Source organism: Pituophis catenifer, unplaced genomic scaffold (genome assembly GCF_029215685.1).
Source record: "Pituophis catenifer annectens isolate HBS135680 unplaced genomic scaffold, rPitCat1.0.hap2 SCAF_9, whole genome shotgun sequence".
Taxonomy (NCBI): Eukaryota; Metazoa; Chordata; class Lepidosauria; order Squamata; family Colubridae; genus Pituophis; species Pituophis catenifer.
In genome coordinates, this window is record NW_027256889.1 from 17,654,836 (window position 1) to 17,724,391 (window position 69,556).

Sequence of the window (69,556 nt, forward strand, 5' to 3'; positions counted from 1 at the left end):
AAATCCATTCTAAAAATGTGAGAGAAATGGATTCATCAAAAATTTTTCCAAGAAGGCAATGCAGAAAAGTAGCTTAGTGCTGTTTACATTTTAGTTAGAGAAAGCCAGTTTGATCTAGTGGCTAAGATACTGGACTAGAAACATGGAAATCTGACTTCTAATCTTGCCACAGAAGCCAAGTGGGTGATATTGGGTCAGTCATTTCCTTTCAACCCCAGGAAGAAGACAATGGCAAACCATTTCTGAAAAAAAAAATATTGCCAAGAAAATTGTCTATGTCAATTCCAGAAGTCAATTCTAAATTGAAAGGAAAAACAAACAAAATAAGGGAGGGAAATGCTAAATAAAATTTCCTAGGAAGAATATCCCTGCACTAAGTAGTACTTGTTCCTTAATGTCTAATAGGAGAAAGGAGTATTTGGAGAAAGGTATCCAAATAGTAAAAGAACTGTCAGGCTAGCACATGCAGAAGGAGAGAATGCTTTAGAGACTTTGTTGTACACATGACATTAAACTGCCTTTCAGATCTCCATGCCTGAATAAACGGAGGAGACAAAATTATGAGGATGAATCTCTCAATGTGATCAACTTGTCTTAACTGATCAGACTAATCAGTAGCAACCTGCACAAACTGTTGTGGCTATTCTCCAATTTATTGGTCCTCACTGAGTGTATTATTTGTCTCAATATTTTTACAATTTCATCTAATAAGAGTAAAACAAAATTAAAGGGACTCTAAGAATTAAGGGATTAAAGTGAAAATTACCATCATTATTGCTTGATGAGGGGACTCCAATAAATGTTCCCCCAGAGGCAGCCATTCTTGATTTATGATAAAAGCTTCTCTCTAGAACCACAAATTGATCTGGAATTTTCAGATGGTACCTAGGGAGTTGAATGTATTGGATAAATATAAAAAGGTAACAATCTTCCTGAGTAAAACTTCAATTCTGGTGACTGCTCTCATGGATCTGTTCTTCAAAGCTATGATGCAATCAGACCCAACTGAATCAAAGCTCTCCGACTGGTCTGAAACCTTCCCAAAATCTCATGTATGTCCAGAAGACTCTTTGACCAGAATGTTTTTATTCATATGTAGAACTCAAGAAGTCTTCAGGAAGGCTATGTATCACTGACTTCTGAATTAAGTTCTGGGCTGCTACTCCACAACAGAATTTGTAGATGATAAATCCTAGCTCATAATTTTACAATCACATCAACAGAGAATAGCAAAACAGCCAATATGCAATGCAGACCAAAAGCAAACATCATGAGCCAAGATATTTGTTTAGTGTCCTAGTTTTAAAAAATGGAGTTTATAAAGTTCATTAAGATTTATTTTATCATTATCGTAACTTTTTTCCTCCCAATGCAATTTACTCAGTATTATACCTTATGATAACACTTTTGAATTCCTTTCATGAATCTGGCAACATTGATCTAATCCTTGAAAGGAAGGAAGGAGTAAATATTGCTTGTATTTTATAATTGCCAGAAAATTTTGTTATCTTCCATTTGTTTGACTGTGCAATTCTGTCCAAACTTAGCTGGAATTAAATCCTATTGAACTTGAAAAACATTTTAAAATTATTATTAAATCTGTTTGCTGCCCATCTCGCTGTGAGGCGACTTTGGGTGGCTTATTGGCTGTGTTCATACAACATATTGACCCAATTACTGAATTCATGTTTGTACAATACAGTAAACTAGCATTTCTCATAGGGTGGTCTGCAGATGCTTAGGGATCCCTAAGACCCTTTCAGGCTGTCTGTGAAGTCAAAAAAATATTTTAACATTGCTTTAATTTCTAATAAAGTAAGTGCATAGAAATAGATATAAGATACCTAAACAAAACACTGTCATTTCTAAGAATGTAAATTGGGTCCTGAGACCAAAATGTTTCGAGAACCACTGGACTATAAACATCAAATAACCAAAGTATTTTTGTTGCCGCAATCAAGTCAAACAAAAAATAATGAAGCTTAGCCCCTAGTGTTATGTTAATTACAACATGCTGTGTGAACCTAGCCGCTGAATAATTCATGTTTCAAAATAGATGCTTGTTATCTGGAGTATGTTCTATGGCCCCAAAAAAAGTTGTGTGGTGGGTGGGGAGGGGATACCAGAGCAAAAGGATGATTGTGGGGAGAAAAATTATATGGATTTGGTTTGTGAAAGAAAAAATAGTATACATATGTACGGCCATATTTTTAGCTCTTTTCATGTGTTTAATTTTGTGCTCCAGCCAAAGTCCACTGGAGTTGGTTGGATGTACATTTAAATACAATAAAATAAATACAGATAATCCTCAACTTACAACCATCCATTTAGTGACCAAAGTTACAACGGCCCTGGAAAAAAAGTGAATTATGACCATTTTTCACACAACTTTTGCAGCATCCCCACAGTGACGTGGTCAAAATCCAGACACTTGGCAACTGGCATGTATTTATGACGGTTGCAATGTCCCAGGGTCATGTGATCACCTTTTGCGACCTTCTGTCAAGCAAAGTCAATGGGGGGAAGCCAGATTCATTTAACAAGGGCAAGGATCCACTTGACAACCATGTTACTAACTTAACAAACGACATAATTCACTTAACAGCTGCGGCAAGAAAAGTCTTAAACGGGGCAAAACTCACTTAAAACTGTCAACCCTTAACCACAGAAATGTTGGGCTCAACTGTGATCATAAGTGAAGGGCTATACCTGTAAATTATAATTATGTAAGTCTAATTTATAATTCTATTTATAAATTATAAATATTTATACATTATAAATATTTATAAATTATAATTATATTTATAATTTATAATTATGTAAGTCGGGAACGACTAGCACATATGTGCGAGGGGAACCTTTACCTTTTACCTTACCTGTAAATTAATCATTCATGTCACCATTATATACCAGGAATATCTCTCCAACAGGCAAAGTTGAAGAGCACCCGGAGGCTCCAGCTGGTCCAGAATGTAGCCGCACAGGTGATTATGGGTGCAGTTCATTATGCCCATGTAACACCTCTCCTGTGCGAGCTGCACTGGCTCCCGGTGATCTTCCGGGTGCAATTCAAGGTGTTAGTCATCGCCTTTAAAGCGCTCCATGGCTTAGGACCTGGGTACCTACGAGACCGTCTTTTGCCACCAATAGCCTCCCACCAACCAGTTCGTTCTCACAGGGTGGGACTACCCAGGGTACCATCAGTCAAATTATGCCGACTGGCGATTCCCAGGGGGAGGGCCTTCTCTGTGAGGACTCCAACCCTTTGGAATGAACTGCCCCTGGAGATACGGAATATCCCTGATCTCCGTGCTTTCCGCCGTGCCCTCAAGTCCCTGATGTTCCAACAGGCGGGGCTAAACATATGAACATGTGAATGATCTTTTAAAATGTTATCTAATTCTGGGTTTTATTTAATTGGCCAAACTAAGTAATAGTTTTAATTAGCAATTTTATGATGTTTGTGTGTCTATATTTTTCTTGGCTGTACACCGCCTTGAGTCCTATGGGAGAAAGGCGGTATAGAAATTTAATAAATAAATAAATAAATAAATAAATAAATAAAGAAAGAAAGAAAGAAAGAAAGAAAGAAAGAAAGAAAGAAAGAAAGAAAGAAAGTTGGAGGGGGGGGGAATACATGTGTGTGCGGGGGAGGGGGGGTTGTGTGCTTCCCCAATGCAACAAGACCCCCTTCTAGTACCAGCTCTGCGCATGCGCCAAACTAAGCCGCTTTCCCCAACCTGGAGCCCTTTCGACCCATCAAGACATCAATTCCCGTTATCTCCAGACTGCAAGTCCACGCTAGGAAAGATGGACATTGTAGTTCGCGCTGTCCCGAGCGCTCCAATTGGGGTAAAGCTGAGGCGAGGAGGAAGGAAACAAAGTACACAATTTCACTTTCCGTCACGCGCCCCCCCTCCCCAATAAAAAAAAAAAGCAGGGATGTCAATTCCAGAAGTTTGAAGCACTGAGGGGAGGAAAACGAGAAACTCTTCAGGGTTGGGAACTTCTAAATCAAAAGGAGAAAGTAATTTTTGATTATTACCTCCGAAGGACCCTTCGGGCCTCCACTTAAGGCAACTATAAATGGAGACTAACGACCGCCGCCAGCGAAAAACTGCGCCTCAGAGACCGCGGCGATTAAGCCTGCCCGGACCCGTGGCTACTGCGCGTGCGCAGCAACCGTTGCCAGCAGGAGGTTACGACATCCCAGGCGCGCGCGGGTTCCATGAACAGCTCGCGGCTGTCTCTTTATTTGTCCTTCATCCTGGAGATTAGAACAGTCGGGGGTTGTCCAATAGAAATTCTGTTTTGCCAACAAGCTCCGCCCCTCGCCCCAATTTAAATTGAGAGCGGAACAAAATTGTTCCCTGCCGCTGGCCGTAGGAAGACTTTAAATCAGGGGTCTCCAAACTTGGCAACTTTAAGCCTGGTGGACTTCAACTCCCAGAATTCCCCAGCCAGCTCTCCTCTGCTGGCTGGGGAATTCTGGGAGTTGAAATCCACCAGGCTTAAAGTTGCCAAGCTTGGAGACCCCTGATTTAAATAATGTAAGAATGGGCCTAAGTTGATTATCTGATGATGCTCTCTTAGGGGCGGCGTGACTGGGAACCTGTCAAACTATTTACTAAGTCTGCACTACTATTAATCTTCTCATCGTTCTCACCACCCATCTCCTTCCACTTATGACTGTATGACTGTAACTTTGTTGCTTGGATCCTTACGGTTTATATTGATATTGTTTCCTGATTGCTTATTTGTACCCTATGACTATCATCAAGTGTTGTACCTTATGATTCTTGATGAACGTATCTTTTCTTTTATGTACACTGAGAGCATATGCACCAAGACAAATTCCTTGTGTGTCAAATCACACTTGGCCAATAAAAAAAATAATAAAAATTCTATTCTATTCTATTCTATTCTATTCTATTCTATTCTATTCTATTCTATTCTATTCTATTCTATTCTATTCTATTCTATTCTATTCTATTCTTTCTATTCTATTCTATTCTATTCTGTTGCTTGGTGAAGCTCGGCCCTCCTCTGTCAGCGTTCTCATTTTTTGCTGGACAAAAGGCAGAACAGCTAAAAAAATTTTTTTTTTAATTATAGAAGGTCAAATGCACAAGAGGCAGTGGGGTGAGAAGGATAAGCATAAGAGAAGGTTTCTTGGGATGGGAGGAGGTCTATAGATGAGTCAATTAGATACAATTACAATTAGATACAATTCATGCACTATCCAAAATTAGAGCATATAACTACTGGTGCAAAGTCAATGAAATGGAGACTGGTAGACTCCCCAAGTGATGTCTCCTAGAGCAAATAAAATTACAATCACAAATTTCCTGGATCACCAAAGGAACAAATTTTGTAAGAAGTTGTGGCCTTCCTGTCTCCTGTGTAACAGGAGAACAATTCAAAAAAAGAGTTGCCCAAAGAATGAAGGATATAGAAGCACAAAATGATATAGCTTTCCTTAGTAAGGTGGGTAACTTGAAATGGCTGAACAAATACAAATGTACTTTTCAAGTAGACAGTTATTTGAAGTTACAACTGCCAAAACATCTTAGGGAGATATTTACGCGAGCGAGATTCAAACAGCTTGACACAATGGTCAGATATGGGAGATTCCATTCTATACCCTACAATGAGTGTCTGCATTTGCGGAGCGGCAGAAGAAGTAACCTGGCTCACATCCTATTTGACTGTTGCTTGTATAAGGGGGTAAGAGACAGGTACCTTGGTCCATATACCAAACGAATGATCCATTGGGATCCCCATATCAAAACAACATACTTTATGTGTGGCCAGAACCTGAAAATAACATTTAACACAGCACAGTACTTAAACAAAATGGTTCGGTTGAGATCTGCATACGTAGGACTGATTGGGGTAGATTGTAAGGGTGACACCGAAATATAGTTTTATGTCATTTTACTCTATTTTATATATTTATGTATCAAATTATATTGTATCTTATCCTATAACTATTGTATTTTACCCTACTTTTATTTTAAATTGTTTGTATAAGATTTTATTGGTGATATGTGTTTGCATCTTGTGCTTCGATATTTATTTATTTATTTATTTATTTATTATATTTCTATACCGCCTTTCTCCCATAGGACCCAAGGCGGTGTACAGTCAAGAAAAATATAGACACACAAACATCATAAAATTGCTAATTAAAATTATTACTTAGTTTGGTCAATTATTACTTAGTTTGATATGGCTTATAGGCTAATCAATAAAGCTAACTAACTGAATTATTAGATCTTTATCCTCTCTTTTTACATATCTATATGAATTTGCACCCCTGCATACAGTATATACATAGACCAATATACATTATATATGTATGTCAACTCAAGGTGGCAAAGACGCCACCTTGCTTCTTGCTCCTACCGTACTCCTGCTTGCTATTTTTTTCACAACAACCCTGTGAGGTGGTTTGGTCTGTGAGAGGAGGATTAGCCCAAAGTCACTAGTTGGCTTTCATGCTTAAGGCAGGACTAGACCTCAAAGTCCCCTGGTTTTTAAGCCAGCACCTCCACCACTACACCAAACTGCTTCTCTACAATTAGATAAAAAAGAAATGTGGTTGATAGACTTGATCCACTGCAAATCAGGCATTTCTACCCATTATTCATGTCAGAAATCAGAATAGAACTGGAAGGGACATTGGGGGTCTTCTAATCCAACCCCCTGGCCTAAGCAGGAGACCTTATACCGTGTGTCCCTGAAAATAAGACCCTGCCTTATATTTTTTTGAACCCTGAAATAAGCGCTTGGATTTATTGCCATGCGCTCAAAAACCAGATTGGGTTTATTATCAGGGGATGCCTTATTTTGGGGGAAACAGGGTAGTACGTTTCAGACAGGTGGCTGTCCACCCTTTTCTTAAAAACCTCCAGAAGTGAAGCACCCACAACTTCTGAAGGCAAACTGTTCCACTGGTTAATTGTTCTCACTATTAGGTAGTTTCTCCGTTAATTCCAAGTTGCTTCTCTCCTTGATTAGCTTCCATCCATTGTTTCTTGCCTTGCCTTCTGGTGCTTTAGAAAATAATATAAAAAATAAAACAAATAAATCAAGTGATACTCCTTGTTTCAGACACTTGATCACTGACCCAAATTCTTCTGCTGGATCTTCATAAGACACAAGATACCACCGTGAGTTAAAAATAGTTTTCAGGATGCAGCTGGACAATTATCCAAAGCAATTAGAAAGGTCCTTGCAATTGCACACTACAGTATAATGTTTAACTACCTAATAGCAGAATCCTGAAAGATTTTACTTCAAATTTCTAGGGACCACCGGCTAACATTGCAATGTGTATTATGGGGGCTCAAAAACATTCACCATTTCTGTGCAGACAACATACTTAAGTTAGTCAAATTTAACATGACATATTGAATATGTGTCAATGAAAGTTCCAGAAAATTTGAGTTGGCTCTGAGTTTTAATTTTTATTATTCTTTCCCTCATGACACAGTATCATCAACATTTCGTTAGGTCCCACAGTTAGGACTGCAGCAAACATACAATGTATGCACCAGTATTCTACCAGTTGCTTTGCACATTTACCTGAATTTCTCTATCTCCAAAACCAAAAAGAATAAATGATATAGAAGAATGCTCATCTGTGTTTCAGTGCTTATTAAGACATCTCATGGTTCACAACTCTGTCTTCCAATTCTCTTAGTAAAGGCAAAACAGCTTTAGTAATTTCAATAAAAGCATGGATTTTGATGGTCTGCTAATCTCATAAGTAGTCATACTTTCTGCATTTTTCTGCGGCAGTTTAGAAATAAAAAATAACCAATTTTGACTTGCTAATGCCTGTAATAATTAAGCACAGTTGAATCCAGGATCATATTAGATTGACAGGTCATTCACAACACATTTGTATTTCCGTTACCAACATGTGGTTTTTTAATGATTAAAGGTATTTGTTATGACTGGCCACAAACATGATCCAAAAATAGGAAGAGCTCCACTGTTAATGTGTCATCAGAAAAAACTTGGTTTGGTCAAACCATAACATTCATGCTTTAAGAAGTTGATTCAAATTATTTGGAATTAAAATTTGAGAAGGCAAGCGTGTGCAAATGCATTACGGTGACACAGCTTTTGAAACTGTAAAAGATAACCCCTTGGATTCTAACCTTAGTCCCAAACCAGGAGGTGAGCAAGACTGAAAGAAGTTCTTTAGGAGGAAAGGGTTGTTTTGCTCTTTTAGAAGCATCTCTTACTCCTCTCCTCTTAGATCTTAGAAGACATACCTTCCCCAGTTTTCAGCTAATATGACAAATGGCACCATAATATTCAGACTAGTGGTTACTCCCATGGGCTGGATCCTGATTTTGGCTGATACTGTAACACCACAGTGATGTGAATTCTCCCAAAGAACTGGTTTCCCTGAAGGTATCTCTTTCATTAATGGCCTTTGGGAGAGCTGCATAGACATGACCAGTATACAATCCAAGAAATGCCAACCAATCCTAGAGAAAAAGGTAATTTCTTGGCAGTTTCAGATGAAGAAGACTTGAACTCTTATTTCAGTGCTGGTTGGCTCCCTGGATTATGTTCTTACTCATTTGGGAGTCCCCTGGTGGTCTCATCAGCCAAGGTACTGCCTTACAAGAGGTTCTGGGCTTGTACTCATGCTTTCTGGAGTCTTGTATCTCTGCATTACATGGCATAAAGAGCTCTAGCAAACAGTACCAATCCCCAGAGCCCAACCAAGCACAGCTCTCATCTTGGAACATGTCTTTATTTAGTTTGGACTGGAGAATCAACAGAGACCTTGACTGGCACATGTCTGATAGCCACCAGAGACCAATGATGCATTTAGGGGGCAAACAGTTTGTAGTGTTATAATTCATTTAAAAAAAACAGCCTCTGAAGGGCTTAGTGTTTTTCAATAACTGCTAGGATTTTGTAAAAAAAAAATCAAAATGTGAATACTTAAAAAAGTTAATACTTTTTGAGTTAACCAACCAGTTTTTCTCTTGCCCACTGAGTGCAGTGGTCAGAATGCAGTATTGCAAGCTAACTCTGCCCACAGCTTGTAGTTCCATGGGTCTCAAGGTTGACTCAGCCTTCCATCCTTCCAAGGTCAGTAAAATGAGGACCCAGATTGTTGGGGACAATAGGCTGACATTTGTAAACCACTTAGTGCTGAAAAACGTTATGGGGCAGTATATAACTCTAAGACTAAGTGCTATTATTATTGCTTATTCATTCTGTTGTATTGCAGCTGGATTGTTGGCAAATGATCATTTTAAAAATGAAAATGAAAATAAGGAAAAAAATCCATTAAACTACCTATAGAAACATATTGTAACATTTATTTATATAACTCATTTCTTACATGTTTACAGTATCCTGCTTCTAATGTAAGCTGGTTGTCAATATAAACTATCATTATTAAAAACCACAAACTGGTTTACTCAGAGTCTCTCGGTTGCTAAATATACTCAAGGGAAAGTTTCATCTTGAAAGACGTTGGAGGAAATGGCTTGCTTTGAAGTAATATGAAGGGCACAAAGTACGTGCTAGTCGGTGCCAGCTCTTTCCCTGATGCTTAGCCACCAAAAGCCACTTTCTTCTTCGTTAGTCTTCTATTTCGCAGTCGGGGAAATCTCCATCATTACATAAAAAGCCAACAATCCTTTCTCAATTGCCACCATCTTTGTAATCCATCTCTCTAAAATGAGAGAATCATTTGGAGCCATTGTTGCTGTCCGGATAAAACTTTTAGACCAACCCAACCGTAATCCCAATGCCCTCTAAAGATGAAGCTTGTCGTAAGACATTCCTATCCAAAATTTAGAAATGACAAAACTGCACTTCTGTCTGGTGTTGTGTAAGTGGAGCTGGGGGAAAGGACTTTTTTAGCTCACTGGGCAGAGGTCCCATAGATGCTACGGATCTGCAGCTGCCTCCAAGCTGAGGTCGAAACTTGAATCTATTGAGCCATTGTCTTGGTCCAGTTTTGTAGCCCACCACATCTGTATTTCCTGATATAACTCCTGATGTTGTTCTTTCCAGCTCCTGAATTTCTCAGAGTTCAGTTCGGTGTCCTCGAGTAGAATATCAAGTAATTGGAGCTCAGCAGTTTTGGCCTGGGGAAGGAAAGGAATGTTCTAAGGCTGATGCATGACTCACTTTTACAAGGACAACAGAGGCCAAAATAGCCATTTGGAGTGGCTTTTAAATGCCAGATCCCTTTCAAGAGAGACAAGGGCCCACCACTCTTACAAAGCTGTCGCAAAATATTTTGGTGTCCTGAGCAGCAAAACAACTGATATATTAATAAACTTCCAGGTACAAACTGTTCTCCCTTGAGGTCGTATTGATTTTATTCATTATATTTCTAATGCATTCAAGAGCCAAAAGTGTCTGGCCAGATTCCAAAAGGATTTAAAACGATTGAAATTTTCTACAGTTTTAAAAGAAAAAATTAATTAATTAATTAATTAATTTTTTTAAAATGCCATTCAAAAACAGCACAGGAAACATCAAATCCATTGTGCCAGTTTGGACCAATCCCTTACATTATTAAGCCTTATGTGCTAATTGTTCCCGACTCTAGAGGGCGGTGTTCAACTCTGTTTCAAAGCCGAAGAGCCCGCGCTGTCCGAAGACCTTTCCGGGGTCATGTGGCCAGCATGACTAAGCGCCAAAGGCACATGGAACACTGTTACCTTCCTACCAAAGATGGTCCCTATTTTTCTACTTGCATTTTTTATGTGCTTTCGAACTGCTAGGTTGGCAGAAGCTGGGACAAGTCACGGGAGCTCACCCCCTTACGCGGCACTAGGGATTCAAACCGCTGAACTGCCAACCTTTCAGCTCTTATTAAGCCCCATTAAGGTTTCAAAAAAGAAGAGTTACGCTGTGAAATCTTTTCAGGATCTAGCCCGACACCTCACAGCTAGTGTGTTGTATGGGATCTCTTGGGGAGATCCTGAGATAAATCTCTATGTAATCATGATAGTGGTCTAATCATGTTCTGTCTTCCTTACTTCTCCAAAGGATTATTGTGAGGCTCAAGCAAGCAAGAGATGGAATCATTTATGCCACTGTCTTTGCAAGAAAGGTAAAATATGATTAAAAAATAAAATCCACATTTCACACCTTTTGCAGGCTGGGATTCAAGAAAAGTAGCCATTAAAATACAATTTTTAAAAAAGGAATTTCATCTGTTGTGCCTATTTAGTGAAGTACATTACATTTGTAGTTGGCCTTCTTTACCTCCATCTTCCATAACTGTCTTTCAGTAAGCCGCCCCCAAAAATGTAAATCAAGTCCTACCCAATCTCTCACCCCCCCCAGAGGCATCCATCCCATAAATGGAGCTGTTTCCCAGCCCAAAGTTACGTTCCACCTGCCTTGAGTGTGCTTTGAAGTGTCCGAACCAGATGTACTTTCTCGTTGATCTCTGGGTTCTTGTTACGTTTGACAAATGATTTCCGGTAATATTCGCGGGTGAACACCTGCTGTTTCCCAATAAGTGATACTCCTCCTTGTTTCAGACACTTGATCAGTGACTGAAGTTCTTCTTCTGCTGGATCTTCATAAGATACAAGATACCGCCGTGTAACATCAAACCTCAACTTTTTATTTATATATAATAACATAAACTTAGCCATTCCTGTAACAACAAACCTATCTAATCGGCAAAACCCCAAATCGCATTTATTTCCACCTCAAGTACAAAATCCAAAAGTGGTTTCCAAGTAGAAACAAAATTAATTGTGTTCTTTTCTTTAATCAGAGCAGGCAATTTGGCCATCTCTGCTAACTCCATCAACTAAAAACGTCCTTTTATTTTTGTGCAGACTAGCAATTCAGACCTTGGCAAAGAGCTATGAAGCCAGCCTGCTACTTGGGGAAAGAGAGAAAGACACAGAGAGAAAAGGGGTGATAGAAAGAAGGAGAAAGGGGCATTTTCAAGAACAGATTGGCACCATCTATTCACATTTATTGGCATGAGGATGTCCTAAATAATACTACCAATGGAACACAGTCTCAACATGAAAAAAAAAAAAAACGAGATGCCAAATCTTCATTTGGCTACCGACGTTTGCACACACGTGTCCATACTCCCTGTCAGTTCAGCAGAGGAAGATGAACACGGTAGTCTGAAATATTTGAACGATTCCAGTTGGAGAAAGCGGCCCTAAAGTTTCATACCAAATTTCCTCTGTTTCAGTTCATCAGCTTAGAGGTGTTCAACTATTCTAGCTTCCCTTTCTCCTATTTGCCTTTGCTAAGGGAAACATTTCAGAAAACCTATAGAGAAATCTGAATCCTTCTGCTTTAGGAATGATGTACAATTATAGTTGATTTTTCCCCCCAACATTTTACCTGCCACGTTCTTTGCAGTGCAACTTGGGAAGGTACCAAAGGTGAGCTCACCTGGAGAAGAGGGAGATGCTGCTTTCTCATCTACGTTGTCCTGGAAAACCGGGCTGCCCAGAAGATTTTGGCTACTCCCAGTAGCCCCTGATGGCAACTGAGCTTTCCCCAATTCCTTCTGCTTTGTCTGCCAGAAGAAAGAAAATAATGGATTGAGACAAAATATGAGTAAATATGACCTCCTCAAGCTCAACCTCATCACACCCAACATTCTTCTGCAGTGATCTTTTCAATGGTTAACATTGCAATCCCTTCCAAACACAGTCAAATGCATGGATTCCCACCTTAAATTTGCATGCTGGAATCGGGGCCTTTTTGGAAATCACAATATGCCTGTTGTAGTTGCCTCTCATTCCCCCCCAATAATAAAGTCTCAAATGAGTTTATAAAAAGGATCAAGATATTTTAAAGAACAGCCCACTATTTTTACAATTATGTTCCATCAAGAAAAATCTGACCTGATCAAAGCTATGCCTAGGAGAGTCATCCTCAGGATCTTCTGCTTCTGTTTCACTGTAGCAATCTAAGTCAGATTGAGTCCAGAGGGGGAAAAATATATATTTGAATGGAAACTCTGAAATGGGATGAATTGTATCACACCAGCTTTCTGCCTCCATCCTAGAAATCTACCATCCCCAGCCACCATCTTCCTTTCCCTTTTTCCCTGATCTAAGAGCCTTGGTGGCACAGTGGTTAGAATGCAGTATTGCAAGCTAATTCTGCTGACTGCCGAATGCCGGAAAGTTTGGCAGTCCGAATCTCACTGGCTCAGTGACTCAGCCTTCCATCCTTCCAAGGTTGGTAAAATGAGGACCCAGATTGTTGGGGGAAATAGGCCAACTCTGTAAACCGCTTAGAGAGAGCTCTAAAGCACTGTGAAGTGGTATATAAGTCTAAGTCTAAGTGCTATTGCTATTTCTCCCTTCCTTTCCTTGGTCCTGGTGGTGCAGTGGTTAGAATGTAGTATTGCAGGCTGACTCTGCTCACTGCCAGCAGTTCAATTCTCACAGGCTCAAAGTTGACTCAGTCTTCCATCCTTCCGAGGTGGGAAAAATGAGGAGCCAAATTGTTGGGGGCAATATGCTGACTCTGTAAACCGCTTAGAGAAGGCTGTAAAGCACTGGGAAGCAGTATATAAGTCTAAGTGTTATTGCTATTGCTATCTTTACTATGCATGCCTTGGTATCTGTGTATGTCCATATTCCCAGGTTAAGGAGGCAAGGACTGGGAGAAATTATCCATATCCAGGTTTATATCATGTTAGTGAAACCAGGTAGATACCAGTACTAATATTAGGTCAAAATATGACAATGGAGGCAGATTTTTTTGTCTGATTTTTTTCAGCGGGCCGGGGGGTATAGAATTGTCATCTTGCTTCAAGGTCTTGCTTCAAGGTCTTCTTGCTTCTTGCTTTCAGGTGAATCTTCCCAAAGGTGCTTTTTCAGTAGGCAACTGGAGTTTCTTGTTTTTTCTTTGAAAACGTTTCGCTTCTCATCCAAAAAGCTTCTTCAACTCTGATGGGATAGTGGGGAATGGAAGCTCCTAAAAACAAGAAAGTCCAGTTGCCTACTGAAAAAGCACCTTTGGGACAACCATGACCTGGATGACTGAGAATCTCTACAGACTTTCAGGTGAATCCCTTATTTAGTATATGTGATGCAGGCGTATCATGTCTTATGTACTTGGCCAGTAGAAACTCAATTACTCTCAACAGGCACTCACCTTCTTGGTTAGATGGCTCAGATTTACGGGACACTGTATATTTAGTCATTGATGTGATCAAACGGCTGACCCACCTAGGAAGAAACACAGCTTGTTATTTTCCCAGGTTCCCAGGTGTCTTCCTTGCAACTTTGAATATGAACTTGCTGAAAACAAATCTAAGGAAGCCTAGGTCAGAACACCTTCCATCATCCCCTTCCATAGCTGAGCATAGAAATCTATTTCCACTCTCGTTCTCATTGGAAATACAATATCCCAAGTCTCCATAACTTTGATTACAAAAACAATTCTAAAAGGAATTGTGTGCACAGATGAACCGATAAATTGTATATAAATTCATAGGTCCTGCCAGTTGGGGAGATGGACAAGAAGTGGCCGGGCCTTTTTCTCTGCTCCTGTGACCCTCTATGATGGAGTCGCATCATTGGGATCTGCTAATATTCCTTGAGGAACAATCTCAAGCTCTTCCTGAGTGTTGATCAAATACATTAGAGCATGGGTGGCAAACTCAAGGCCTGGGGGACAGATCCGCCCTGCGCGGGGCTTAGATCTGGCCCGCAGAGCTGCCCTGGAAACAGTGAAGGACTGGGCCGCGGTGCTTCTCCAAGAGAAATGGGCTCCCAAGCTCCATTTTTGGCAGCCATGGCCTCCTGCAACCCTCTGCCAGTGAAAACGGAACTTGGGAAGGTTGTGTGCTGCGGCAGCCGAAAACAGAGCTGGGGAGCCTGCTTTCACTGGCAGAGTGCTCGGGCCATCACAGGCACCCCTGACAGGAGTGACGTTGAGCTGGCCATGCCCACCCTGACCACGTTCCCCCCCCAGTCCTCCCCCCCCCCCCGAGGTCAAACACAACCCTGATGCGGCCCCCAATGAAATCAAGTTTGACACCCCTGCCTTAGAGGCTACTCACATGCTCAGATCAGCCAGGGTTTCCGCTGCAAAGACGAAGGGCTTGTACTTCTCATGGGTGAGTTGGAAAACACTGGAGAGACAAAAAAAAGTGACAGTAGTGGGATTTCTCACAATTCCTTGCTGTTGGAAATGACATCTATATCCAACTACCAATCTGCATGGATACAGCTGCAAAAATGAAGCTTGGAAAGGACTGTGTAACCAGTGAGACTTTCCCCTCCCTCTGAATTTTGCAAAGTGTATATTTCCCTCAAGCCTACCCATAGTGCCCTCAGATATACAAATGGTAATCTATAGGCTACATAAGGATTTAACACAGAAATCCAGGTTGCTCTTAGTGCGTATACCTTGTCAAGTAACAAACCAAATACATTCGGAGCTCACAAACTGCTAAAAGATCTCTTCTAGCTGGAATTATGAGAGTTTAACATATCTGAAGGACTTCAGCGTTGGAGAACCAATTCAAAGCTTGTTCCTTCTTGGAAAATGGCTCAAGGGGACCCCTGAGTTTGCACTCACTATTTCTTCTTCTGTTCCTTGGTGCTCTCCAATCTGTAGGCAGACACGTTGATCAATCCCACAGCCTTTTCATCCTAGTTTTCAGAAGAGGAAGAGGAAAGAGTCCATTGACAAGAAAAGAAGAAAAGAGGTAGAAGTATTAATCTTTGGCCAGAAACTAAAGGATTTGGGACATTTTATTTTATTCATTTATTTATTTTTTAATTGATTTTCTATTAAATACATTTCTTAGTGTTTTATAAACATCATATTGTCTGGGTATTTAATTTGCTTAACAATACAAATTTACATTCTTAATCTCCACCCCTTTTTTCCAACCATTGGTAAAATAAATTCCATCTCTGATAGTATTCTACGTCAATCTATCCATTTCTGCATAATCTAGTATCTTCTTAACTATTTCTTCATCTTGCGGTATATCTTCATTTTTCCAGTATTGTGCGAAAATAATCCTTGCTGCTGTTAAGACGTGTAATATTAAATACATTCTTTTCTTATCCAAGTTTTTCTGATATTATACCCAATAAAAATAATTCAGGTTTATAATCTATATGTTTCCCTATCATCTTTTCTAAACACCTGTGTATCTTTGTCCAAATTTTTTTTGCTTTGACACCACATATGATAAAATGTGCCCATTTTTCGATTACATTTACAATGTAATCCAAAAATGGATTTGGGACATTTTAAAGGCTTTTAATCTACCACACATTTTTTTTTAAATGAATGGAAAAGACGAGTTTATCCACTCAAGAGGATTTGATCTACAGAAGCTTGTGATACTTTAAAGGAATAACCGTGAACCATTTATGCAATGAACTGCTCTCTTTGCTGCCTTTTGTGCAAGGCAGCTCTAAAATATTTGGTGACCCAGATCAGAAAACCAAAACAAACCTTTAGGGGATATATATATACTGCAGAGGTTGTGAACGCCCCAACACTGGAAGTTTTTAAGATGATGTTGGATAACCATTTGTCTGAAGTGGTGTAGGGTTTCCTGCCTGGGCAGGGGGTTGGACTAGAAGACCTCCAAGGTCCCTTCCAACTCTGTTATTCTATTCCATGAGAAATGGGAAAACATATCCCCTGGCCTTGCCATTTTGCAGGGTTTATAATTTCCTGGGCGTAACATCACTCAAGAACTCAATCTCTAACATGATACAAATGGGGGAATCTCCAAAATAGTAGCCTTGCTCATTTATCCCGGCACTCACTCATAAACTTATGATCTTGGCCTATCCATTCATCGTTATTTTTATTTTTTTTAAAAAAAGGGTTTAAAAATAAATGGAAAACTGATACACCACGAAGGAAGCCCAGCCCCCCTTTGAGTTTACGGTTACTATAAGTGTCTTGGAATGCACTCACGTTGGGGTTGCTGTACCAGTAAAGGTTGTGTCCTTTCAGCACGAACCAAAACCGTTTCCATTTCTGGGCCATAAAGCCCACGTGGTCCTTCTTTTTTAAGAGCCAACCGTCACAGTCCACCTGTCCCAGTTCCTGGCAGGAGATGCGTCGTCGACTTAATCGGGTGGTGACTCCTCATTAATGCAAAAGACAAAAAAAAAGGTTGCCTAACATATTTTTAAAAGCTCCTGAATGGGCATCCACACCACAGTTAAGTTCAATTCAGGCATGGGCTTCAGTTCCTTTAGCAACGGGTTCGCTGCCCCGTTGCTGGGTGGGCGTGGCCATGGTGGGTGTGGCCTAGTCGACCACCTGCACCATGCCAGGGGAAGGGCTTTTTCGCGCCACCCCCCAAGCTCCGGAGCAGTGGTGAAATGTAAAATTTGTTACTACCGGTTCTGTGGGCATGGCTTGGTGTGTGTGTGTGGGGGTGGTGGTAATGTGACTGGGTGGGCATGGCCAACTTTTTTTTTAAAAAAAACTTTTAAAAGCGTTTTTTCTACAATCTCTTGGCCAAAGAGGTTGTAGAAGAAATGCTTTTAAAAGCCTCTGACGATCCCAGCTGAGTTGCCTGATCATCAGAGGCTTTTTTTTCTTTTAAAAGCATTTTTTATACAACCTCTTCGGCCAAGAGATTGTAGAAAAAATGCTTTTAAAAGCCTCTGACAATCCCAGCTGAGCCACGCGATCAAAGTCTTTTTTTTTTTTTTACTCTTAAAAGCATTTTTTCGGCCGAAGAGGTTGTAGAAAAAATGCTTTTAAAAGTAAAAAAAAAAAAAAAAAGCCTCTGATGATTGCGCGGCTCAGCTGGGCATGGTGGGGGGGCGCAGGGATTTTTGCTACCGGTTCTCCGAACCACCTGCCACCATCGCTACCAGATCGGGCAATCCAGTTAAATTAACAGCCCTTGTTCAAAAAAGACTGATTTAAACTGTACTTGTGTTCGAACAACTACTAAGAAAGCTCATCAGTAATCCTTAATTAGTAAACTAAGTTTTGTACGGACTTTGTGTGTGCTGCGTTCTTTGGGGTCCGTAGCTGGGGCAGAACACACCCTGCCCATGGTGAATACAGAGAGATACCACTTACCCTTCTGCTTCCGTCGAATTTCAGCACTGCCCTGTAGGGATCACACAGAGAGAGAAGAAAACATGGTGACATGATTGACGAGGGACTTGAAATATGCAACCCCCTTTCAAAAACACTTCTTTTCTCTACTCTTTTCTCCCAAACCCAGTTCTTCTGAGACTGAGTGGCAACAGGTTGCACAAGGAAGTATTATATGCGCATGTGAACAAATCAATGCAATTAAAATGTTTGCATTTGGATGTCTGCATTCAATCCATTTTGTAAATCAAAAATTTAAAATGTACCATTGTTTGTACGGTCCTAATATACGTAAATCTCATCAAAAAATGCTTCTTATAGTAGCATCTTCCCTGTGATGGTATTAGCCCTAAACAAATCAGTAAGTTAGTAAAAGGGGAAAAAAAGTCTTAATGTCAGGGTTGCAAGTAACACCCCCAACGAATGAAAACTCCCAAGGCTTGAGTTTCCTCAAAGTTACTTTTTATTAGAGATGTCATATTGGCACATCTGGGGAAACCCCAGTCTGAAAGCTTCCAGGGTTTCCCCACACAGAGGAAAATTCAAGTCCCTGACCAACACCCACAAGTCCATCACGTGGTCCAATTAAAGCACCATCTCAACTGGAGATGCCTCCCAGTTCCAGCCTCCCAGATGCAGGGCAAGATGTCCTTGAACCTCTGAGAAAGGAATGTTATTATGACTGTATATCACTCTGGCTCCACACAATCCCCACTCCCAATTTCCCACAGTAGTAAATGTGGCAGACCTCAAGGCCCAACGAAAAAGATGGCTTCCAGGCCTGACACTTACCTCTTTGGAATCTGTCGATGCCAGCCCCTGTTGGCCTCTGACAAATCCATTCTCATGTCGTGTAGAATTTCCTAGTTGATGCTCTTGCTTCTTGGGAGTGGAAGGGACAGCAGCACCTGGAGATTTAGGCCCCATGGCATCTGCTCCAAAGTCCTGCCTTTCCAGAGCAGAATCAGCTGATGCCTCTGGAAAAACCAGAAAAAAAAAAAAAAAACAAGTGTTCAATAAATTAGACCATTTTGGCAGGAGGCTCCAATGGTAGAAATATGCATGGAAAGCTAAACCCAGCAAGTATCAGGAGTAAATTCATTGGCTACTTCCAGGTGTACTAAACTAGAGAATGCCATAAGTGGCAATGAGCCTACAGACTGTAACATGGAACCTATCTGGTTTTGGGCTACATTTGAATTTTTAAAATGTTATTCTTTGGTTTTGGGGGGAGGGGGGTGTTAATGATGATTCCTGAGATCCATGGGGAAAATCTATATATATATAAAAGCGAAATACTACTCACGTATCATCACAAAATCTCCAGAGAACTATAAAGCCTACAAACTTGAAATTTGGCACGTTATGTTCCTCTTGGCTTCTAGGTGCTTGCTAAGAAAGGATTTTTTGAAATGACCATCAGATCATTAGTATTTTTTATATAATTATTGACACGCTCTGATGCTAAGGAGTTAGACATTCTACTCCTTCTCCCCACTTGAAAAGAACTCTGTTCCAACTGCCACTTGGGTGTGGGCGTGGCCTGTGGGCTGGGAGTTTAGACAATCTATTCCCCACCCGAAAGGGAGAGAAGGGGATAAGATAGGAGAGGCCTTTGTTGGGCAAGCCTGAGGAAGAGAAGGGGAGAGGAGAGGAGAGGAGAGGCTTCTGTGGGGCAAGCCTGAAGGAGAGAAGGGGGGAGGAGAGGCTAATCATAACTACTCATTAATTTTCAAGCTGTAAGTGTTGATTTATCAAGCTCCATCACATAGTTTCCTAGCAGAGCACGGATATCCAGCTAGTGTGATATAAAAGTTATATATAACTCAACAACTGAATGGAAGAGTCCAGGATAATTCTGCAGTTCTTCACTAGACCCAACAGAAGAGGCTCCTTACCTCCTCCAGAAAGGACCTCTTCCAGTCCACAGATATTATCCACAGGACACCTGCAATCAATTCCCTTCGGTTCCTCCTGAGCGGTGGGGAGATCAAGCACAGAATTCTGGGTTCCCTCGAACTCAGCAGTCATGCTTTAACAAGAAGAAAAAAAAATAACCTTTGATCTGCTCTATTACATAACAACTACATGTTGCTCGCCAGAAGCCCCCCCTGCCAGCTATCAAATGGCCTTCCTGCAAGATGAATGCATGTAATGTCAATTAAGGAAAACATCTGAGTATTTGTGGGCACTGAGAATTCAAAGATTGGCTGCTGTCCCTTCTCTTGGCACCAAACGTCACGAGGTGCTGGATCTCCATTTCAATTTATCAATCCTAGTTATTTTCCAATCCAGCCTTCCCCAACTAGATTGCCTTCCAGTTGAGACTGAAACTCCCATCATTCCCCAATCATTCCCCAGTCAGCTATGCTGGCTAGGAATTCTGGGAAGTGCAGTCTCAGCATATCAGACACTGCCAAGCAGGGGAAGACTGTATAATCATTAGATCATAGGAATGAAACTATAAACTTTCCTTTAACAAAACAAGCAAATGGTTTTTATACCATTATACCTCCCAAATAGCTTATTTAGAATTCTTTATTGGCCTAGTGTGATTGGACACACAAGGAATTTGTCTTTGGTGCATACGCTCTCAGTGTACATAAGGAGAATAAAATACATTCATCAAGAATAAAAAGATAGAACCCTTAATGATAGTCAAGGTTACTAATAAGCTATCAAATCGTACTAAGAAACAAATAAAAACAATATAAATTGAAAAATACAAGAAACATGGTTGTGGTAATAAGTGGAAAGAGATAGATACTAGTAAGGAAGAGAAGAATACTAGTAATACAGTCTTAGTAAATTATTTGACAGAGTTGTGGGAATTAATTGTTAAGCAGAGTGATGGCATTCGGGGAAAAACTGTCCTTGTGTCTAGTTGTTCTGGTGTGCAGTGCTCTATAGCATCGTTTTGAGGGTAGAAGTTGAAACAATTTATATCCAGGATGTGAGGGGACTGTAGATGTTTTCACATATTTATATATATCAGCAAGAGAATTTGAGAAACTAATGTGTAATTCAGCAAGGGGAGCATCCTATCAGTTTTGGACCAGTGTGCAAATAATTGTTGACAACAGTTGTGGACAAAATGATTGGTGAGGTGGCTTTTCTATTCACCAAATAGGAGCTATATTGAACATACCTAGGTAAAAAACATCTGTTTATCAGGTTATTAGCGACTCTCCCTTCTGTATGTCTACTTTTATTCCTGTTCTGGGCAGGGGTGCACATTTCCAAGCTCCCCAACCCTTGAATTCTCTATGAAAGCTCATGATACCCATTTGTGGCCCAGAAGCGTTGCTGGATTTGATGATGACAGAAGACAAATAGGTCAAGGATCTGGGCCACTATCCCCAAGGACATTTATTTACAATCCCTCCCACTTCCCACATATTATATGGGGGACTCTTATAAAAAGATGGAAAAAATTAGAGGAGAAATGCCTAATTTTATTATTGGAAAGTTTAAAGTGGAGCCAAGATGTAGCTTGAGTAATAGGAAGGGGGAAGGTCACTACTTTCTTCAAGAAATATTCCATCTGTTCCTTGAACCAGAGTGTGTCCTCATGTTGCAACATTCTCCGTTGTGGCTTCTTTCCTATCCAAAGCTTGAGTGAAAAGGGCATGGCGTATTTTGTTACGGAGGACTAAGTCACGTCTGCAAAAACATCCAAGAAGCCATACTAGGAAATCCGTAAACAGTTTCTTGAACCTTCTACTCTACTCTGCTGCTTTTATCTTCTCCTGTTGCCATCTACTTCACTAGCAAGAGAACAAGAAGGTAGAATAAAAGGAAGAAGCCATGATCTGTACACAGCACACTGTCTAACTCTGGGAGGTGGGGTAGTCTGGATCCTTAGCAATTAAACAGCCGTAGAGACTTCAACGTTCTGCCCACAAAAGCATCATAGGAATGTGAAGTCAACTCACTGGAGGGTTCCAGGTCTAAGAAGCTACCACTGTCCAACTGAAGTGGCCATTTTAAATCCTAATTCCGAATACTATGAAAATGATCTGAGGGACGCGGTGGCTCAGTGGCTAAGACGCTGAGCTTGTTGATTGAAAGGTCGGCGGTTCAAATCCCTAGTGCTGCGTGACAGGGTGAGTTCCCGTTACTTGTCCCAGCTTCTGCCAACCTAGCAGTTCGAAAGCACATAAAAAATGCAAGTAGAAAAATAGGGACAACCTTTGGTGGGAAGGTAACAGCGTTCCGTGCGCCTTTGGCGTTTAGTCATGCCAGCCACATGACCACGGAGATGTCTTCGGACAGCGCTGGCTCTTCGGCTTTGAAACGGAGATGAGCACCGCCCCATAGAGTCGGGAACAACTAGCACATATGTGCGAGGGGAACCTTTACCTTTACCTTATGAAAATGATCTGGTTGTTACTTGTTTAGTTCATTATTGAATTTATTGGTTATTTATTTATTTACTACTTTACTATTATTACATTAGCTTGCCAGAGAGAGAGAAAAAAAGAATATATGCATGCTATATGCATGATGCCCAGAGAACTCTGTCTAGAGTCTGGCCTAGGATATGAGGCATTCATTTTAGAGAGGGCAGGAATGCTGCCGCATTTATTAGTTAGGATTTATATCCATTTTTCCTCCAAAAATTGAAAGCACCTTATAAAGTACTCCCTCTAGGTTTTCCCTCAGCAATAATAACCCTGTGAAATAGGGTTATTTTACTGTTGAATGTATTATAGATAACTTACAAAATGGGTTAATTTAGTCAGCAGGTAAGTAGCTTGGGAGAATACATCTATTATATATTCATCTTCTAAGCAATTACTTTGAAGGTGTCAGCACAGATGAAAAATAGCAATAGCAAGCAATAGCACTTAAGACTTATATACCGCTTTACAGTCCTCTCTAAGCGGTTTACAGAGTCAGCATATTGCCCACAACAATTTGGGTCCTCATTTTACTGACCTCGGAAGGATGGAAGGCTGAGTCAACCTTGAGCCTGGTGAGATTTGAACTGCCAAATTGCAGGCAGCCAGCAGTCAGCAGAAATAGCCTGCAATACTGCACTCTAACCACTGTGCCACCAATGTTCTTGGTCATCATTAAATCATTAGATTGAGCATACAAAATTGTCATACATGGCTAGAAGACAATAGTTGTAGCTCAGGGTTGAATTTTTGGGCCCTTGGGGCTCTCTGAGCATAATTGTTTTCTTGAAGACATTTCATTACCGAACTAAGGTAACATCTTTGCAGCAATCGACCCAAACCTCCTCACCAGCAATCGCCATCCAGATAAGTAGGGATTAACAGCAGGATTAATTCCAAACTAACCAACAAAGCAGTAAACAATGCCCAATCTAGGAACTACCAATCCAGATAAAACAAATAGTAAACAACGTCATCAGAACGGCGAGAAGAAAACAATGCTTGACAAAGCAAGCCACTCTATAGAAACATAAAGCAAATCCCACTTCCTTCTAGCACTGAAGATGTTACATAATTGGATAATAAAACGTCTACGAAAACAGTCAAGACCAGAGAGCACCAAGGACTTCACATTCACACACGTATTTTGCAATATGCAGAGGAAAACATCTCCGGCTTGACCAGAAAACTCTTCTCTCTTTCCCCCCAGAGAATATCTGAGTCAGGCCCAGCTCTAAAGATAGCCTCAGGAATGTTCTGTTTGCTCTTAGCATTCTCTTCACTGGGCCATGGACCAAGAGCAGGACCTTCACATGTCCACAGTTCATATCCCACATCACCAACCACACCCCACGGCAACCTTGCCAACAAACAAGTCCTCCACTTGATGGATGTCTGACCTGGATGTTGGTGACGCAGAGCTGGCTGAAGAGTCATCACTTCTTGAGCTCAGGTCTTCTAAGAAAGCAAGTGGCTGCTGGGGAGCAAACAAAGCCAGTTAAGGATAGTATCTGTCTCAGGTGAGAAGTAACGCTTCCTGTTGCCAACTGATCTCCACTTTCAGCTTCCCGTTGAGTCACCAATGAAACTCCCGGGAACTCATAAAAGTAGGAGATGAATCACTGGTATATTTGGAGATAGAGGACAATGGAATTTCCAAGGTGCCTGTCTTGCTTTTTTAATGTAAAATCAAGTTGGTGTTGTTTATTATTATTATTATTATTACTATTGGGGTGGCCTAAGATCTTGGAAAGATAGACCAGAGAGATCTTTAGGGATTGGCAAATGGTAAGAAGGCATCTAAGCAAGGAGGGTGAAGTAGGATAATGATCCTGGGGGTTCTCCATTGGGGGGGGAATTTAAAAGATGCAAATCTATTCCATGGTTCATAAAATATAGATGGGAACCAAGGTCCCTGATTTTGGGAAATTGCATCTTAGGAATGAGAGAGTACGATATTCCCTGGGATGTCCCACTATCACAATACAACTACATCAGTGGTGAAATTCAAATTTTTTTACTACTGGTTCTGGGGGCATGGCTTGGTGGGCGTGGTGTGGCTTGGTGGGTGTGGCAGGGGAAGGATACTGCAAAATCTCCATTCCCACCCCACTCCAGGTGAAGGATACTGCAAAATTCCCATTCCCACCCCACTCTGGGGCCAGCCAGAGGTGATATTTGCCGGTTCTCTGAACTACTCAAAATTTCCGCTACCGGTTCTCCAGAACCTGCTGGATTTCACCCCTGTACTATATTGCTCCCTAAGATAACCACTCCAATCTACCACATGACAGGGTTTGCCCTTAATAATAATAATAACTTTATTGTCATTGTACGTTTATACACAGTATACCCATACAATGAAATTCACTTAACACCCAAAGACCAGGTCCAACACACATAACAATCCCCAAACACACCCCCACCCACCACAAATTCCCCACCCCTAAACCACCCAAACATCCACGGAACAGACCAAGTAATGCTGTCCAACAGCTCACTGATGGTGGCCCTTTAGTTCATTGCTGAGTGCAATTATAGCTCTGGGATAAAAACTATTCAGAAAACGTGTGGTCCAAGTTTTAATTTAACTCTATAAAGATGTCCTAAAGCTGTGTTTCTCAACCTCAGCAATTTTAAAATGTGTGGACTACAACTCCCAGAATTCCCCAGACAGCATGTGGAAGTCCACATATCTTAAAAATTGTTCAGATTGAGGAACACTGCTCTAAAGATAAAGAGATGGTCCAAGAACCATCCCTCATCCTTTTCCCTACGGAAAGTGGAGAACTGTGGCTGCCGATTTCATACACGATCACTTCGGGCAAACAGATGTGCCCTCTTCTATATGAAGCAGAATTCCGGACCAATCAGGTTCTGGCATTGGGTGGACATTGCAATGATTGGTGCATTGATTGTCTGGACATTGCAACATATGCTTCAAAAGTTGTAGGGCTGAGAATGGTGGGAGTTGAAGTTTTTTCCTCTGTGAAGCACGAGGCTGGGAAGCTTGACCTGGCCTAAACTTACTTGCTGGTGAAGAGGAGATTCTGGGGAACGGGAAGACTCTGAAGAAACCAGTGGGATTTTCTTCAGCACCAATGTCACTCGACTGGATTCTAGAAGCTTCTTCACGAGATTCATCCGGGTCCACCCCACCTGCACAATCAACCATTTGCCTTACTTTTAATGATAAGAATGAGGGTTTTGATTGCTGTTATCATTTGACACATTGATTATTATGCTATTATACATCGCTTGTTTAGTGACTATTCAAAGTTACAAGGGCACTGAAAAAAGTGACTTGCAACTGGTCCTCACAATTATGACCGTCACAGCATCCCCATGGTCACATGATACAAATAATCCCAGAACTTTGCACTTTCCGACGTGCCCTGAAGACCTTTCTGTTTCAACAAGCAGGGCTAGCATAAACATCTAAATTCTATGCCAAGGTCTTAGCAGATACACTAAGTTGACTCAATTTATTATTTACTGTTTATAAAAAAAAAAAATTATATGTATATGAAATCTTATTCTGTTTACCACCCTGAGTCCTTCGGGAGAAGGGCGGTATAGAAATTCAATAAATAATAATAATAATAATAATAATAATAATAATAATAATAATAATAATCAACATTCAAGCACCTGGCTACCAGCATGTATTACTGAAGCATCTTTGCATCATGTCATTGCCATTTGAGACCATCCCAGGTTGCCTTTTGACAAACAAAATCAATGGGGGGGGGAGGCCAGATTTGCTTATTGACTGCATGATTCCTTTAACAACTGCAGTGATTCACTCAACAATTGTGGTAAAAAAAAAGTCATAAAATTGAGCATCATTCCCTTAACAATCGTCTTGCTTAGCAACAAAATTTCTGGTCTCAATTGTGGTCTTAAGCCGAGGACTACCTGTAGATTTAGATATGAGCCAGCAGTGTGCAGCAGCTGCCAAAAAAGCCAACACAGTTCTAGGCTGCATAAACAGAGGGATAGAATCAAGATCACCTGAAGTGTTAATACCACTTTATAATGCCTTGGTAAGGCCACACTTGGAATACGGCATTCAGTTTTGGTCGCCACGATGTAAAAAAGATGTTGAGACGGAGCTCACCCCGTTATGCGGCACTAGGAATTCAAACCACTGAACTTTCGATCGACAAGCTCAGCATCTCAGCCACTGAGCCACCGCGTCCCTTACTTGTCCCAGCTTCTGCCAACCTAGCAGTTCGAAAGCACGTAAAAAATGCAAGTAGAAAAATAGGGACCACCTTTGGTGGGAAGGTAACAGCTTTCCATACGCCTTTGGTGTTTAGTCATGCTGGCCACATGACCACCGAGACGTCTTCGGACAGTGCTGGCTCTTTGGCTTTGAAACAGAGATCAGCACCGCCTCCTAGAGTCGGGAACGACTAGCACATATGTGCGAGGAGAACCTTTACCTTTATTCCAACTTAAAAGATACACAATCACAGGAAGAGAAGCCAGGAAAGTTGGAAGTCACCCATCACCACTTAGTAGGTGGGCAACACTCCAACAAAGTCTCTCTCACAATAATAAGCAGCTAAATCCTAGTTTAATTATATTGAAGTTTATGTTTATATATATATATTAGCACATGGAAACTTCTCCATCTTTTCTCCTTCGGAAGTAGAATAGAATAGAATAATAACAGAATTGGAAGGGACCTTGGAGGTCTTCAACCCCCCTGCTTAGGCAGGAAACCCTACACCACTTCAGACAAATGGTCATCCAATCTTGGGTAACCCTGAGGACACAGTTAAACCCCCAAGTGCTTCAAAAATCACAACCCTCTAAAAGAATGTAAATGACCAGCTGACTGCAAGGAATATGCTGTCAGAGCTGAAGAAGCTTCTTGGATGAGAAGCAAAATGTCTTCAAAGAAAAAACAAGAAAGTCCAGTTGCCTCCAGAAAAAGATTGTCCAATCTCATCTTAAAAACTTCCAGTGTTGGAGCATTCGCAACTTCTGGAGGCAAGTTGTTCCACTGATTAATTGTTACAACTTGTCTCCAGAAGTTGTGAATGCTCCAACCCTGGAAGTTTTTAAGAAGAGAAGTAGGGAAGAGATGCTTTTCTTGGCCATAAAGGATCTCCCCATCATCCAGCAAAGCAACTTCACGCAGCATAAAAATTAAGGCAAGTGATAATGAAGGACTGCCCCATTCAAGTTAATCTCTCCCTTATAAGGTAGCTCAGCACCATAGTACATCCTGCCCCAGGAACCAAGCAGAGAAGAAGACTTGACTTACCACCACCTGGTCATTGACTTGGACTATTTCATCGCCTGGGAAGACCTTGCTGTACTGGTCAACAGGAATCTGGAAGGGAAAAGAAAAACAGAAGACCCTCAAGGACAAGACTGCCTTTGGAGGGAAAGGGCTGAAAAGGCAGTACGGACAGTCTCACGGTTTGTATAATTGTAGCAAGAAACTTTTTTGGACAGGAAAAGTCAAAACTCTCGGGGGTGGAGGAGGAAAGATTCCTGCCCAGGGGATTAAGTATTAACTTCAAGTTTGACCTTTTGGTTAATTCTACTCAATAAAGAATGCAAGGGAACGAAGGAGGCAGTTGTGCCAGGGAGAGGAGGGGAAGGGATAAATGGTAATTAGCCAAGTATGATGCAGAATCCCCATGGAGGGGGGGGGGGGAGAAGCAATAATGACAATTGGATTAGAGCCACATTTTCACAGGCAACGGTTTGAAAAAAAAAAAGATGAACTGGCCTGTTGCAGAGGAGGGTCTGTTTTAAAGGCTGGAGTTACGGTGACCCTGCCTGCTAATCTTGGGAATGTTGCCTCGGAGGGGGAGAGGCAGAGCTATGAACTGAACCCACTCCCACCGTACACTCACCTCTCGGGCAGTCCCCGATATCAAATGGAGACAGGAGGGCAAGGACTTAATCTCTAGGCCCTGCAGAGAAAAGATTTAGGAGACATGCTTATCAGCTCAACTCTGGCTCCGCAAGAGACAGCTGCCTCGCTTGCTTGTACGTTCAGTTCCTGTCGAGTCACTGGATAGCAATGGCTCATCGAAGGCGATCAGCCTTTCCTAATGCACCACCCTTCAGATAATTTGACCGCATTCATCTCCAGCCAATCCCCAAACTTGCTGTGGAGGGTAGGAGGTACAAAACATTTGAAGGAAGTCCAAAACATCCAGGTTGAGGAATGCCAGATGATGCAAAACTAGCCAAGATGGACCAACCCAGTGGAAGGCAATTTCATATGTAAACAACTGTGACATGGGCCATATGTATGTCCCAGTTTGGGGTTGTTAATTCCTGGATCATTTTATATATGTATACAGTAGTTATATAGAATTATAATTATAAACTACATATAGAAAAACTATCCAGGAATGGACAAGCCAAAGCTGGGGTATTAATCATGGTTCTTTTTAGCAAAGGACCCTAAAATAAATGAGGGGATGTCCACATAGAGATTAGCTGCATAGTTGAGAATGATAGATGTTGGGAGTCTGATACAGGTCAAGCTTGTGTGGTACATGGGGGAAATTCCTGTTCCAACCATAGCAAGATAAGACTGATAAAGGGGCCCTTTTCTGAAACCCCTGGAAGAATGACTCCATAAAGGTATCTGTATAAGTTCTCATGGTATCTATCACATGATGGGACCTGGAACAAGACGTTACAACATGAAGTTCTTCAGGAGGCCAACTCCTCCATGCTAAACTCTTCTCTCCTTCACTTACTGCACCTGTGCATGGTTTGCCAATTGCACAGTGGCAGATAAGACACCACTCCAGAGGGTCAACGTCATTGCCCAGAGGCTCATTGGTTGCTCTCTCCCCTCTTTGGAAGAGCTTTATAGCTCCCACTGCCTTAAGAAAGTTCAAAACATTCTTAAAGATCCATCTCATCCTGGGCACCCTTTTTTTTTTTTTTAACTATTACCATCTGGCAGACGGTACAGGACAATAAAAACAAGGAAAAATAGGCTGAAAAACAGCTTCTATCCCAGGGCAATAACCATATTGAATTCTACGGTATAGTGCAATATTGGGTTTTCAATTTCAATTACATAGAATGTAAAGGATGTATGTTTGTGATTTTATTTTTATAGTTATAATGTACACTGAAGACGGCATTTAATTTAGTTGTACCGTGTGCAATGACAATAAACTAAACTAAACTAAACTAAACTAAACCCCATTCTTCATCTGCTCTGGCAATGGTCCTTCAGCATCCCATGTCCCCTGAGCACACTCCGGCTATTTTGGCTCTTCCTTTCTCTCCCTTTATGTTTTCCCTCTTCAGACATTTTAGACACTTCTTCAAAACATCAGATTCCCCAAAGATATCTCAGACCTCTCTCTTTGCTGTGGGAGAGTACAAGAATACCAGTGTGGTCCAAACCCTTTTAGATCTTTTAGATCTGCCAGGCAAACCTTATTTATCATACAAGATTTGTATAGAACTGACTAAATCACATGGAGAGGAAAATATGTGTGAAAAGGTCAGAAGACAGTGTGCCTCTGCTCACTAATGGTTTAGATCAGTGTTTCTCAACCTTGGTAGCTTGAAGATGGGTGGACTTCAACTCCCAGAATCTGGGAGTTGAAGTCCACCCATCTTCAAGCTACCAAGGTTGAGAAACACTGGTTTAGATCATACCCAAAAACCTTGCTAAGATCCCTAATGAGTACCCAAAAGAGAGGAAAGGGATATTTGTAGTCAAGAACTGGTACAGTATTAAGTTGGTGGAGTGACTTCCACTCTTTTTATCCAGAAGAGCTGTAGTACTGACAGTACCAGACTCACCAAATTATCTTCTGGACCTGCAGGCTCAAGTTCCACCCTTTCCAAGACGGCTGTTTGATCCAGGTGGTTTGCTGGGCTGCAGTGTAAAATATGCTCACAGATTCCAGAAATATGTCTTCCCTGCAGAGTATAAAGGCAAAAGCTCTGGGGAAGCATGGCTTGAGCTGCCCTGTACAGTGGTGTCCTCAAGATTGACCCCTCTAAGAACAAGTGAGATCCAAGGAGCCCCAACATATAAACCATGGACCTGGGAAATGAGCTCAGCTACAACTGGGCAAATGCTACTAAGTCAGTGGTGAAATCCTACCGGTTCGCACCGGTTCAGGCGAACCGGTAGTGATAAAAGCTACCAGTTGGTCGAAACCGGTATTTCCGACGATCAGCTGTGCCGCACAATTTAAAATTGATAGAAAGCAGGAAATCCTGCTTTCTAGTGAATCTAAATTACGTGGCACAGCTGTTCCCCCCCCCCCTCGCTGTTTTATACCTTCCCAAGACTTTTTCCGTGTGCAGCGCATGTTTGGAGCGTACTATGCATGCACGCACATGCAATGTGCATTTGGCATGCACTGCATGCATTTGGTGCACACTGCGCATGCGTGTGCATGCAGATGTTTGGCACGCACCACATGTGCGGGCAGCAATCTGGTGGCAAACCGGGAAAGATTTCACCACTACTGCGTTATTTATACAGACCTTCTGCAGATTTTTTCAGATCACTTAGGAAACAGTCAAAAAGAAATCTAATGCTCTCTACATGGGGCTCCCCCTGGGGTGCACCCGGAGGCTCCAGCTGGTCTAGAATGCAGCCGCGCGGGGGATTATGGGAGCAACGGGGCGCTCCCATGTGACACCTCTCCTGCGTGAGCTGCACTGGCTCCCGGTGGTCTTCCGGGTACGCTTCAAGGTGTTGGTGACCACCTTTAAAGCGTTCCATGGCTTAGGGCCGGGTATTTACGAGACCGCCTTCTGCCACCAATAGCCTCCCACTGGCCAGTACGCTCGCACAGAGAGGGCCTCCTCAGGGTGCCATCCGCCAAACAGTGTCGGCTGGCGACCCCCAGGGGGAGAGCCTTCTCTGTGGCGGCGCCCGCCCTTTGGAACAACCTCCCCCCAGAGATATGTATAATATCAGACCTCTGGACTTTTCGTCGGGCCCTGAAAACTTATTTATTTCACCTAGCCGGGTTGGCTTGATCCCATAGTTTTGGTTAATTTTAATTGATTTTAATTGGGTTTGTTTTAAATTGCAGCCAAAAACATTTAATTATTTTAAACTGTTTTTAAATTTTGTATGTTCTGTTTTATTCTGGCTGTTCACCGCCCTGAGTCCTGCTGGAGAAGGGCGGTATACAAATTAAAATAAATAAATAAATAAATAAATAAAGTATGTACTTATGTAGAAATAAACAATGTTTCCCCATTAAAGATACGGTGATGGTTACCTACTAGAAGGCTTTGGTTACACCATTTGTGGTTCACAGCAATCCCAGTACTGTGTGTGGTTTTAAAATTGGCCCCAAATTAAAACCCATTCTACAACCCCTTAGGACAACTTCTTATGACACCCCCTCCCATTAGATCAAGAGGCATAGTTTTGGCCCTTATCCTTCAGAATTTGCCCATGCCTGCCTGGGGATGGATGTAGGGCAATAAAGTATTTCCAATAGACATCTGGCTGACCAGATGGTCTAGCCTAGAGGTCTAGATTATCCTTGGTCTAATCCCCCAAGTTTCTTTTTTTGTGTGCTAATTGGAGAAGAGGAGGAGTTAGGAAGATACCTGCATCTCCACCACTGACTTTTCAGATGAACCCATTTAAGATTCTGTAAAAGGTAAAGGTTCCCCTCGCACATATGTGCTAGTCGTTCCCGACTCTAGGGGGCGGAGCTCATCTCCGTTTCAAAGCTGAAGAGCCAGCGCTGTCCGAAGACATCTCTGTGGTCATGTGGCCAGCATGACTAAATGCCAAAGACGTACGGAACGCTGTTACCTTCCTACCAAAGATAATCCCTATTTTTCTACTTGCATTCTTTACGTGCTTTCGAACGGCCAGATTGGCAGAAACTGGGACAAGTAACGGGAGCTCACCCTGTTACGCGGCACTAGGGATTTGAACCACTGAACTGCCGACCTCTCGATCGACAAGCTTGGCGTCTTAGCCACCGAGTCACCCCGTCCCTTAAGATTCTGTATATAAGGCAATCATATGGCTATTGATCCATAGAAGGTTGGGGAATTTGTAGTTTCAACACTGTGGTGGGAACCCAGATCTTTTCACTACTTACAATCAGTAAAATTCGGTCCTCTCTTTCAGATACAGTGCACTCCTATAAGGACAAATGCAAAGAAAGGTATATTAATAGAAGCTAGGATTGTTGATTCAAACTAGACCACCTTTCTAGTTGAACTAGACAACATTTCACCAAGACCAAAGGTATGATGAATTCACAGAAATTCAGATGGCATTCCAATCCTCCTCCTAATTGGATTCATGGCGATTCCTATTCAGAGTGGCGTGGAATTTGGAGACCCATGCATTGGCCAAAGCTTTAAACAGAGTCAACTAGGAATGGGGTTTAATCTTAAAATGGTCACTTTATCAGCTTAAGAACAGGAGGCGTGCATCTTATAACTATGGGAAATATGTATATGAAGTTTTACAAAACTGTTTTAATAAAGGATGGCCAATAATTCATCAAGGTCATCCATGCATAATCTATGTCTGGAAGCAACTTATTCATGTATCTACTGTATATGTATGAGCAGCTCTTAATCTTGTTGTTATTGCTCTCTTTTCCACTTAATGCCTTTATTTAAATAAAGGCAAATAACTCTCAACAACAATCCCACCAATCAATCATGGAAGATACAGGAAATTCTAAAAGGTGGCAACGTTTTGGCATCTAGGAGCACCGCAAGTTCAAGTTTTGAACTTACTTGTTTTTTAGCCCAATCTTGATCAGCTAATATCATACATTTGAGCAATTTTTTAAACTTAGCTTTTGCCTGTTCAGAGTAAACAACAGAGATGGAAGGGACTTTAGAGGTTTTCTAGTCCAATCCCCTCCTCAAGCAGGAGACCCTATACCATTTCAGACAAATGGTTGTCCAATCTCTTCTTAAAAAGCTCCAATGATGGAGCACCCACAACGTCTGAAGCAGGGGTGGGTTCTAAAATATTTTACTATTGGTTCTGTGGGCATGGCTTATTTTATGGGCATGGCTTGGTGGGGGGTAATGTGACTGGGTGGGTGTGGCCAACTTTTTTTTTTTTTTACTTTTAAAAGCATTTTTTCTACAACCTTAAGAGGTTGCAGAAAAAAATGCTTTTAAAAGCCTCTGACGATCAGGCAACTCAGCTGGGATCACCAGAGGCTTTTAAAGGCATTTTTTTTCCTACAACCTCTTCGGTTGAACCCTTCCCCTTCGGACCAGGGACTGGTTCAGGGCGTGGCCAGCCAATGTTATTACCGGTTCTCCGAACTACTACAAATTTTTACTACCGGTTCTTGCGAACCGGTGCAAACCGGGAGCAACCCACCACTGGTCTGAAGGCAAGCCTGATTAATTGTTCTGTCAGGAAATTTCTCCTTATTTCTAGGTTGGTCTTCTCCTTGATTAGTTTCTATCCATTGCTTCTCTTTCTGCCTTCAGATGCTTTGGAGAATAGGTTGACTCCTTCTTTGTGGCAGCCCCTTAGATATTGGAAGACTGCTATCATGCCACCCCAGTTCTTCTTTTTATTAGACTAGACGTACCCAATAGCCAGTTCTTCAAATGTTTTAGCCTCCAGTCCCCTAATCATCTTTGTTGCCCTTCTTTTTAAGGCAGTGCCCCTCCCATTGACCTTCTTGCTATTTTTCTATCAATTTCACAATTTAAACAACACTATTGGAGTCAATTTCCATTATTCCCAGTCAATTTCAGAATTCTAATAGGGGTTGTATAACAAGAATCTGGAGGAGGAGGAGGAAGGGGAGAAAAAATTTGAAAGGAAATAACATTGGGAAGAATGTTGGAGCCTGAATGGCTTATTACCTCAGTATGTTAGTTACCATACTTAACAGCATAAAATGATACTGTGTTTCCCCAAAAATAAGACCCTTATATTTTTTTGAACCCTGAAATAAGCACTTTGCCTTATTGCCATGTGCTCAAAAGCCCGATTGGGCTTATTATCAAGGGATGTCTTATTTTGGGGGAAATAGGGCAGTGGTGGATTGCCCCTGGTTTGGACCGGTTCGCAAGAACTGGTAGTAAAACTGGCAGGAGGCTCCGCCCACCGACCTGGATGTCATCAAAAAGTTTTTGCGCATGCACAGAAGCGCACACACGCACGCGGTCCCTTTGCGAGCCGGTAGTAAAGTAAGTAGAACCCACCCCTGACACAGGGTATAAGATTTCACCTCTTTTTCAGCTCACGGTAGAGTACTTTACACATAAAAGATATTTAGCATACAGTATAGAGCCAGCTTGGTGCAGTGGTTAAGGCACCAGACTACCAACCAGAAGATGGTGAGTTCTAGTCCTGCCTTAGGCACAAAGTCAGGTGGGTGGCTTTGGATCAGTCACACATTCTCAGCCCCAGGAAGGAGGTAATGACAAACCATTTCTGAAAAACCTTGCCAAGAAAATGGCAGGGGCTTATCCAGGCAGTCTCCGATTGAATGGTGAAAAAAAAAAAGAAGCGGAACTAGAAAAGATTCCCATCAAGTTATTGATAGTGCCAATAATATTGAACAAAAGTTTCCTAACTATGGCAACTTCTAGACATGTAGAAAAAGAATAGAATAGAATAGAATAGAATAGAATAGAATAGAATAGAATAGAATAGAATAGAATAGAATAGAATAGAATAGAATGAAACTTGTCATTTTAAATGTACACTAATAAGCATAGATTAAAATGAAATTTTCTTGCATTCTGTTCTCAAAAGATAACCATTATGCATATACCCCCCCCCCCACACACACACATATGACACAGAGAAATATCACAGTCTAGTTCGGATGTATGACTATACATGACGGGGGGGGGGGAAGGGAAAGAATCCTGAGAATTTATAAGATGTATGAAGAAATAAAGCTGTTACAAAATCTAGTAATCCTGCTATAGATACTTCGAAACCTCCTCCCAGAGGGCAGCAACAGAAGCAGACCATGGGGTGGGTGGGTGGGGTCCCTAACGATTCTTTGAGCTCTAAGCACATAGTGCTTAGAAGCAATATCCTGAATGATGGGAAGCGAACTTCCTATAATCTTCTCCGCTGTCCTTACCACTCTCTGTAAGGACTTTCTATCTGAGGCACTGCCGCCACTAAATCAAAGAGTGATGCAGTTTGTTAAAACGCTCTCAATTGTAAAAAAGTAGCCAGGACAGAATGAAAAAGATGTACTCTCCTCATCCAGTGCAGGCAATGCAAATGCTGGTTTGCACGCTTCACTAAAGATAACATCTGAGGAAACCAAGATACGTAGATATCAACTCTAGAAGTCTCACTAATCTAGAAACTGCCAAGGATGCAGAAGGTGACTAAAACAGAGCAGTAAAAAAAACTAGTCGAAAACAGCTTCCTTCCTAAAGACAGGGAGATACAGAAATTGTGCTTAAGATTCGTACAATGTTATCTCAAATTTAATCTCTGCATCTTCAGGTGAAACTGGGCAAGCTTCCTGTTTCTCCCCTCCCCTTCCCCCACTGCCCATTTAAATCTACACATTGTCCTGCATTGGGGCGATTCTTCTATGCACCCTCCTATCCTTTCTCATGCTTTGGTTAAATAAATGGCTTAGGACCTGGGTATATACGAGACCGCCTTCTGCCAGCAACAACCTCCCACCGGCCAATACGCTCCCACAGAGAGGGACTCCTCAGGGTGCCGTCGGCCAAACAATGCTAACTGGTGACACCCAGGGGGAGAGCCTTCTCTATGGGGGCACCAGCCCTCTGGAATGAGCTGCCCCTAGAGGTTCGTATGCTCCCCGACCTGCGTACTTTTTGCCGCGCCCTTAAGACCCTTAAGAAATATAGAAATAAAATTATTATTATTATTATTATTATTATTATTATTGTTGTTGTTGTTGTTGTTGTTGTTGTTGTTGTTGTTATTATTATTATTATTATTATTATTATTATTATTATTATTATTATTCTGTTTCAGCAAGCCGGACTGGCCTAGTATGAATTTTTAAAATGTATGTATGTTTTAATTTGCGGCCAAATTTTATATTCGATTTTAATTGGTTTTAAATTTTATAAATCTATGTGTTTTAATATGGGTGTACACCGCCCTGAGTCCTTTGGGAGAAGGGCGATATAGAAATCTAATAAACTCTTAAATGTCATTTCCAGCATAACTATCTATTGTGAAACCTCCCCAGCAAATTCCACAGATTCCATGCAAGAACAAGACATACACACAGAGATACATATATAAGGAAAGCGAGGTGGTAGGAAAACACCCAATGGCTATTCTTAGAATGACTACTGAAGAACCTACCTTAATTTGTAGTTCTCTCTCCTAAACAGGTTGTAACTTTCAGCCCGTTTGTTTCCCTTTTAACAGGAACATCTGAGAACTCCAGCACCCAGCCCTGCCTCCGATCCCAAAGTGTGAGTCACAGGATGACTTCTATAAAAGACAACTGACCAGTCCCCCCCCCCCCGTTCCAACTTTGTTTACTCCTTCTCCTGTTTATTCCTCCCACCCTTCCTGGTCAGCTGCCATTTCTGTCAGTTCACTCAAGTTCAGCTTCTCTACTCTCGTTTTCAGTTAGCCAACATTAAATCTCAGGCATGGATAGATTGTCATCACCTCCCAGAATAAATGCCTTCACCATCTTCTCTAGCTTTCCTATGAGCCGGTGGGTCATAAGCCAATCACATCTTGCTCAACTATCATTCCCAACAGCACCCGCCAGCTTTCTTAAGGATGAGAGTTTATTTATTTTATTTATTAATTTATTAGTCATATTTCTATGCTGCCCACTCTCCGAGGACTCTGGGCGGCTTACACCAAAGACAGTATACTAAATAGCATATTGCCCCCAATAATCTGGGTCCTCATTTTACCCATCTCGGAAGGATGGAAGGCTGAGTCAACCTTGAGCCGGTGAGATTTGATCCGCTGATCTGCTGAACTAGCAAGTAGCTGCAGTACTGCACCCTAACCACTGCGCCACCTCGGCTCTTTTAACTCTCCCAGTTGCTGGGAGGCATAGATCAGTGAAACAGGATCCCCTGGATGTCTCTTTTCCCAAAGAGCATTTAGTTGGGTTCCATCTGTTGATAACTAGATAATTTTATCTAGTTTTATCTAGTTATACAACAGGTGGAGGAAATATACTGTCCAACAGTTTCCAAGACATGCAACATGATTATTGTTTCCTCTTTCAACACATTTAACCTGTAAGAATACCTACAGATTATATCCTTACAAATGTTAATATAGTATATGAATACCATCACAGAATAAAGCAAATTACCCCATTAGCCACACAACATAGAAATACTTAACCATCCATACAACCATTTATTCAGGAAAAATAGATTTTTCTTAAAATGCTCTTGTTCCAACTAATTTGCAGGGTGGGTATAACCCATCCCTGTGCTGTAAAATTCTTCCCTGACCAAAGTGCTACCCACTACTACCTACCTTCTGCACGGTCTCTGCCAGATCACCACAAAGCCAGATGATGTCTCGGCTGGCTGAATAATCATGCAGGTGGGAGAAGAGATACCTGCAAGAGTAGACTTGTAAGCTCCCGGTTAGATTCTGTTGTACAGGCAAACTACTAGAGGCCAGGTGGAGGAAGTGGACATGGCTAAAAGTTCTTTCTGTTTGCGTGTTTTTTTTAAAGCAGGAAGACTCCTATTCACCTGCACTGATTCACTTCACAGGTCAGCCTAAAACAACTACATTTCTAGGGCACTCAAATTCAGAGTAGGCACCCTCATACAGTAAAAGCAAAGCAATAAACAGCCTTCTTGACTTCAGTTGAACTAAACTATGTCAAGTGTAATAAAGGCCAGGTGCTAACCTCAATCAATATACAGTATTTTGACAATTTATCAGTGTTTTTCTGCCGGTGCCAGACAGGTACTGGTGGAAGGAAGGAAGGAAGGAAGGAAGGAAAGAAAGAAAGAAAGAAAGAAAGAAAGAAAGAAAGAAAGAAAGGAAGGAAGGAAGGAAGGAAGGAAGGAAGGAAGGAAGGAAGGAGGGAGGGAGGGAGGGAGGGAGGGAGGGAGGGAGGGAGGGAGGGAGGGAGGGAGGGAGGGAAGGAAGGAAGGAAGGAAGGAAGGGGAGGGAGGGAGGCAGAAAGAGAGAGAGAAAGAGAAAGAAAGAGAGGAGGGAAGGGAGAGAGGGAGGAAGGCTTGAACTAGAAAGAAAGGAAGGAAGGAAGGAAGGAAGGAAAGGGAGAAGGGAGGGAGAAAGAAAGAAAGAGAGAGAGAGTGAGAAAGAAAAAAGAGAGGAGGGAGGGAGGGAGGCAGGCTTGAACTAGATAGATAGATAGATAGATAGATAGATAGATAGATAGATAGATAGAAAGAGGGAGGGAGGGAGGGAGGGAGGGAGGAAGAAAGAGAAAGAAAGAGAAAGAATGGAGGGAGGGAGGGAGGAAGAAAGAGAAAGAAAGAAAGAAAGAGAGGAGGGAAGGGAGAAAGGGAGGAAGGCTTGAACTAGAAAGAAAGAAGGAAGGAAGGAAAGAAGGGAGGGAGGGAGGGAGGGAGGAAGAAAGAGAGAGAGAGAAAGAAAGAAAGAGAGAGAGGAGGAAGAGAGGCTTGAACTAGAAAGAAAGAAAGAAAGAAAGAAAGAAAGAAAGAAAGAAAGAAAGAAAGAAAGGGGAGGGAGGGAGGGAGGAAGGAAGGAAGTCTTGAACTTGATTGGGTTCACATGAAACCACTTTTAATCTGATTCTCTTCGGATGTTTCGAAATACGATTGGACGTTCATATTTGCAATCCAACCCATCCAGGAAACCTCAGGTTTGGGAAAGGTTTTTCTAATCCGTAATTTATCTCAGGAGGGGACAAACTGCCTTTTTCTTGAAAAGGATCTACAGAGGCACGTGTCAGTAACAGGTGGGGTTTCCAAAAACAAAGGTCAGAGCCATAGCTAAAAATTGACAGAGCCACCTGATCTCTCTTTCTCTGGCATCCCACCTCGGCCTTTCTGTTGCGTTTCCTCTCCCACCCACTCGACAAGAGACTAAAGCAAACGGCACTTTCAAGAAGTGGACTGTGATTGTTTATTGAGGGCAGCAGGAAATGATGAGCAACTACACACTGCCCTCCCATGTTTCATCAAGATGAGAGCAGCCCTGGGATACGCACACCCTTCCCAACATCCAAGCAAATAGGCGAATACCTGTTCAGCCATAAAAACAGGCCTTTAGCAGCACTGATCAGCTCCACCACAGATGCCAGGAGATCCAAGCTGGACTTTTCGGCAGCCGCTCCGTGATAAGTGCTCACTTTCCTGCGACTCAGAATGCAGACCTCGATCGTCCGAATGATCCCTTGCAGCTTCTCGGCGAGCGTCCTCAGGTTGGAGGTGGTCAGCTCGTAGTTCTAGAGAGAGGAATACAGGCCCAGATCAGTAGTGGATTTCAAATCCCGGCACTACCAGTTCGCTATCGGTAGCGAGCGCACAGCGCTTCTGTGCATGCGCAGAGCGTTTTCAATGATGCCTGGACGGGTGTGCGGAGCCTCCTGCCACCGCCGCTACCAGTTTGCCTGAACCAGGGCGAACCCGGAGCAACCCACCACTGGCCCAGATATTCTGTAAGGAAAGCAATGTTTCACCCATTCTCTACCAAAGCTATCGGCTGTCCATTGAAGGTTCGCTGGGATTTGTTTTCCGCAGGCACCCACCAAAACGCAAAGCTGCTCCACAGCTTCCAGGAGGAGCTCTTGATGGCCGATGCAGCTCACGCCCAGGTTCTCCAAATCCCGATAGGATAACCGGAGCAGCCTCTTCCCGGTCAACTCCCACGTCTCCACAGGGTAACCTTGTAATACTGGATCCAAACCTAAACAGAGGAGGCAAAGCAAAACAAATGATTTCCTGGATTTCATCAAACCAGTTCAGACTCCAAACCCTTTGAGAAGAACCATAGCTTAGATCAACCTTGGCAACTTGAAGACTTGTGGACTTCAACTCCCAAAGTTCCTCAGCCAGCAAAGCTGGCAAAGCAAAGTTGGCTGAAGAACTCTGGGATTTGAAGTCCACAAGTCTTAAAGTTGCCAAGGTTGGAGACCCCTGCCTTAAACCACTACTTTATACCAACTTGGCTCTCTTTGTTTATCTCAATTTTTGCAGCCCAATCGCAGAGAAGGAATTTTTGCTTTCCTGGCTGAGGAATTCTGGGAGTTGAAGTCCACAAGTCTTAAAGTTGCCAAGGTTGGAGACCCCCGGCTTAGATCATCACACACACTTTGCCTCAAAAAAAGGCCAACTTCAATCCCTGCAGTAACAGGTGGTCCTCAACTTACAACCGCAAGTGAGCCGAAAATTTCCACTGCTAAGCAAGACCGTTGCTAAGTGAGTTGGGTCCCATTTTACAACCTTTTTGCCAAAGTTGTTAACTGCAGTGGTTAAGTGAATCATGCAGTTGTTAAATGAACCTGGCTTTCCCCCACTGACTTTGGTTGTCAGAAGCCAGCTGGGAAGGTTACAAATAGTGATCACATGACCCCAGGACAGTACAACTGTCATAAATACACGCCAGTTGCCAAGCGTCCACATTTTGATCACATGACCGTGGAAATGCTGCAATGGTTGTAAATGTGAAAACTGGTGAAAAGTCACTCCTTTCAGTGCCTTTGTGACTTCAAACAGCCACTAATCAAATACTATAAGTGGAGAACTACCTGTACTATTTCCCCCTTTCTCTTTAAATGTTATTTCTCAGTTTAAAAATTGCTTGGGGTTGTTTTAAGGCCATCATTGCTTCTACTTGCCCCACCAAATCTAGCAGAGAGGACCTGATGGGATTGATAGGAATGAGGCTGAGAATAGGAATAGGAATTTATTTATTTAGTTATTGGTTCGATTTATATGCTGCCCTTCTCCGAAGACTCAGGGCGGCTTCAATAGCCTTCATACTTTGTACATACCTGCTTAGTAGGGCTTTCGGCACCCCCTAAGCGGTGTTCTTTTTTTATACAAAGTCAGCTTATTGCCTCCACAATCCGGGTCCTCATTTTACCTACCTCGGAAGGATGGAAGGCTGAGTCAACCTTGAGCCTGGTGAGATTTGAACTCGCAGTAATTGCAGGCAGCTGGCATAGGAATAGGAATAGGAATAGGAATAGGAATAGGAATAGGAATAGGAATAGGAATAGGAATAGGAATAGGAATAGGAATATTCGCCAAATGTGATAGGACATACAAGGAATTTGTCTCCGGTACATAAGCTCTCAGTGTACACGCATACAACAACAAAGTGATAGGTCGTAGCTCATAAATCATAGTTTACAATCATTAATCATAAGATACAAACAACAAGTGATAAATCATAAGGTATCAATAGGAGAAGATAGGAGAAAAGATGAGAAATGAGAAAGTTGAGAAGATGAGAAGGCTAATAGCAATACAGCCTACTACCCAGGTAAATGAAGTAGGGTATATTAGAGTAGATCCAGAGGACCTTACATTGACCAACCCATCGGTCATCCACTGGTAGTGTCTTCAGTTAGGATTGAAACATGAGTAGAGTAGAGTAGAGTAGAGTAGAGTAGAGTAGAGTAGAATAGAATAGAATAGAATAGAATAGAATAGAATAGAATAGAATAGAATAGAATAGAATAGAATAGAATAGAATAACAGAGTTGGAAGGGACCTTGGAGGTCTTCTAGTCCAACCCCATGCCTAGGCAGGAAACCCTACACCACTTCAGACAAATGGTTATCCAACATCTTCTTAAAAGCTTCCAGTGTTGGAGCATTCATAACTTCTGGAGGCAAGTTGTTGAATCCCTTTCTTTGGCTGCTACCATCATTTGTCATTTCTATGCTAGAAAATGTCAATAGACTACTCAGAAATGTTCTACAGGGTGTGTGGTCAAAAAAGTCAAGATAATTGCCATGATGTTGCTATTTAAAGCTCCCATTTATGTGTGCCCATAAAAACTTTGATTGCACTCAAGGTGGCCATTTTGAGCATACCCTGCAGACACTGCCATCACTTGAAAGACTGAGCCAAATTCTGACAGTTGCATGAAGGCCCGATTCACTGCTCAGCATCAAGATCCATTAGATCAGGGGTTTCCCAAAATTGGTGGCTTTAAGACCTGTGCTGGCTGGGGAATTCTGGGAGTTGAAGTCCACAGGTCTTAAAAGTTGCCAACCTTGGGAAATCCTGCATTTAGACTGATGGATGGAATAAGAACAACTTTTTTCAGAGACGGTTTTCATTCTATCATTAGCCGAGGCAATGAGATTGTTTTTAATCATTGTTTCTGCTCCATTTGAATGCATTTGATGCTGATTTAAATAAGATTTGCAGTTTTAAATTAGCAGAGTTTGGGGAGGGTGGGGCAGAACAAGCTTTTTCCCTTGAAAGACAGCAAGGAATGACTGGCCATAAATAACTGTATACTGAAAGTGTCAGAGGATAATGTAATGTGGCAGATGACATATAAAAGCCATCTAAGCAAAGTACTAAATGCATATATACACACATACTGCATATACATACCCCCAGGTGTTATGTTTATATCCATCCTCTGAATGCTCAAGGGACTTTTATTTTACCTTCCCAACGATGTGGTGTAGGTTGAGAGGTGCCAAGCGCTGAGTGAATCTCACTCTCCTCAGCCCTAATTCAATATTATAAGGGCATTGGGGTGGGGTAGGGGGTCAGAGAGGGGAGGATATAATACCCTGGTCCACAGAATAATACTGAAGAGAGCAAGCATGAGCAATCCGCCGGCCCATTCAGAGCTGCACATGTTCTGTTAAATCTAATCTGATTCTCTTGCAGATTTAAAGTCATGCCTTCCAAGAAAGTTAATTTTGAAGGATCTGCCCTAACTTTCTTGAGGGGGGGGGAGAGGGAGAGAGCAAGAGGGAGAGAGAGAGAAAGAAAGAAAGAGGGAAAGAGAAAGTGAAAGAGAAAGAGAGGGGGAGAGGAAAGAAAGAGAGAGAGAGGGAGAGAAAGAGAGAGAGAAAGGGAGAGAGATAAAGAGGGGGGAGAGGGAGAGAGCAAGAGAGAGAGAGAGAAAGAAAGAGGGAGAGAGTGAAAAAGAAAGAGTGGGAGAGGAAAGAAAGGGAGGAAGGGAGAGAAAGAGAGAGAGAAAGGGAGAGAGATAAAGAGGGGGAGAGGGAGAGAGCAAGAGAGAGAGAGAAAGAAAGAGGGAGAGAGAAAGAGAAAGAGAGGGGGGAAGAGGAACGAAAGAGAGAGAGAGAAAGGGAGAGAGAGAAAGGGAGAGAGAGAGAGACAAAGAGAGAGGGAGAGGAAAGAAAGAGAGAGAGAAAGAGAGAGAGAGAAAGGGAGAGAGAGAAAGAGAGAGGGGTAGAGGGGGAGGGAGAGAAAGAGAGAGAGAGAAAGTAAAAAGAAAGAGAGAGAGAAAGAGAGGGGGAGAGGAAAGAGAGAGAGAGAAAGAGAGGGGGAGAGGGGGAGGAAGAGAAAGAGAGAGAGAGAGAGAAAGAAAAAAGAGAGAGAGAAAGAGAGAAAGAGAGAGGGGGAGAGGGAGAGAGAAAGAGAGAAAGAGAGAGGGAGGAGAGGGAGAGAAAGAGAGAAAGAAAGAAAGAGAAAGAAAGAGAGAAAGAGGGAGAGAGGGAGAGAAAGAGGGAGAGAGAGAGAAAGAAAGAAAAGAGAGAGAGAGAGAAAAAGAGAGAAGGAGAAAGAGAGAAAGAAAGAGGGAGGGAGGAGAGGGAGACAACCACCGTGTTTAAGGAGTTGAAAAGAAACGAGGAGAGACGAGGGCTTGTCACCTCCCCCCCAAATCCTTGGCTAAAGCCCCTTTCCCCCCCCCCCAGCCCGCATCGCATCCACCCCTGAAACGACCAACTGCGCTTGTTGGACCCCACCAAGCCTCCCTTCCCGAACCCAGCTGGGCAGGACCAACCTTGCCCTTCGCGGGAAGGCGCGCAGGGGCACCTGAGTCCGGCCCTGGCAGGCGGCTTCCCCTCACCTGGGGCCGCCGGGACGGAGCGAGTCTCATCGGAACACACCTTTGGGGGGGGGAGAGGGAGCCCTAACCCTCCCCCGCCAAGACCGCCAAGGTCCCCCCCCCCCCCCTACCTCGGATCCAAGCCAGCACCGTCTGGGAGGTCCAGAGAGAGACGGGCTCCATCCTCGGGCCCCGGGCTCGGCCCCTCCCTGCGGGGCCCCTTCTGTTCCGGGCAGAGGCTTCCGCGTTGGGAGAATCGGGGCGAGCGCCCGAGACGAACCTGCAGGTTCCAACAGGTAGTCGTCAGCCGGCTGGCTGGTTGGCCCAACCTGCTGTCCATCACGGGGAACACCCGCCCACTTCTCTCGCTCTTGAAAGAGAGAGGTGTTTTTTGTTTTTTTTTAAAGCTGGACTTGAAATTATTTAGTTTCTGGGGGGGGGATTTTCCCCCTTTATATGAAGCCCCCCCTCCCTTCGCCAGCACTCGATTGCAGAAAATATGACTTCAGCAACAGAGTGGTCAATGCCTGGAATGCACTACCTGGCTCTGTGGTTTCATCCCAAACCCCCCAAACTTTTAACCTAAGACTGTCTACTGTGGACCTCACCCAGTGGTGGGATTGAAATAATTTAACAACCGGTTCTCTGCCCTAATGATTTCTTCCAACAACCAGCTCACCAACTGCTCAGAAAGTTAACAACCGGTTCTCCCGAAGTGGTGCGAACTGGCTGAATCCCACCACTGACCTCACCCCATTCCTAAGAGGTCTGTAAGGGGCGCACATAAGAGCACCAGCGTGCCTACCGTCCCTGTCCTGATGTTTCTTCTCTTCGTATCTATTTTATGTATCCAATCCATGCTTATGCGTATTACCAGATACGTTCTTGACAAAAATAAATAAATAAAATAAAATAAAATAAATAATTTCAGGCCACCTCAGGTGATGCTCCTTCCCTATTTTCCAAACAGCATGCCCCCCCCAATTTACACACACACCCCTCTGCACACACCTTAACAGTAACGGAGTTGGAAGGGACCTTGGAGATCATCTAGTCCAACCCCCTGCTCACACAGGAGACTTGCTGGGTTACGGTCGGGGAGGGGGAAAAAGCCAAGATGCTCAACTTCGCTGGCTGCCTTAAAGGATCAGGGCCGAAGTTTCGGGCAACCACAGGTGGCAATTCTAAACACACTTCAAGTGGGAGAGAAATTCCACAGCCGGGAGTTGAAAGGCGCTTCTGGGATTGTCCAGGGTCGGGGGCGGAGGATGGGGTCTCTCGGCCCCCTTCCAATTGGGATCTTCCGCAATAACCAAGACAGTAACAGTAACAGAATTGGAAGGGAGCTTGGAGGTCATCTAGTCCAACCCCCTGCTCGCACAAATGTACTAAGGATTTGAACCGCCGACCTTTCTGATTGACAAGCTCAGTGTCTTAGCCACTGAGCCACCTAGTCAGGCTATGAAAGACAGTTTTTGCTACGTTTTCCCACCATTTTAGTAAATCTGGGCTACTTCTGCAGCCAGAAGTGATAGAATTGGTCTACTTATATTTTCCTTTCCCCCCAAAAAATTCATACATACATGCATACATACAGAGAGGATTATGCAAATTGAAAATAATTATATAAAGGTATGTGTAAATATGCACATGTTCCTATAATTCCAAAAAAAATCCAATTACGGGCATCCTGTTGCAAAATGCGGTCTAAATCCTAAAACAGATTTGATGCGGTATAAAAAGGAACCTCCTTTCCTCAATCAATCAATCAATCACTCCCAAATCTCAGGGGAGGAAATAATAATCCAGATGATTTCAGTTGGTCAGTCCCTTTCAGGTAGGCCAGATGAGGAAACTGGCTCTCCCAAATTCGACTAGGCTATAGTAACAGAATCTTGAAAGTCTGGCTGTGGTTTTTCTTCGTTCTCTCCCTCTAATCTCCTAGAGAATGAGTGTGGAGCCAATCTTGAGTTCCTTCCTAGTGTTGGATTTGTTTCCCAGGATTAGAACATGTTTTTATACATGTTGTTGCAACCACCTCTGTTTAATTTCTCCAAGGTCATCTGTGGTATCTCTGCGCATCTGCTGACGTCTTCATTCCTTCTCTGGGATTGGGCTGCAAAAATTGAGATAAACAAAGAGAGCCAAGTTGGTATAAAGTAGTGGTTTCAGCTGCAGGGCTCTCCAACTGTGGCGACTTTAAGACTTGTGGACTTCAACTCCCAGAGTTCCTCAGCCAGCTTTGATTTGCTGGCTGGGGAACTCTGGGAGTTGAAGTCCACAAGTCTTAAAGTCGCCAAGGTTGGAGACCCACTGGTTTAGAAACTGGGAAACCATGAGTTCTAGTCCTAGCTTGGGTAAAAAGCCAGCTGGGTAATCTTGGGCCAGTCCCTCTTTCTCAGCCCTGGCAAGTAGGCAATGGCAAACTCACTTCTGAAATCTTGCCATGAAAAGTGCAGTCATCAGGAGTCAACACTGACTTGAAATATAAGCAATGCTTCTCTGGATTTCTGCAAACCCAGATTTGGTAGCTTTCCTATCATGTGATCTGTGATGCAAAAAGGATGCCCACCTCTGCTCTGAATCATTGATGGCACCCTCCCAACGAAGCAAGTAGAGAAACAAGAATGAACATGATGCTGGTTTTCCATGCAGCTCTGAATGGCTCATTGACCCAAACTGCAACCCCTTTGGGTTACTCTATTAGGCTCTTCTCAAAAATCCAATATATATACCAGGGGTCAGCAACCTGCAGCTCTGGAGCCGCATGTGGCTCTTTCACCCTTCTGCTGCGGCTCCCTGGCACTCAAAATATGTGTCACAACCGCCAATGTGCGACACCCGCCGGCACACAATTTATTGAGCTTTTCAACCCCCGGTAGGCCAACCATGGATAAATCCAAGAAAAGAAAAGTTTCAGAAGAAAACAGAACGTTTAATTCAACTACGTATGCTAGTTTTGTGGCCGCTCAAGAAATAGTCAGGCACAGGAAGGGTTTTGTGGTTCCTGGTGTTTTCTTTTCTGTGGGAAACGGGTCCAAATGGCTCTTTGAGTGTTTAAGGTTGCAGACCTCTGACATATACCAAGCATATATAAGCATATGCATGATCACTATAAAATTCTTTTTTTAAAAAAAAGATAATAGTACAATTTGTGACATATGATAACCGTTTGCAACCCTCCCAGATGGCTGACAAGCAAAGTCAAAAGGAGAAACTGGATTGACTTACTGTATGATTTACTGAACAACTCTAGGGATTCGTTTCACAACTGTGGCAAAAAAGCTGGTCAAATTGGGCATGACTCACATCACAATCACTTTGCTTAGCAACAGAACAATTAACCAGTGGAACAACTTGCCTCCAGAAGTTGTGAATTCTCCAAGTTTTTAAACAGAGATTGGACAACCATTTGCCTGAAGTGGTATAAGGTTTCCTGCCTAAGCAGGGGGTTGGACTAGAAGACCTCCAAGGTCCCTTCCGACTCTGTTATTCTCTTCTCTTCTATAAATTATGGTCCCCATTGCAGTCATAAGCCGAAGATTACCTGTACAACCTCCAAGTCAAAAGGAAAGTATGAACAGGATTAGCAAGTATTGTTCCAGAAAACAAACAAGAATTCTGCATTCCGGAACACTCACATCGCAGTGCAGAGATTACAGTGTTCCATGATGATGCATCATTTTCTAGGCACAACAATGTTGTGGTTTTAGTCACTCTCATGGAAACTCGTAAGTCTGATAGGAGGAGATCCTGTGCAACTCCCTTCTGAAAGCTGCAGGCACGCACATGTTAATATGCTTAAGAGAAAAATATTTGCACACCATCAATAGCCGAAGCCAATATAAATATTTATAGTCCTGTCGGGAACTACAGCTTTGAGAATGACTGACCAAGCATTGGCTCCGTGACATATTCATGAAAAACAGAGTATATTGTGCATGGGAAACGCTGATGTGAATGTTAACCACCACAAGAGGGAAACAGAAAAAGCAGAAAAGAATGCACCATCTAACCCATGCTTAATCACCTCTGCTGGGTCACAGATCTGTTACTGCACAATGGTAGAATAAGGTGAGGTTCTTAAGAGCCACTTCAGGAGTTGTGTGCCTATCAGTATAGAAGCGAATCAAGGACAGCCAAAAAGAAAAGCTGGAAAACTGTGCATGTTTTAGAAATACAGAAGTTTATACAGGTAGTCCTCGACTTAAACCCACAATTCAGCCCAAAATTAATATTGCTAAGTGAAACATTTGTTAAATGAGTTTTGCCCCATTTTATGACTTTTCTTGCCACATTTGTTAAGTGAATCCCTGCAGTTGTTAAATTAGTAACACCATTATTAAGTGAATCTGGTTACCCATTGACTTTGCTTGTCAAAAGATTACAAAAAGTGATCACATGATCCCGGGACACTGCAACCGTCCTAAATATGAGTCACATTGTCAAGCATCCGAATATAAATCACAATACTGCAATGGTCATAAGTGTGAAAAATGGTAATAAGTCACTTTTTTCAGTGCCGTTGTAACTTCAGTCATTAAGCGAACTGTTCTAAGTTGAGGATAACCTGTATAGCCATTTCTAAAAATTTCTATGAAATTTCTAGAGTAATTCAGTTCCTTCCTCAGATAGCGTCCTTTAGAGTTAATTTAGACCCCAAAGACAAAAATTCTGACTTTCCTATCAGTTTTTAACTTTGGATTCATACTGTCAGCACTCCAAACTACATTCGTTCCAGTGCTGACATAAGGAGGAGAAGAGGGGGCAGCTGGTAAGAGGACACTTGACTCTTCACCTACTTATTTTCCCTGAAGATAATATCCCCTAGGAGATGAGATGGGAGGGGGGACATTCCTGGGAGCTGAAGTAGTAGATATGGGGAGAGTGATTTGGAAGATGGCCAATGAGACGCAGAGAATTGGAGAACGGAAAGGGAAGGTTTGGGGTCAGGAAGTCAGTGTTGGCTACGATATGATCGGGGACAGATTGTCGTGCTTAATAAATGAAAGATTTCATCAAAGACTATTTGTTTGGAAATGCAATTTATTTTGAGATGACACTGAAACCTGACACATACAACACATTTAATGCTGTTGCTGCATTAATTCATGTCTGAGGATTATGTCCAACATAAACCAGAGAGGCTTTGTACAATATTATAAGCCACTAAAAACAAATTAATAAAAACTAATTGAGCTTTGCCGTTTTAATTATTTAACTGACCTAGATGGGCACGGTTGAGAAAGACAACATTCCGCGCTCTCTCTTGCATATCTAGATCAGACCAGGCTGCCTTCACGCTTGGGGGAATCTCTCTCTGTAATTTCAAATTACACCCACTTATTAACAGCATATTTTTACAACTCCAAGAATTTTGTGCCCAACAAGCTCAACTAACAAAGTGCACCACAACAAGCACCAACAACTTGGAGAGTCACAAAATTGGGAAAGGAACATTCTGGGAAAGTGATTGTTTTGGACCAGAATTCACACACACACACACACACACACACATCCAGGGGTGGGCTTCAAAAATTTTAGCAAGGGGTTCTCTGCCTAGTTGCTGGGTGGGCGTGGCCATGGTGGGCGTGGCCTAGTTGGCCTCCTGCACCATGGTGGGGGGGATTTGCCCTCCCCGGGCTCCAGAGGCTTTCCTTGAGCCTCCGGGAGGATGAAAACAGCCTCCCCATGGCTCCGGAAGCCTTCTGGAGGCCGGAAACAGGCTTCCCAAACTTCCAGTAGGCCCATTTTTCACCTTCCCTGAGCCTCCGCGCATGCCCTGCAACTTACCTGCATCCAAAACGGACCATGTGGGGACTCCTGGAAGGGGGTGGGCGGGGCCAGCCAGGTGTGGGATTTGGGGGTTCTCTGAGCTGCACAGAATCTTAGCTAGAGGTTCTCCCGAACCCCTGAGAACCCCCAGCAGCCCACCCCTGCACAGTGCACATATACACAAAATTGATTACCCCAACCTAGCTCTTGGCAGGATAAGGATCTATGCATCCAGATCCTTGCTTCTTAACCTTGGAAACAGAAAGATCTGTGGAATTAAACTTCTGGAATTCTCCAACTAGCTTTCTGGCTGAAGAATTCTGGGAGTTGAAGTCTGTACCTCTTCAAGTTGTCAATGTTGACAAATGCTAACCTAAAAGTTAAGAACCTCTGAGGAGTCAAGAGGATTGAAGAAGTGCTGGGGGAAAAAGCAAACAGAGTGACCAAGAAGTGGAGCTCACATGAAAAAACTTTATAACAAAAAGTCCCAATTAGGACTCAGTGATGCTCCATGAAGATAATATGGATGACTGCTGGTACAGGCACTTTTTGCATCTAATACAGGTAGTCCTTGACTTATGACCACAATTGGAATTGGAACTTTCATCACTCAGTGATGCAGTTGTAAAGAGAGTCATCATGCGAGAGATGCCCAATTTGGGAACATCAACATCTCTTGCAGAGGATAATTAGGAAGATTTTGGTCTTTTATATTACCGTGTTTCCCCGAAAATAAGACCCTGTCTTATATTTTTTTGAACCCTGAAATAAGCACTTGGCTTTATTTTCAGGGAGGTCTTATTATTTTGGGGCGTGTGGAGCAAGACAGGGTTCCTCTTGCCGTCTTACCTGATTTCCAGCGCTGTCTCCCTAACCCTCACCAGAGGAAATGGCGGGGGCCGGCTGCACATGAGTTTAAATATTTTCAGGGATGGCTTATTTTCGGGGAGGGCTTTTTTTTATTGCATGCGCTCAAAAGCCCGATTGGGCTTATTATCCGGGGAGGGCTTATTTTTGGGGAAACAGGGTAAATACATTAGATATTTGTATTTCATTTTGGGAACCTGTAGACATCATTCGCAATAGCAATGTCACTTAGACTTACATATCACTTCATACTGCTTTACAGGCCTAAGCCATTTACAGAGTATTGCTGTATTACTATTGCCCCCAACAATCTGGGTCCTCATTTTACTGACCTTGAAAGGATGGAAGGCTGAGTCAACGTTGAGGCGGTGAAAATCGAACTGGCAGTCGTCAGTCAACAGAAGTAGCCTGCAATACTGCATTCTAATCACTGCGCCACCACGGCTCATTAGAGATGGAGGACACATGTACTATGTGGTTTAGAGCGTTGATGATGTTACCTAGTCAGGTAATGACATCTCTTCAAGTCAACAACCAAGCTCAGAGAGCCCCAAGGATACCACTGTTCAACTATGTTCCTACAGAGTTTCTCTTCTATTTGAACATGTATCTGCAGATGATCCATTGCCAAACTCTGGTTTATGCTGTGGTCAAAAGCATCCGATGAGAATGTTGTGGTTTATATGAAGAAAAAAAAAAAAGAGAGAGGAACCAGTTGCCTTTTAAACTTTTAAAGATTGTTAAATTAGAAACAAAAAGAAAAGAGGAGGGAGATACAAGGATGGGATAAATAATGCATGATAATGGAAAACATGGATGGAAAAAGGCTTTCTCCATTTCACATGAAACCAATGAAGCTGAACAGTGGGAAGGTCAGGGCAGAAAAATAGAAAATTCCTGTACATAATTAAACTTGGTAATTCAGTGATATAAGATAGGCTAATCTCAGTTTGGATGGCTTTTAATGAAAGTTAGACAATAGAATAAAAATATAGAGAGAGGATAAAAAATTATATATAGAGAGTAAACCTGGGGTAAAGGCTAGTAGTAGAAAATAAACCCAGTGAATGTGAAATGGTTTTAAAGAAAGCATTAAAATACTTTATTAGTACTGATATATAGAGAGGCTAAAATATAGAGAGAGGAGGAAAGGAGGGAGGGGGAGGAAGGGAGGGAGGGAGGGAGGAAGGAAGGAAGGAAGGAAGGAAGGAATATTGTAAACAACATTTCTTAAAAATATGGAATTATTTAAAAACAAGAATAAGTACAGTGATCTCACCATTAGCTTTACTGATAAATTCTTTTTATTTCATGGATAAATCAAGAAAAATCAAATCACTTATGCCAGTAAGGTACACGAGAGTCAGAAAATAGATTAAACACCTAGCAAGAACTGCTTAGTTAAAGTTGGAATTTATCACGATGTACAATATTCACAAATTGCTCAAGAATAAAATATGATATCAAAAAAAGACGGATTTTAGAAGGATGACAAAATTCGAAATACTTTTACAAAATCAAGATTGTTTATTACAAGAGATTATATATATATATATATATATATATATATATATATATATATATATATATATATATATATAGTGTTTTACCGAGACACCTGGTCTACTCCAACATGTGGGAGAGAGCATTCTGCTCTCTTTTGCCTTTCAGTTCCAACCCAGGAGCCCTCAAGCAATTGCATCCACAACAAACCATTTTTTATACCAAATATATTTTACTGATAAAGTCTCCCTTTTTTTCTTTATCAGTAAAATATATTTAGGGTATATGTGTGTGTGTGTGTGTGTGCAGTTAATATCTCGGGTTTCTTCCCATGTAATTGTAAACATATCCCTAAAAGGGTAGTAGCGACGTTTCGACGAAATCACATTGATCATCTTCTGGCTGAAGTTCTTGGTTTGGTGCTTATGGGCAAACCGTGTGATCGTAACGTTAATGTGGTTAAACTAGCATTCTGTAATAAAAAAAAAATCTCGCCAAATTTAAGCACGAATGGCTCCCTTATATACTACACCTCACACAGCAAGGTAACTTTAGATATTTGGAATTTGGTTGGTTGTTTTTTTATTTCGTCAAGCATGTATTTTATGACAGATACAAGTGTAAACATAATTATAAATACATGAAAAGGATGCAAATAAAACATTAGGACAGGGATGGTAGGCACACTGGTGCGCTTATGCATGCCCCTTCCACCCCCCCTTTTTTCCCTTTGTAGGGAAAAAAATGAGACAAAAGAATAACAGACGAAATCACTTAAAAAAGGAGATTTGGAGAGCCAGTTTGATCTCGTGAGACCGTGAGTTCTAGTCCCGCCTTAGGCATGAAAGCCGGCTGGGTGACTTTGGACCAGTCGCTCTCTGTTACCCCAACCCACCACACAGAGTTCCTGTTGTGGGGTAAACAGGAGGAGGAAGGAAGGAGTACTAGGTATGGTTGCCGCTTTGAGTTATTTATAAAAATAATAAAGATGGGATGTAAACAAATAAATAACAGATACCGGCAATAACCTTCAGTATAGAGTACAAATATTTAAGTTGTGGTTAGTTGTGAAAACAAACGGAGAATGCCTTGCTAAAAAGTTTTTCCATAATGCTTTATTTTTTCCTTTACTTTGTTGTTGTTTTTTTAATCTTTATTCTGGTATAGCATTCTTTAACAATTGTTAAAAGCTTAATAAAAAGAAAGAAAACAAATGCACTGCTATAGGAGAAAGGATCAAAAATTGATGGAAAATAACTAGGGGATGATCTATCTATACCTCATACTTATGCCTGTTTTGTTAAATAAATCACAGTTAACTATAGTATAAGCAATGTGTTATTGTTGGATGACCACAAGGGTTGCATTGGGGTTTTGTTGGCCAAACTCAATCAAATTTTGCCCCAGTGTCCTGTGAGAGCATCATCCAGATATATTGCATGAAATCTGAGTCCAAGCTCTTCCAGGTAGCAAGTAGGAAACCCTTGGAAGGAGAAATGGGAAAATGTTCTTCTACAAAACAGAAGCTGAATCAACTTCTTTCCCCGAGTCATTTTGAAATTATTGCTTGTTTTTGAAAAGAGATTGACAATGTTTTCCGAATGCTTTTACTATGATGTTTTGAAAAAAATGCTTTCCACTTTTTTTTTTTAAAAAAAAGAGCTGCATCTTTTCCTATAATTAATATTTACATACCTTACCTAGAGTTGCATATGTAGAAATTATTATTTAATCAAAGTACTTTTCTGCTCACTATGGTAGACCTTCAAACAAACATCAGCAGCTGAATTTTAGTTATTGGACTTCAGTTCCCACCTTACCCAATCATTGATCTGGTTGGTTGGGTTGATGGGATCATCATCATCATCATCATCATCATCATCATCATCATCATCATCCCATATATTTATAATGGATTTGGAGTGAAAGACTCTTCTAGTGATGGATTGTCCTCTGTGATCTAGAACACCTGGTACTCCATGAAGGTTTGTTTCACAACATCACAGTGGAAGCTGGTTCTCAGAGGTTTTCATGATGTATATGGCTCCCAAATTTTGCTCCCCCAATAAAAACCCGGAAAAAACTTCCTCTTGATGCATGGATCGCGTGCGGTCAGCGGAGCAGGGAGTGCTGATTCCTTGTGACAGCTGCTGCTAAGGCAAGCAGTGGCAGGCTCATCACTGGGCAGGAAGGGAGGAGGGCAAAATGAAAAAAACATCTCTTGCACACAGTCGTCCAGCGTTATTGCTGGGAGATGATACGCAAGGACCAGGATCTTGAACCCCCTAAGCGGTATGTGCATTTACATCCATTGCCTTAGCATCGGAGGAAGACATGAAAAGAGAGAAGATGGAGATTGCTGAAGTTGGTTGAAAACGCTGGGAACCAGGGAACGTGTCCCATCAGAGAGAGGGATGGTGGTATTTCACATACCATACATTTCAGGGAGTTGCCCTGTTGTAGACAAGGATGAGCCTGAGATGCTCATTAAATTAATGAGTAACTCAAACAACAACCCATGCAATTAGTGCCACGTCTTTTGCCAGAAGAACTTTGGGGGTCACCAGAACAGTGGTCTACAGTCAAGTCCTGCAGACCATTTCGCTGCCAGACATCAAAGAATGTTCGCTGCGGTTCCCTTCCTCCTGTCATGTCCTAAGCTTTTTCCTTTCCTTCTACAGCTTTGATTCTGCCTAAATAACTCGAAAACCCACAAGAAAAGAGTTAGGAAGGGGAGCTATCTCCCTCTCCCTCTCTTTTCTTCTGCTATGATCTTCCGTCTCCGACGTTTGACCCCAGGATACTTCCGACTGTTGCAGGTAAGCAGAATTTCCTCCTGTATTAGAGACCAGAGGGACCGAAGGACAGACAGACAGATAAGGAATGATCTTGCTGGAAAGTCCTGAATAATGTATTCAGTATCAGAGGCTGCAGATCAGAGGGATCCTAGTAATCCAGGAAAAGACAACAAAGAAAACAAAGAATAGCAGCATTCCCTCTTTTTCTCATGTTCAGGCTGTGAGGGCAGAACCCTACCGTAGCCTAAAACATTTTATTTATTTATCTATTTTATTTATTTATCAAGCATATATAAGATTACAGATAAAAGTATAAACATGATTATGAATACATGAAATGGATACGAATAAAAAGGGATAGTAGGACAGGGATGGTAGGCAGCTGGTGCGCTTATGCACGCCCCTTACAGGAATGGGGTGAGGTCAACAGTAGACAGTCTAAGGTTAAAGTTTTGGGGGTTTGGGGAAGAGACCACAGAGTCAGGTAGTGCATTCCAGGCATTGACCACTCTGTTGCTGAAGTCGTATTTTCTGCAATTGAGTTTGGATCAGTTTACCTGGAGTTTGTATCTATTGTGTGCTCGTGTATTGTTGTGGTTGAAGCTGAAGTACTCATTGACATGTAGGACGTTGTGGCAGATAATTTTATGTCCTACGCTTAGGTCAGACTGAAGGTGGCATAGTTCTAAGTTGTCTAAACCCAAAATTTGAAGTCTGGTGGCATAAGGTATCCATGAATAAGAGGCACATCTTCAAACCTATGGAAAGATCAAGGTTTGTAGAAGGGCGTACTGGTTAAGTCCTCGCTTAGGAAGAAACAGTCTTCAGGTATGGCTATGGGGAGAGATGGGGAGGAAAGCAATAATGATTTGATAGCGAAGGAAGGTTAACATCTGAAAGTGGAATGAAAATCTTATGAAAAAAGGGGGCACGTTGGAATCCCTGGAACTCAAAGCAGGAACTTCTCTGCACTGCAACATTTTGTTATGGAATCTGCCATGTGCCAATATGTGTTGTTTCGTGGGGAAAATACCTTGCTATTAGATAGCTCTATTTAAATCAAATCTAAGTCTAGTTTGAAGATAAGCAGAGCAGAGATTCAGACATGACATATCAGTGCCTGGGTGAGGACCAAACAGAGATACAAGTCGCCTGGTCCCTGTCTTTCTATACTAGGAAGTATAATGTGTTTCTGTTTCAGTTACTGTATTTCAGTCATTTCTGCATGGGTTTGTCTGTGTGTCCTCTCTTGAGATGATGCCTACAAACGTGTGGTTAAAAAAAACAGTCAAACGATGGCCACAACTATGAGATCAAAGTTGTTTGTGTCTTTTATAGGAATCACACTGTGATGGCTGACTGACATCACATTTTTTTAACAAACATATCAATGCATGAACTGTGTGACACCTGGGCATCATGCAGTCTAATACAAATCGGACTAGTAAAATTGATCATAGTTCTTACATTCGATCAACTTATATATTTCTAATAATAATACACATTTATATTAAGTTACAGTCTATCATTATTCAATTATTCCATATTTTCTCTTGTTATTGATTTATTATATAAAAGTATATACACTAATATTCCCCCTCTCTTATTTCTATCTCTTATTCTAACTTTTAATCATGACTGACATCTTGATTTTGTGGGCTATACCCTGCCAATATCCCTCAAAGTGGAGGTAGTCAATTTATAATATTCTTGGTTATTTGTAACTGGATGTCTTTCTGTTGTGTTGGATTAGATCCGAGTTTGGAATGGCCGGGAAAAACACACATATATAGGTAGTCCTTATCTTACGATGGGTCGTTTAGTGACCATTCAAAATTACCACAGATCTCCACAGGGGAGTTTATTACTCAGTTCCAAAGTTCCAATGGCTCCCCCCCATATGGTCACATGACAGCATTTTGGGTGTTCAGTAACTGGCACACATTTATAGCTGTTTGCAGCAGCCTATGTTCAGGTGATCACATTTTGTGTTTTTACCAAAAAAAGTAGCATTCACTTCTGGTTTTAAAGCAAAACCGACCCATAGCAAACAACTGATTTGTTAACAGTTATGTTTGCTTAATGACTACCACAAAAAAGGCCATGAAATTGGGTCGGTCACATGGATGATCAAATTGATGACTGTCACCTGTTATGACCATTTTGGTTGTAAGTTTTTTTTTTTTTTAATTTGATTTATATGCCGCCCTTCTCCGAAGACTCAGGGCGGCTTACAATGTGCTAAGCAATAGCCTTCATCCTTTTTGTATATATTTATACAAAGTCAGCTTATTGCCCCCACAACTGGGTCCTCATTTCACCTACCTTAGAAAGGATGGAAGGCTGAGTCAACCTTGAGCCTTAGCGAGATTCGAACCCTGCAGTAATTGCAGGCAGCTGGTCTTAATAAGCTTAATAACAGGGTGCCTTAAACCCCTGTACTACCAAGTCAAGGGCTACCTGCGTTTTGTACTTTCCATTACATTGATTCATTTTGCATGGGTCATCTTAACGAGCGAATTTGGGTGGCCTACAAAATTAAAGTAAAAACAATGGCAACAATAGAAAAATTAAAACACACAGCAGTCGAGAAAATGTCATACCACATAAACTATAAGGTAAAGGTAAAGGTTCCCTTCGCACACATGTGCTAGTTGTTCCCAACTCTAGTGGGTGGTGCTCATCTCCGTTTCAAAGCCGAAGAGCCAGCGCTGTCCGAAGACGTCTCTGTGGTCATGTGGCCGGCATGACTAAATACCAAAGGTGCATGGAATGCTGTTACCTTCCCACCAAAGGTGATCCCTATTTTTCTACTTGCATTTTTTACGTGCTTTCGAACTGCTAGGTTGGCAGAAGCTGGGACAAGTCACGGGAGCTCACCCTGTTACACAGCACTAGGGATTCGAACCACTGAACTGCCGACTTTTCGATCGACAAGCTCAGCGTCTTAGCCACTGAGCCACCGCATCCCATAAACTATAATATAAGCAAGATGTGTGTCCCTGCACATGCTTGGATCCAGGTCTTTAGGGCCTTATGAAAGGTTACCAGAGTCGGGGCCATTGCTAGAGAGGGAGAATGTTCCATAAAGGTATGTTATGGGAGAAAAGCTATGGGTATCCCATTGATTCTTGCAGAAGTGAGTCCACAATGCAATGCAAACCTGAGTGGGTTTTCTTCTGAGCAGCTTCCCCTGAGTAGAGTAAAACCTCTGAGGCAAGAGGCAAAACTCGCCTGTTTGTATTTTAATGCAAAGGTACTAAAATCATAATTGCTAAAGCTTTAGGCAATTTGGAAGGCAATTATTCCAATTATTATTATCGTTGGTGTAATGGTTTAAGGCGCCAGGTTAGAACCTGGGAGACCATGAGTTCTACTCCTGCCTTAGGCCCAAAGCCAGTTGCATCACCTTGAGCCAGTCGGTTCCTTAGACCTGGGAAGAAGGCAATGGCAAACCACTCCTGAAAATTGCAGTAACTAGTCCAAGCATTCATCCGGAGACAACACTGACTTGAAGGGGTGCGTGTGTCCATGCATACAGACACATGTACACCATGACAGCTTCTGGAAGAGTTTGTACTACATGTGCTTTCTCAAAATCCAAAAGGTATTTTGAGGCACTATGTAGGTTCAGCCCCCAAACAGTTGCATCCCTCCATTTAATAATTTTAATGTCCTTTCCATTAATGTATTTTCCTACAGATGCAGCTGGCCAGTGGGTCCGAATCAGAGTCTGAAGATCGGCTGGTGAATCACTTGGCCCTGATCTTAGCAATTATGGGACTGAGCCTTTCCTACTACAGTGTCCGGCAGCTGTCTGAAGAGATCAAGCCTCCTCCAGAACCTTTAGGCCCAGCTACCAAACCGGAGTGACCCACCCAGACCAAAGAAGATGGCAGAATCTCTGGTACTTTATTCAACCTGTGGACTCATGAACGCATTTGTGGTGGAGTTTGTATGCAGCCTTTAGTCATGCACATTACAATGTGCGTTGCCTTTTATGTTCTTCTCCTATGATGGAAGGGTAGTTCTCAAAACTCTTTTCATCTTGTGCTTGCTTTGCTTTTCTGGATTCTCACCAGTAGTGGGTTTCACTTACTTTTGCTACCAGTTCAGAACTGTGAGCACACACGCACGCACTCACTTCGTTTGCACATGGCCCTTCTGCACAGAGCGTCCTTGATGACATCCGGATGGGTGGGCGGAGCCTCCCATCACCGCCGCTACTGGTTCGCCCGAACCGGGGTAAACCAGTAGAAACCCACCACTGATTCTCACCCAAAAGGATCTCAATGTTTTCAAACCTATATATTCCCCTTTAGTGGGGCCATCACCTACAAGGTTGCAGGGTTTCATACAACTCTCTTAGTTGAAGATCTGGTTGGTTCACAAGTCCCTCCTTGGATCTCACCCTGCTTTCTTGGTTCATAAAGAGCTTTTTGTCTGGCTGTGTCACCCTTCAGGTAATTCAATCCCTAAGGAACTTTAAAACAAATTTGAAAAAAACCCAACCCAGGATGAGAGTTGAATAGTTTGAGGAAAACCAGTGATTGTCTTAGCATGTTGTATGATATGAAGAGTGGAATTGTTGTACAGTAATCTGGAGTTAGGCTTTATAGCATCTCGTATGAGTCTCGCAAAGAGGAGAAGAAGGACCTTCCAGTTATGGGAGGTTAACATACCACAGAAATAATCTGAGGCTAATATAGAAAGGATAAATGGATGCAAAGTGATTTAGAAGGTGGATCTTGTCCTACATTGGTACTGGCAGCCCAAAACCTCTATGAGGCTCTTGTCAGGACTCTCTATGACTTTTAAAGAGGGGTAACTTGACTTCAAGGAAGGACCATATTCCCAGGTAGAGCCTGAAACTATAAAGTCAAGTCATTGGAAAGGCATAGTTACATTTGGAGGAATTTGCTTTGTATTTCTGAAGGCTGGAAATCAGGATATCTTTCGTGAGTGTGTGTATGGGTATGTCAAAAAGTCAATATGGGGATTGAGCAGTCTTAAGCCCTACTCATTTTTTATAGGCACTGAAGGTGCAATACTCATTTTAAAAAAAGGGGGTCGGGGCTTTGATCAGAGAGTCACAGCCAACTCCTTGACTTCTGACCTTGGACACCACAGGTGGGAATCGGAAGCCCTTAAGAAGCAAACCGCTTTCCCATTTGCCCTCATAATGAGCTCCCAGCTCAAATTCCCCATTGCTCCAGATCACATGGACATACAGCATGGGTTTCAAACCCGCCACGTCACGTTACTGTCATGTGATGTATCACAATGCTTTTTCCCCTTCACGGACCTGGGGTGGGCATGACCTGTGCATGATGCATCTGGTCCACGGGCCGCCAGTTTGACATCCTTGTTACAGGAACAATTTACTGACGGTTTCATTAACATCTTTCTAAGCAGTGACTTAGACTCACTGGATCATTTTGCTGCTTTACTGCATTAGTCTTCAATGGGTGGATTGGGAACTGCCTCTCCACCCAGTGAATGGCAGCATGGCCAAAATTGTGCTTCTGGGCTTCCCTTGAGATTGTTTGGAGGTGGTTTTACTTGTGATCCCTTGCCCCCTAGGTGAGGAGTCGGCAACCTTAAACACTCAAAGAGCCACAAAGATCCTAACCGGAAGCCCCCCGTTCAATTCTGGAGCCGACCGGAAGTTCTGTTCCCCCCACCATAGAGTCTCCTCCTAGCGCGGCCTCCTTTTTCCTCTACCTGTCCTAACCAAAAACCCTATCAATTGTGAAGCTGACTGGCGACAGGGAGCCACAGCAGAGGGATGAAAGAGCCACATGCGGCTCCAGAGCCACAGGCTGCCGACCCCTGCCCTAGGTCTATTTTTCTTCATTTTCTAGCCAAGGTGTGCAGCTAACTTAAAAGGCAAAGGGTCATGAAACGTTATCCGATGTGTACTGAGGAGGAAAAGGGAAAAAGTTGGGACGATTAGAAAATAAAATCAGATCAACCCTGGGTTCCGTGTTACAGATGGAAACAGAGAACTCCAAGGAAAAACCTCTTTTGTGGCGTTCTAAAGAGGTTTCCAATGGGCCGTTTCCTTCCTTCTGATCTACAATGATGGGAAAGTTTGAGGAGAAGGGAAAGAGAGTTAGAACAGCAGAGCAAGTGATTGTGTAACGTCCCTGTGCCTTTAGGCAGAAAAGCTGCTTTATGGGAAACTGCAGCCTGCCAGCATTGCATAAGAGAACATGTGTCCAGACATCTGTGACCTAAATAACATTAAACTGGTGATTAGAATAGAGGCTGGGGATTCAGGAGAACGTTTTTTTTTCGATTAGAATAATGCATCATCAGGGCAAGTCGTGGGGAGGAGGAGGATGAACAGAAGGTTGGATGGCTGTATATTACTCCTCCTATAACATTTTTTTAAAAAAAAAATCACTCCCGTATCAAGACAATCACATCCAAGGTCAGCTATGATCGAATCGGTCCAGCCATGCCAGAGATCTTTGCAAATATTATACAGAAGTTTTATTTTATCGGCAGCAATTGGCTACCTTTCAATAGATAACTGCTGGGGACCGAGTCTATCTCCATGGCAAGCAATGCAATTGCTTTCTCATCAAGGTTATGATTGATTTCTAAAGACACTTTCATGCAGGATCTCCTGTGGTTATCTTTCCATCTCAGGCTCCTACGGTTCACGCCAACATTCTAAAGCAGGGGTCTCTAACCTTGGCAACTTTAAGCCTGGAGGACTTCAACTCCCAGAATTCTGGGAGTTGAAGTCCTCCAGGCTTAAAGTTGCCAAGGTTGGAGACCCCTGTTCTAAAGAACCTATAGCTCCAACTGTCCAACCTGCTTACTGCACCCAAAATCAGTAAGCTGAGATGGAGCACTTTGCACCCGCTTGCAGTAAGAAGTCTCTACCCAGTGGTGGGATTCAAGTAATTTAACAACCGGTTCTCTGCCCTAATTATTTCTTCCAATAACCAGTTTGCCAAACTGCTCAGAAAGTTAACAACCGGTTCTCCCAAAGTGGTGCGACCTGGCTGAATCCCACCACTGTCTCTACCCCTGTATTTTACCCCGCCCCCCAAAAAACAAAACTGTTTTAAATATTCTGTGTCATTTGAAGACCACTCAAAAGCTAATCCAGCCTTTGTTGCATGATTGTTGACCATGATCGACAAATGTTGATTCATGTCCCTAAGAATTGCAGTTGCTAAAAGGCTATTTTAATATATTTTTTATCTATCTTATGCGAGTACAAAAAGTCATGTTTGAAATGCCTAATAAAAATATTTCAAAGCAGAGGCTAGCACCAAGGATTCTGTCTTGTGTAATTCCTTGCCTATCTCAATTCATGACTCACACACACGCACACAAAAAAAGAAATTATATCTAAAAAGACATGTGGGAAGAAAGGTTATGTAATGTTGCATTCTTTATACAGGCTGCTGGGTTCTTCTGTTGTACAGCTAAAATGCTGAATATATTACTTGGAGCAAAAGCTGAGTGGAGTGGAAAACTGGGACACCCTTGTTTTTCTGAGTTTGCACCAAACAAAAACAAAAATCAAGAGCGAACCATGTTTTGAAATGTTACATTCCAAGAGCTCAGCTTTGCATTAATCTGGTGCTGCAGGGTAAACACCAGCATTTAGAGCATATTATAATTGCCTGTCTGGCCTCAACTCCACAACAGGGAACATGCCCTGTGAAATTTGCATAGATCATACCCCAGCTGTCAAGTGCAGGAAAATCAGAGGTCCAGGCAGTTCAAATGAATATATAAAGATTTATTCCAAAATCTTGTGTTTTCTGCAAGAACCTGAACTACTAACCGTCAAAGCAAATGGGTGGTAGATAAAGTCAATGGAATTCAAGGTGGGCTGAAATTAGATCTTTTGTAGGTGCTAAGGAACTCAAGGCTGATGATGCCTTTGATCCAGTGGTGGGTTTCCAATTTTTTTACTACCAATTGTGTGGCTGTGGCCTGGTGGACGTGGCATGGCTTGGTGGGCGTGGCAGGGGAAGGATACTGTAAAATCTCTATTCCCTCCCCAATCCAAGGGAAGGTTACTACAAAATCCCCATTTCCTCCCGATCAGCTGCAACTTGGGAGGAGAGAACAGATGGGGGCGGGGCCAGTCAGAATTTTTATTACTGGTTCTCCGAACTACTCAAAATTTCCACTACCAGTTCGCCAGAGCTGGTCAGAACCTGCTGAAACCCACCTATGCTTTGATCCCTTCCCTCGAGCTCAATCTGGTAATCTCCTATATCAGCATTCATATATTGTTGTTAGTTGCGAAGTCGTGTCCAACCCATCGCGACCTCATAGACAATGTTCCTCCAGGCCTTCCTGTTCTCTACCAACCTCTGGAGTCCATTTAATTTATATTTTATATTAATAATATATTTTATATTAATCATTTATATATAACTGCTCAATCTGTAATCTTACATCCTACTGAAAATACATTAATAATATATTTTATATTAATCATTTATATATAACTGCTCAATCTGTAATCTTACATCCTACTGAAAAAAGAAAAGAATCCTTTGAGTCAAACTGGGTTCTTGATGATTTAATCATCATGTTTTAAGGCACCAGGCTAGAAACCTGGAGTGTGTGAATTCTAATTCTGCCCTAGACATGAAAACTGGCTCTGTGACCTTGGGTTAATCAGTCTCTTTCAGCCCAACCTCACAGGGTTGTTGTGGGGAAAATAGGAGGAGGAAGATACGTTTGCCATTTTAAGTTACTTATAAAAATAATAAAAGTGGGATATAAAATAACTAAATAAGCAAAGAAATATCTTGTCGAATTCTCAAATTGGCCAGCAACTCAATCCATTCAGCCTGATGGCTCTCTAACCAGGTTAATCTCTGTTTAGCAATTTGAGAACAACCAAGCTTCATTGCTGCTATCTAGTTGAGTGTCTTAGGTGGCCATTTCCTTAATAATAATGTTCATTAATAAGTTAATTGAAATTAACATTTTGTGTAGTCTGTAATTTAATTACACTTTTTCTCTTCATGCAATTGGATTAAACTCCTTTCTCTAGTAACCAGAACTTTGTATCTCAGAAAAGGGTCCCCCAAATAGGTTTTGGGCCTGCCCCTCCCATTGCTTGCTTCAGCTTTACTTTCCAGGCAGCCTCTAACAGATTTTCACTTAGTTTAATAAAAAAAGGAACCCATATAAATCAACCTATAACAGCCTTCAAGAGAAAAGCTGTACTCATAATTTATGCAATGCCGGATTAAACTAAGAAATTTAAATAGATTTGCCTTAGCATGTTGGGTCATCAAGGAAAGCCATAAATGTTTGGATTGAGCATAGCATGTTATGTGAAAATAATTACACACTCTGAACCCATATTTAGGGTTACAAAATTTCCCAACGTCACCAAGCCAGTATTCATGTCTAGGGCTGGATTAGAATCTCATGCAATAAATTGGTGTATTTACCCCAAAACACTAATTTTGCAAGATTTTTCAGTTTTATTATCCAGTCACTCAATTTAAAGGAGTTGCAAGTACCATTTGGTGGTAATGACAGGCAAAAAAAAATGCTTTCCTATTAGCAATGCACTATGTTGCTAATCTTTAAATCCGTCCTAATACTCCTTTGTGGTATGTTTGGTTCTGGGGTGAAATCCAGCAGGTTCTGACAGGTTCTGGAGAACCGGTAGTGGAAATTTTGAATAGTTTGGAGAATTGGCAAATACCACCTCTGGCTGGCCCCAGGAGTGGGGTGGGAATGGGGATTTTGCAGTATCCTTCCCCTGGAGTGGGGAGGGAATGGGGATTTTGCAGTATCCTTCCCCTGCCACACCCACCAAGCCACACCACGCCCACCAAACCACACCCACAGAACCGGTAGTAAAAAAAATTGGATTTCACCACTGGTTTGGTTATTTCAACTATCAATACCTTCATCTCTGAAATAATATCCCCTAACCATGAGGACTAGAAAATTTAAAAAAATGCAGAACCTTGGGAGTGTAGAGGGTGAATCACAAGCAAGTAACAAAATTCAGTTTAGCACTTTGTCTCTACTACACAGTAAAAGGAGAGTGCAGTTAATGATGAAAAACATTTTTCTTTCTTTCTTCCAAAGAAGAAAGCTTTTAGCTTTGCTGATTCAGAGCTAACAATATGCTGATGTCAACAGTTAAATGTGCACTCTGGGTTATGTTTGACTAATGTAACAAAGGATTAATTCTGTTCCCAGTGTGCTGTTTAGATCATCTAAATATTTTAATGGAACAAATCCTCCATTCAATGGGAACATGAGATGTGATCTAGTTCACTCATCTAAACTATAATTTGGTTTGTTTTTGGCTTATGCAAATCCATTCCTCTGGCTTTGTGTTATTTGAAAACTATCTTAGGGCGCTCAAGATATCAGAGCAGAAAATGTCAATGTGGTTATTTGTGAATATCCATGGTAATACAACCAGCACAAGAATTGTAGGAAAAATAGCTAGGATATTACCACATGGCTTAGAATGTGAATGAATTTTTTAAAAAATGTCATGGGGAAGGGGGATACGTGTAATCTTTGATTTTTTTCCCTCCCTTGGATGCTGTTAGTTCTTTGAGCTAGGACAGGCTAAGTGTCAGACACAGATAATCAGAGCATTCGTTGAGTTCAAAGCACAGAAGAGTTTATTACTGCTACCTCTATATAAGAATCTAGTAGCAATGCAATGACTCCAAACTGATAACATGTTTAACCCCACTTTCCAGCTCAGCCTGCTCTCCTACAGCAGGGGTCTCCAAACTTGGCAACTTTTTTTTTTTTAATTTGATTTATATGCCGCCCTTCTCCGGAGACTCAGGGCGGCTTACAATGTGCTAAGCAATAGCCTTCATCCTTTTTGTATATTTATACAAAGTCAGCTTATTGCCCCCACAACTGGGTCCTCAATTTACCTACTTTAGAAAGGATGGAAGGCTGAGTCAACCTTGAGCCTGGCGAGATTCGAACCTGCAGTAATTGCAGGCAGCTGTTCTTAATAACAGGGTGCTTTAGACCACTGTACTACCAAGGCTCTATTCAATTCAATTCTTCAATTCCCAGAATTCCCCGGTCGGCATGTAAGAAACAGAGGAATCATGAAATGTTACTGTATCATTGTAAGGTATACTAACAGAATTTTGAAAGTCACTCCAAGAATCTCTCTGTCTTAAATCAAACAAAACCCAAGTTTGGCTGAGTTTCTTTCTCATCATTTCTTCATGCTCTAGGCCCGTGATGGCGAATCTGTGGCACGCGTGCCACAGGTGGCACGTGTAGCCATATCAGTGGGCATGCGAGCCAGTTGATTTTTGGGCCTTCTGGGCCCAGCAGAAGTAGGGAAACAGGTTGTTTCCTGCCTCCGGAGGGCCTCGGGGGGTGGAGGGGAAAGCCCATTTTTCTCTCTCACCTGGCTCCAGAGCCTTCCGGTCCCACCGGAAGTTAGCAAATTAGCCGTTTCTGGCCTCTGGAAGGCCTCTTGGAGGGGGGGGAGCCATTTTCGCCCTCCCCAGACTCCTAGAGAGGCTCTGGAGGCTGGGGACAACAAAAAACGGGCCTTCTGGTCCCACCGCAAGTTGGCAAACGGGCCATTTCTGGCCTCTGGAGAGCCTCCGGGGGGGGGGGAGGCTGTTTTCATCCTCCCCAGACTTCTAGAGAGGCTCTGGAGCCAGGTGAGAGAGAAAAACGGGCCTACTGGTCCATCATGTGCCAGGAGCGGGGGGGGGAAAGTGTACGCATGCCCGGGGGCAGGCCGCATAGAATTATGGGTCTGGGCACGCACATACGTGACCCCCCGCCCCAGCACGTGATGGCAAAAAGGTTAGCCATCACTGCTCTAGGCTGTTCAATCACTGAGTCCTCCTTAATGGGTTGCTCATTCCTTTACAAATCCCAAAACTAACTAACCAGATATAAAATCAAGGCAACAGAAGCTAGATATGAAATGCTGAAAAATACATTTATGCAAATCATAAACCACAGGCTGCGGTTATCAGAGAAAGCTTCATGTGAGATGCTTATGGATTGCAAATTTAATCAGCAGACTATAGAATGACTAGATGAAGGGAAAGTTTGGTAATGGCAGATCTCCACAGCCCACAATTTTGAAAATAGCACCAGCACTTAGCAATAGCATTTAGACTTATATACCACTTCATAGTGCTTTACTGCACTCTCCAAGCAGTTTACAAAGTCAGCATATTGCCCCCAATAATCTGGTTCCTCATTTTATCAACCTTGGGAGGATGGGAAGCTGAGTGAACCTTGAGCCAATCAGGATCGGACTGCTCGCTGAGGGCTGAGTTAACATGCATTCTAACCACTGCACCACCACTTCTCCTTGCCACTTTTAGTCAGGAAATCAACTCAATATATTGCAAAGGTGCAAGTACATCCCAGAATATATCTTCCCTACTCCAGGTTGGCATTGTCTTTCTCCTTTTTGTAAAAGAAATTTCAATTAGAATAGAGCTGGAAGGGACCTTGGAGATCTTCTAGTCCAGCCAATCGGGTCCAACAATCTGAGTCCTCATTTTACCAACCTTGGAAGGATGGAAGGCTGAATCAACTCTGAGATGGTCAGGATCGAACTCCAGATTGTGAGTAGAGTTAGCCTTCAATACTGGATTCTAACCACTGAGCTACCACATCTGAGCCCCGTTCTGGGCCTGGAAGGCCTCCTGCACCAACCTGGAAGCCAAAAAGGGCCATGGAGGGCCACGTGATGCCCCCTGTGCCCCATTTTGGGCCTGGAAGGCCTCCTGCACCAACCTGGAAGCCAAAAAGGGCCATGGAGGGCCACGTGATGCCCTCTGTGCCCCATTTTGGGCCTGGAAGGCCTCCTGCACCAACCTGGAAGTCAAAATTGGCCGTGGGGGGGACACCAGGCAGGGGAGGGGTGGGCAGGGCCAGCCAGAGGTGGGATTAGCAGTTTCTCTGAACTGGGCAAAAAGTTAACAATCACTTCACTTGAACTGGTGTGAACCAGCTGAAGCCCACCTCTGATCCACAGCTTCTGAAGATAAGTCGTTCCACTGATTAATAGCTCTCACTGTCAGGAAATTTTTCCTTAGTTCTAGGTTGGATCTCTCCTTAATGAGCTTCCAACCATTCCTTCTTGTCTTGCCCTCTGGTGACTTGGAAAACAAGTTTTTGGAAGGGAACAAAGTTTGATCAGAGCAAGACCACCTTTTTTTTACAAGTTTCACTTGGCGGGTGCTGTTATTTTCTGCTGGTTTTTCTAAATTACTGACGAAATACTCCTTTCTTTCTGCTAACTCAGTTTAGTCATCTGCTGACCATATTGTGAGTCCTTCCAGCTGGTTTAAAAAACAAAAAAAAAGATTGGAGGTAATTTCAAAATACATTCTCCAAATACCTCACTTCCACAAAACTTAGAACATTGATTTTAGTAGAAAATGTTACAAGGAAAAATGATATAGAATTACCAAATTGCAAAAGCTATATAAATTAAAATCTACATTTGTTTTGGCAGGAAAAGATGTTTGTGTAGGTGAAGGATGATCAAACTGTGCGACCGGTAACACTGAACTAAAAATAAGTATGGTTCAAAACAAGATTTGCTTTGCTAAAGATGTAATTGTAGCCTAGTAACCCTAAACTGAATTGTGTGGTCACATATCCACGCTTTTTATCTCTAGCCATGATGCACTCTGCCTTCTTAAATTGTTTCCAAGAAGGAATCTCATTTACTGCCTACTCCCAAATAACTTTGCTTTGTCTCTGATTTCAAAGATTAGATTGGAAACAGGGATCGAACTCATTTCTCTGCTCTAAATGAAAACAATGATTTTAATAAATCATGGAGAGAAGCAACAAAGTGAGTTTGCAAGAGGACATGTTTCATGGCTGGCTGGGGAATTCTGGGAATTGAAGTCCACACATCTTAAAAGTTCCCACAGTTGAGAAACATCGTTTTAGTCATTTGAATCAGGTGTATTTTTACCTGTGTTTTAACCTTAGTACCGGAATGAGGAATTGGTTTGCTTGTTAATAGGAGTGGCGTACAAGTCTCAGAAAGTAACTAAGGAAAGGAAATTCTGACATGACCTGCCCACTTGGTTCATACCATCTGCAGGGCTCTTGTCTTCTCCCAGGCATTAATCATGGCTACCAAGTCATCAAGAGGTGGTTCACCTCTACCATTATGTTTCAGTTCT

At 42.2% G+C, this 69,556-nt stretch overlaps 2 protein-coding genes across 3 annotated transcripts in view; both read right to left on the bottom strand.

Moving 5' to 3' along the window:
• The window catches only part of CEP85 (centrosomal protein 85), an 11,682-nt gene extending 10,842 nt beyond the window's left edge, over positions 1 to 840 (bottom strand). The window contains exon 1 of one of the 2 annotated variants that reach the window (XM_070949525.1): positions 767 to 840. In XM_070949525.1, the coding sequence (XP_070805626.1) occupies positions 767 to 821 (55 nt within the window). In that variant the 5' untranslated portion in view covers positions 822 to 840. The remainder of the gene's footprint in view (positions 1 to 766) is intronic. The other variant, XM_070949526.1, reaches the window with a different exon arrangement.
• A 6,612-nt stretch (positions 841 to 7,452) lies between these two features.
• On the bottom strand, positions 7,453 to 44,661 carry CNKSR1 (connector enhancer of kinase suppressor of Ras 1). Its single transcript, XM_070949301.1, is given in 22 exon segments — positions 7,453 to 10,133; positions 11,403 to 11,584; positions 12,433 to 12,559; positions 12,891 to 12,955; positions 14,155 to 14,228; positions 15,065 to 15,136; positions 15,586 to 15,659; positions 16,954 to 17,126; positions 18,082 to 18,112; positions 18,892 to 19,076; positions 19,998 to 20,131; positions 23,903 to 23,979; positions 25,533 to 25,661; positions 27,781 to 27,849; positions 28,382 to 28,441; positions 30,312 to 30,431; positions 32,600 to 32,641; positions 36,814 to 36,945; positions 37,969 to 38,053; positions 39,681 to 39,883; positions 40,187 to 40,344; positions 44,562 to 44,661. Coding segments are annotated over 22 exon segments (2,445 nt in total). The 5' UTR covers positions 44,614 to 44,661; the 3' UTR covers positions 7,453 to 9,932.
• Positions 44,662 to 69,556: the final 24,895 nt, after the last annotated feature.